General features: G+C 43.4%; 2 protein-coding genes across 2 annotated transcripts in view; one reads left to right on the forward strand and one right to left on the reverse strand.

The window, feature by feature from the left end:
• The window catches only part of FAM241A (family with sequence similarity 241 member A), a gene marked incomplete at its 3' end in the record, with an annotated part of 13,012 nt that extends 12,845 nt beyond the window's left edge, over nt 1–167 (forward strand). The window contains exon 2 of the mRNA XM_084263751.1: nt 1–167. This exon is cut by the window's left edge and continues 79 nt beyond it. Coding sequence (XP_084119877.1) covers nt 1–167 — 167 coding nt within the window.
• A 21,228-nt stretch (nt 168–21,395) lies between these two features.
• On the reverse strand, nt 21,396–59,966 carry SLC20A2 (solute carrier family 20 member 2). The gene is made up of 11 exons (XM_084262659.1): nt 59,482–59,966; nt 53,029–53,579; nt 48,092–48,232; nt 46,809–46,894; nt 44,707–44,803; nt 42,674–42,790; nt 41,790–41,993; nt 39,809–40,397; nt 29,585–29,770; nt 28,789–28,873; nt 21,396–23,137 (listed from the first exon to the last, which is right to left on the reverse strand). The coding sequence occupies exons 2-11, from the start codon at nt 53,315–53,317 to the stop codon at nt 22,973–22,975; spliced, it is 1,959 nt and encodes a 652-aa protein (XP_084118785.1). The 5' UTR covers nt 53,318–53,579; nt 59,482–59,966; the 3' UTR covers nt 21,396–22,972.
• Nucleotides 59,967–72,089: the final 12,123 nt, after the last annotated feature.

A 72,089-nucleotide genomic window follows, 5' to 3' on the forward strand; every position in this document is an offset into this window, starting at 1 on the left:
TAAACAAAAGCCTTATCAGAATAGGCTTCACAAGGATGTACTTCGGAGAACGGATAGTAGAACCTGTAATAATTATATTCTTCTGGGTTATGCTCTGGTTTCTTGGCCTACAAGCTCTTGGACTGGTTGCTGTTCTGTGCCTTGTCATTATTTATGTACAGCAGTAACATCTTATAGATGCTGTTTGGATTATGCATTTCCACGCTCACTGTGTCAGTGGATTTATGCATTTAAGTAAATGGGAGGCATATCAAGAGGTGCAGTGCTTCAAACTGCATGTCGCTGGACTTCCAACGGTTGGGGTGGGGGGGGCTAATAATGGATATGTAAGCAAAGTCAGTAGTGCCCTACTACACCTCTGAAGGGCAGAAAAGGAGGTGTTTGTAATATAACGGTGTCCAGTGTACTGTCTTCTGCACTCTTGGGGCCTTAGTCCAAGGACTGGCTTTTTGTTGTTCCCCTACCCCATGTTCTTGCTTTGTATAGTGAAGATTTCCTGTCTGGTTTTAAGAAGACACTCGCTGTGAGTGTCCTGTTTCACTGTTGGGGGGTGGGGGGGCTCGTGTGCTGTTTGTTCTCTGAATATGCATAATTTGCTAGTTTTTTTGCTGAAAGGCTAAATCTGCACGAGGGAAGTTTGCTAACAAACCTACAATGACAGATGTTCATAAGGTCAATACAACTTCCTGACACGAAAGCGTCTTTGGTTAGAACAGTTTATAGCCAGCTTTCCCCCAGGAAACAAACTATGCCAGCAAAATGCTTTTATACAAATATTAGTGGCTTCACACAAGGCTTCAGCTGTTGTTTAGGAGGAATCACAGTCCTGTATTGGCCAAATGGTCTAATGTAGCTCTGCCTTGGTTTTGGAAATGTACTCGGCTCCTGCTGCTATTTTTCTTTCTTTATCTTTTTTTTGGTTTTTTTTTTTTTTATTGCTCTTTCCCCCAGCCCTCCTTCTGAAGATAAATATTTAGATAATTCATGGACTTCTAGGTAGTTACAGCTGCAGTGCTGGAGAGCTGCCATTCCAGATGGCAGTGCTAGAAAACCGTCTGCTTCCTCTGGGTCGTGCCAGAAGTGTCTGACCAACCAGATAGATACCAGACCAGATCTCTTAACGCTTCCCCAGCTTGCTGCAGCGTGGGCCCAACCCGAGCTAGAAGCTTTGCGTACGTAAGCAGATCAGACCTGTTTCCTCATGCAAGGCGAGAATGTAGCTGAAATCAGGTGGTCATTTTATTGGGTGGTCTTGACTGGTTCATTTCTATGCTAGGTGACAGAAATGGTATCTATAGGTACATGTCACAGGCAACACGATGTGGAGGATACATACATTCAGGAGTAGGTACAAAATTCACTCTGGCTCCCCAGGAGCCCCACTAGATGCATATTGAATATTTCCAAGTTGAATGTGCTCATTTAAAATAAGCAAAACAGCAAAATGAGACAGAATCTTTACTAAAGAGGATACCAGTCTGGTATTTGCTGTACATTACTTTTTTAAGAAGCTTAATTGCAAAATTGGCTTCATCTATGGTAGCGTGAAATTATGCATTTACTTTAAGAAATGCAATAGATGTGAAATTTATGGAAAACTACTTGACCTTTTGCAGCGACTTTTTTCCTAAACATTTTTATATTAGTGGAGATCAATGTTAGATTAGTTGAAAATGCTCTTATCCAGAGACCTTTGAAGTTAAGGGAGCTTCTCTATGGACCCAGTACTGCTACTGGATTCTCAAGGCTGATTTTATGCCTACGTGGGTCATGTTGGTTGCTGGGCTCTGTTTCCGACCTGTGGTCTCACTCCTTACAGACTTTCCTGTTAGTGAAATAATTGTCATTTAGGGCAGTCAGCGTGAAGGCCCAGCTCCTTTTAAGTCTTTATGTGCCTAAGTGCCATCTGTTGAGTTGTCTTTGTGGTTTTCTAAGTGGTTACCTTCTGCAAAGCCAGGTCTCCTCTCCAGATGTTCAGATGACCTTGACTGTGGATCTGGGCAGGACTGCAGGGGAGTGGGACTGGGGCCCACCCCTGTGTTTATATGGCAACCTGTGTTGGCTGGCACCTACTTAAATAGGTACGCTGATGGCTGGAAATGTTTGATAACAGGAGGTGTTCCTGGGTTTGTTACTCCCAGATGGAAGTCGCAAAGCAAACAGCAAGTACAAGCTGATCGGGGAGGCAGGAGCTCTGTACTCACAAGTGCCTAGGGGTAAACTTTGGGTTTGTTTCAAGTCCCTTAGAAAGCGTAACATCTGTTTACACCTTTGCATATTTGTATAGAAACAACATGGGGTTATGTGTATTTTCCTCCTGTATAAGGGCTGTATTACAAAAGCATCTTGTTATTTCAAAAAAACCCAAACAACAAACGACCTTCCTTTTCCCACAGTCAAGGTACTGATCAGAGGATCTTATCCGATTCTTTTTGTCCTGTAGGAAGAAGTGTCTCTGTGATATCCTTGTTGCAGTAGCACTCTTGTGTAGAGGCAGTGTGCTCTGAGGTGGCATCTGTAGTATTTCCTGAAGTGGTGGGTTTGCTCCTTACGTAAGGAATGAGGAACAATGAACCAAGGGTGTGACTGGCAAGCTGAGCGAGGACGTTTATATACATGTACAGGTTTAGTACTTGCACAACTATGACTGTTTCACTCATGAAGTCATTTCCGTTGTCCCTTTGATGTTTGTCTTTGAATGCATGTTTGTCTCTCTAGGGAAAGGTAGCTTTTGGAGTAATGGCGTGCAGCCAGCGGTTTGATATGGGCTCTCTTAAGGGTAACTTACTGAGTCTTGTCCTTCGCAGAAGTTTTTAGTTTTAAAAAATCTGCAAAAATCGCCCTCCTACCAGAGTTAGGTTGGCTGAGAATGAAGAAGATAGATAATGTATTGCATGGAAGATACCCCTCACCCCTCTGCCCTGTTTTGTTCCATACATTCCATTGTATATGACAATTTGCACTGAAACAGCTGTCCTGTAGCATAGTTGCTGCACTATCTCCCTGTCATTTGCAGGAAGGGTGAGAGGACTTGAGCAAGAAAGGGGACTGGGATAGAATCAGTCGTAAAGAGTGAAGCATGGAATTCATACAAATGATGCATATATGTGTTGAGCCTGATGATTGTAAACATGTGCCAAAAGTGAGGGGGAAATGGAAGAAAAGACCTTGCATTGTGCCCTTCCTTTCATCCGGATGTAGTTCCAAAGCAGAGGAAGCACCAAGCATTCATAGGATGGCCTCAGCTAAAAAAACCAGAAGGTTAATCTACACAAAAAAAACCCAAAACAGTGTCAGTTTTGTCTACATAGTAACAATTGATAATGTGATTTATATTGGTACATATGATTATTCTTGATAGAACTGAAAGCACCTTTATGCATCTGTTTGTAGGGACTGTATGAAGAAATTGTGTCCCTTAAATCTGTGTTAGACAAGAAATGATGTCATTCCTGTTGGTCGGTGTAACATGTTGAAAGCTTTTTACATAACTTATGTTTTTTAAAGGATGGACTTTTAGTACTGTTTCACACCTGTCAAATGCATAAATGTTTGAGCTACTGCATCCAGAGAAGAAATTCTACACATAGGAGAATTTTGGAGAAGGCCGTTTGCACTGAAGAACCTTCACCTTGGAACTGTCTGTATAAAAAGGAAAAATCCTATTTCTTAAAACCTCTGTATTAAATGAATCCTGTGGAAAGCACTTTGGTATTCTTTCTAATAAAAAGGTATTGTCATCCACGAGAACTGTGACTTCTTTGTGGTGTTTTGTTTAAGGTTAACCTGACTCCTTTCAGAATTTCAAAGTAGGCCCAGGAGAAAGGAGGCAACTCTCAGGTACCACTGAAATTAGGTAACTTGCAGCTAGTGGAGCAAACTGCAGTGCAAGAGTTGAAACAACTGCATCAGCTCCGTGTGGTTGAGTGTGCAGCAAGTTAACGCTGAATTAAATGGAAAAAAAGTAGTAGTGGAGCTAGATGTTACCAACAAATGGCAACGTGATGGTGTAAAGTAGCTTTTATTTCATGCTTTGCATCCAGAGCGCTCTCCGAAGGAACCAGGTGTGGTCAGGGGCGTGAAAAATAAAGTGACAGTTGCTGGGCCACAGAAAGGTTTCGGTCTTGTCATTTGCTTTTCTTAAATATGCACAAACCAGCATCTGGTTCAAAACAAATCCACTTTGAACTGTTGATGCCTTTGTTTTTTGGCAGGTCAGACGGGCGTTGGTTGAGCCACATCCAACAGGCACTTAAATGTTTCATGCTGCTGGGGATGCACAGTGAGTTGAGCAGTAGAGGTTGAATTTTGGTCCTTTGAGCTCATATTGAAGGTTATGCACAAAATAAATAAGGCTGCTTGAATAAATTCAAGCACTCAGGTTTTATTTCTGATAAAGTATCCTGGTCAGGCCTTTCATAGTGTGCATGCAAACTCAGGAACAACCTGGCTTCAACTCTGATTCTTCACCCCGAACTTTATTTTAAGTTTAGAAAGTTTATTTCTTAGCCTCTCCCCTCTGCCAGAACTGATAGCTTCACCCGCTTTTTGCTTTTCTCCTTTCACTCTGTTGCATTGCCTGCTTCAAGGATGCTCACTACAACAGTCTCTGTGCCAAAGGTTTGGGCTTTTTCATTGTTCAGTCTTCTTAAAAGCTATCAGAAATTCTATTGTTTAAAAAAAATCTATTGTCCAAAAAACCCCCTATCAGAAATCTATTGTCAGTTGGATATTTTGTTATTTTTACTGTGTGCCTGCCTAACACTAGAGGGGGTGAAATTAGAGCATTTTAAAAATTATGTTTGGTGGTCACTTCTTTTTTATAGCCCTTACGTGTTGTTTTAGGTGATGGTTAGGAATCCACAAGTCTGCAGTCACCAAAAGTCTAAAAGAGTGTTGCAAACATGTAGGGTGAAGAATTGTTGGTAGATTGGCAGCAGGATTTTGAGACTGGGTGGGTTGAGCAGCATGTGACTTAGGGTTGTTTTAAGCTTAGACAGGCAGGTAGACTACTAACCTTCTTTAACTCCTTCCAACCTCTCTGCTTCTTCTGAGGATGTCTCCAAATGCATGTAAAACCATCAGCATCCTTCTGCACTTGCTTTGAAGAAACTGAGCTTCCATCAGGTCTGTTTCACACAGAGGAACCAAAATGGGATGAGAATGGGGAAAGGGAATTGGACTTAGAAGAGTGGTTTTAACTTGTGTGCAAGTGTATAGTCTTGACATTTTTGTCTTGCACTATCCAGATAATGTTCTTGTGCTGTGTAGTTAGTTGTCAGAAGTCTTGACATTGGCCCTAGCATATACATATATTTATTTTTTTCCCCCAATTAATATGGAAGTGAAGCAACTAGGACAACAGATCCTTTTTCACAACAAATTTAATGAAAACACCTCCCCCAGCCCCAAGTGGCAGGAGGGATGCTGCCAAATAAAGCCCTTCTGACGACAGGAGCTGCTTTTGGTGCAGCCTCAGGTGAACCTGCTCCTTCACAGGGTACAGCAGGCTACCAGAGTGTTGGGGAAAACATCTTGCCCAGCCCCAGGTGCCACTGGAATAGCAGGAATCCAGATGGTGTGGAAGGGAAAGGCGGGTTACACCACAGTCCAAGGGGTTTGATCAGATAGTGTTTGAGATGGAGCTGTTACAGACTATGGTGTCTAGGTTTTATGTTCATTAAATGTAAGTTAATTAAGCTGAATTGTTTCTTGGCTTGCCCTGGTGCATCATCTTGTGTCCAGAATCAGTGTTACTTGCCACAAATGTTACTGCTTCTGGAACCTGTCTCTGCCTAGGCATGTTTTAGGTGCACCATTCACCCTTAATTGCATTTTAAAGCATTACACGGGATAAGGGCTCATCTCCTGGTGTTCATTTGGATGGGGGTTTAATTAATAGATGTGAGAAGGGCGCCAAATTAGCCACTGGCAAACTGTCAGTGGCCTTCTCATAAAGGAAGAAGCCATTAGCCACTGCTTGGGTGATGACTGTACAAGAGATACAGGCTTGCATGCTGCCCAGAGAGGGTGGCAGAAAGGGACCGTTGTTCTGTCCTGACTCACAAATAAATTCTGTTTTCTTATGCAGTGATCTTCCCCCAGCCACCTGAAACATGCTTCCCAAGTGCAAGGAGCCTGTAGCAAAGAGATGAATTACTAGGTAAGGAAAAGCCTTTGGCAACCAAAATGCTGTTCAGTATCAAAGACCAAGCAGTGTCTTCTTGACTTGAATGCAGTTTGAGTTCTTAACTGCTTTGCCTTGTTAATTCCTTGTCTTGAATATTTTACCTGCTTATACTCTTAAACCATTCTTTCATCCACAGCCTTTCTAAAAGCTGGTAATCCCAGCCCAAAGTTCTTGAGAGCTGCTGTTCTGTCAATGGCTGTTAGCAGCGGGGGTACCGACAGCCCGCGCAGACAGGATGGCACCTCACGGGGAGAGACTGGGGGGAGACTGGTGCATCCTGGAGCCACCTGGCTGGTGTCACAAAGCCTTAAAGCGAGTCTCAAGTGGTTCCTTTGCTGTCACTTTCTGTAGTCACACAGCTTGTTAAGCGCTTAGCAAGAGCTGGTAGTAGCCAGGTACCTGCTTCCCTCAGGCATTTCAGGGTGCCCAGCTGAACAGACCCTGCCTTTCTCCGCAGAGCTGGGCACCTGCGCAACTGTCCTTCGCTTCTTGTCAACGAGTGGAAAGCTACTGGGGCAGACTGGAGCCGTGTCCTCATCCTGATAAGGTCAGGAAAAGCATCGTGATGCAGATTTTCTGAAAGAGCAAACATTTCTATGGCCTTAAGCTTACTTCAGCAAGTCTCTCTCTGAATCTTCCTGTTGCAGAGAGGAAAAAAGAATTTAAGAGTCTTGAGTACGTTGCCCTTTTTTGATGCTTAATAGATAAAAGAACCAAAGGCATGCAGGTGTGTGAATAATTTATGGGGTTTTCATTTTGATTCCTAGTTTCTTCATTCCATCTGCGATTAGATAAGAAAGTATTTGGCTGAGCTTTGTTAGCAATGGCACTGGCTTAGCTTTTAGCTAACAAATTCTTATCCCAAGGTCTTCAACAGGTACATAGAAATTGCTGTATTTCTTGTTTTAGCTTGCTTTCAATCTCCTTTTTGTTGTTGTTGTTGTAATGCATTGGACTAGGTTTTTTTGTTTGTTTTGGTTTTTTTTTTTTAACTAAAACATGGCTTGAGGAGAGTCAGCTCCTTGCCATGCATATACCTCTGTGGAAATGGGACTGTGGGGCAACGTAGTGTTTTGACCCTGCACTCAGCGTGGGTTTTGTCATTGCTGAGACCTACCTGTCTTATCAGTCAGGCTTTCCCAGCTGGAGCCATCTCTGTGCCAAGAACAGGTCAGTTTTAAAGTACAGTTAAGGCTTAAGATTAATAGAATTTTCTTGTGCAGTGGTGGCTAACATGGCAGTTTCCCAGGAGACTAAGCCATGTGTTGTAACCACAGTATTTTTCTAGAAACTCTAGAAAATAAGCTAAAGACACCATAAAAAAGAATTCAGGTCTTCATGAGGAACTCTGCTATTAACACTCCGTTCTTCCTTTGTTACTTTAAAAAAAAAAAGATATTAATTCAATGCATCTTTAAATCCTCCACTTACTTAAATTGTGAGACTTGTAGAACAAATCCCTTTTGATGCTACTCTTCTGCCATCATTTCTGAAAGCTTCCTGATTGCCATCTTTGTTTTTTCCCCTCCAAATCCCTATGTAGTATAGACAGTAGAGGAAAAGAAGTGTTGGTATTGCCAGAAGGAAGGCACTCTTTCCAGGGCAGTGGTAGTGCAGGCTGCTTTTCCCTCTCAAAGTGCTTCACAGATCTCCTGGGGAAACTCAGAAACCATTTAACTGGGAATCGGCTCTGCTTCTGTCTCACTGTAACTGTTGTTTCTTTTTTACTCGCTTTGATGAGTAACGTTTAAAAGAGGTTTCTAACAGAGCTTATTTGGGCCTGCTGATGCGTCCTAAATAACTCCCACTGTTGGAGTCCCTAAAGGAAGAATTTGTCCTGCGTGACCCATTGTACAGCTTTTGGGCAAAGTCCCCAGGGCCAATTTCAAATCTTCGTGGAAGGACCATACTCCAGCCCCTGGCACAGCTCTTGGTCCCACTGTAACTGACCTTGTTCCCTTATTCTCTTTTAAGAATCCGTCCAGAACCTCTCTGCAAAAATCACTGTGAAGATTCAAGGGGCATTTTCAGCCTCTGATGGGCAAGAAGTGTGCCAGAAGTAGAATGTGTTAAGTGTCATGGGAGCTGGTAAGGAGCAAAGGAGTTTGGGAGTTTCCTGTAACACACTGAAGCAGTGAAATCTTTGGTTCCCTCTGCCTTTAGCACAGTTAATGATTTATTTGTTACATGCCTGGTGGGACTTTTTCTCCTCATGTTTGTATTCAGTGAGTGTTACAGTTAATTTTTATCTCCTGAGTAGTGTTGAGCTATGACGCTTTCCATCTTGGCATTTCTGCACTCTGTGTTTATTCAGTCCCATTGTTCCTCCTGCTTGAAAGCTCCTTAGAACCTGCTGTTGATGGGGGGTAGAGGAGGGCAGCAGGCCTGCCTGGAAAAATGTCCTTGCATTGCCCCTCTGTCAGTCTGAGATCCAAGGTGTGTTTCCAGCAAGGTTTAAGCCGTGGTGGGTTTGAAGCCAACCTGCATCCTGGCTTCTTTGTGCTGTAGGCTAAAGACCCTCAGGAGTGTTTCATGGGAGTGCTGGAGGCTGGTGTGTTCCCTGACAGAAGTCACCTCTGTCTCCAGTGACCTTAAACAGGGCAGTCACACGCTGCTTCTCATGTGTCTCAGTGCTGGTGCCTGGGTAAGGATAATTTTGGTTTTTTTTATGGGATTGTAAAGCCTTTGCCTATATTTCTGACTGGTGGTTTAGGAGGAATCCTTGCCAAGTGTGTAGTTGCATGTACTAAAATAGAACAGACTCTGAACTTTAAAAATGAAGTGTAGTCTTCCACCCTTCTCCTTTGGGGGTTTCTATAAAGAATAAATAGAATAGTTTCTCAAGTAAAGAAGTAGCATTTGAATTATTCTTTTGCAAACACTTCTCATTCCACCTACTGGGACATCCTGGGGCTTCCATATGTCTTAGAGATGCCCGATGAGCTGAGCTACAGCCTGTTTCCTAGAGGTGGCTGTGTTTCAGCAGCTAGCACGTGGTGCCAGCTGAATGCCTGTGGGCGTCTGTCTTTGGCATATTTCTGAATCAATATTGTTCCACCACTGAACTCTGAAAAACATTTTATCTTAAGGAGGAGAAATTGAGTTTACTGTATCAAAGATGATAGAGCAAGGTTTAGTCCTGGGTGCTGCACTTGGGTTGCAACAGCCCCATACAATGCTTGCGGCAGGGTGGCTGGAAAGCTGCCTGGTGTAAAAGGACCTGGGGGTCTTGGTCAACAGCCTGGCCCTTCTCCCAAGTAACTAGCGATAGGACAAGAGAAAACAGCCTCAGGTTGTGCCAGGTGAGGTTTCAATTGGGTATTAAGGAAGAATGTCTTCACCCAAAGGGTTGGTTATCAGTCGCTGGGAAGTGATTGAGTTGCCATCCCTGGAGGTATTTAAAAGACTTGTAGGTGTGTTTAGGACATGATTTAGTGGTAGATATGGCAGTGCAAGGTTAATGGTTGGACATGATAATCTTAAAGGTCCTTTCAAACCTAAACAATTCTGTGATTTCATGAACTGTACACAGGCACAAGAGCCTGTGCCATTATTACTGTAAAAAATCACTGAAGCACTCCACTGAAAAAATTAGCAGTTAATAGTGCCATACTTTGGGGTAAATATCTTTGTTCATCTCTTCCTGCTTCAATGATTTTATTAAAAACAAGAATTTACAAAACCATTCCAGCACTGCAGTTCAGAGCTGTGTAATATCTGTTACCTTCCTGGCTGGACAACGAGCTGTCACAGATTTGTTTCTTTTAGTAGTGCCCTCTCCATATTTTGCTAATAGTGATATACACATGAATGGAAACCACTATATTATTTAGAAGGTTGGCACGTGTAGATGGGAATAACTTACTGAAGGACTGACTTTTGGGATCACAGCCAGGGTGGTCAGCAATGAAAGACTGTGACATCAGAAATAGGTACAACTCTTACAAGCATGTTGTCAGAACAAAAATCAGCTGTAGATGACTGAAAATCGGATTGGACTAACTGCTGCATTCTGTGTGGCCTGAAGATCCAACGGTTGTGTAATTAGGCTGAGGGTTTTTTTTGGTTTGCGTATGTAAGCCGTGTTGTATGTGGTCTCTCAGAACATCTTCAGCTCTTCTCAGCAAGGTACAACTTAGATGTGTGTGAGCCAAACTGCCAATTTGTCCTGGTACTGAAAGAAATCTTTTATAGTGCCTCTCTGCATCAATTCAATCACTGTTCTCTCCAAAAATTAACTACAGAGCATTTGTTGAAGACTCCTGGGCTCCGTGCTAAAGCATGTGCCTGCTTGGTCTCAGAAAAGCCATTTCTGCTCCTCAGAGGGGCTCTCTGCTTGTTTGTGGTAAGTGCAAAGCAGGACCCAAGCCCTACATTAACCTGCACTGGATGCAGAGTGTTGGAAAAAGGACTTTGAATTATTTATGTACCTACTGGCTGGCTTTTAAGTTCATCTTTGGCAAGCTCAGCTTTTCTGAGCCTGGTGTGATTGTAATGGGGCCCTGATACCTTCACATGTAAGTCCTCTCCTTTAACAAAATAAAAATAACCCTAATCCTTTTCCTGTATTTGGCTTTTCCAGGAGGTGTAGCACGTTTGTACCTTCCGCTTGCGCTTCCTCGTTTGCCTTCTGAGCAGTGAAATTGTTGAACTGATCCCCTGAAGCCCAGGCTCCTCACAGTTAGCAGGAAGCGTCTGTGCTGCTCTGAAATCCTTTACTTGAGGCTTCTCACACATGTGCTCTCAGTGTTATTTCCGTAGTAGAAAACTTCTCACAAAACTAGACAAAATACAACGTGGATTTATTTCTTAGAGACGTATATTTCTGAGTAACTGGCATCACAGCCAGGAGAAACGTGGCAGATCTAACCTGCCTGTAAATCAGTGAAGTATTTATACACTACGGGAAGAAAAGCATCATCGTAACTCAAACTGAGACAAGGGAAACAGTGAAAAGCTGTCAGGCTGCAAGAAGTTTTACGGGAAAGTTCTTCACTGGGTGGGTCTTTACCCCTGTCTTGTTTGTATTTGCAGCAGTGATGGTAGCAGAAGAATTAGGCATGTAATAAAGTTACAGAAGCAATAGGAAGAATTATGCAAGAAGGCCTTGGAGTTTAAAAAAAAAAGTTGAGGGGTAAATTTCGTAGTAACATGTGCAAGATGATAAGAAACAGTTGAAGAGCTCATGTTGAAAGGGACAAAGGGAGACAGCTGGAGTTTTAGCTGAATACCAGATAAACAGGAGCCAAGAACTAGATGTGGCTGTCAAAAAATACAATTCTAGGATGTTTTAGACAATATAAATTTACTGTAGACATGCAAGTACTCATAGCATTGCACTGGATTTTGTTAATCTTTATATATAGATGGATATAAAGATTCTACCTATATATATATGTGTGTGTGATGACAGAATCTGGTGCAGAGAAAATGTCATTAAAATCTTAATGAAGCTGGCTTGATTGTAAAGATAAATGAAGTCCTAAGACAGAGCACAGGGATGAAAACTAGGTGATGTTGACTGAAGGGTGATTAGGTAAAAGCTGTTAGTAACTTTAGTCCAGACATCGGGAAAAAATTCCATTTCCTTCATCTGAGGAAGACTCTGAAGCGGTAGCATCAGTGACAAGAAGAACCAGAAGCAGCTGTTAGGATAAAGCTCGATGGTTTCCAAAAGAAATGCTGTGGGATGGTTGCCTGCGAGGGGGAAGACTGGACTCTGGCTCTGAAGCAGATTTCTTCCAGTTCTCTGGTAGAGCTACAACTAAATGCTGCTGAGCTGAGTGTTGCTTGTGCTCTTCCAGAGGTGCTGGGGAGGGGGGGGACACCAAAAAACACACTAAGTAGCCTGCAGAGATTGCCTTTTTGCTCAGTTCCCCTGCTCTGGTTGTCAACAGGGTGCAGTGCTGTGTATCACACACAGCGATTATCTAACCTCATCTCTGCTCTGACTTTGGTTGGTTTAACTGAAAGATCTGTTTCTGAGGTAACACAGGTTACAGTTTATCTTAATGCCACGCTCTGTTTCCAGGCACCTGATTTCTCCGGCTGCGAGGCGGGAGCGGTATTATTTCCTACTGAACAGCCAAGCTGATATGATCTGTGTTAGCATCGTTCCAGTGCAAGAAAGGAAGGGGTTAAACGATTAGGCTCTCAAGTTATTGCTAAACTCTGCTTGCTTACTTCAGGTTTGCTCAATAAACTGAACGTTGTAGCAATGTGCCCCCAGCAGCCTAGGTTGGCTACTCCATTACTCATGACCATAAAAGCCGATAATCTCGAGGCCAGTGATGTGAGCAGCACTTCCCTTCTCAGTTTAATTGCTCAAATGTTACAGCACCTTCCTCCCCTTCCACGGTGCAGTTCAGCAGCACGCGGATGCCTGGGCACGGTGTAAGGAAAACCTCTTCAGCTCTAGCTAACAATTCACATCTAATCCAAGTCTGTGGCTGGAAAACTGCAAAGCCTGTACGCATGCTCTCCTTAAAAACACCTACCTACCTTCTCACAGCCAAGGAGAACACGCTGACAAGAGGGAACTCTCAGAAGTTGTATCTGAAGGGTTACACCTAAGGAAATGAGAAAAATCAGACAGGTGTGGAGACAGGGAGTGGTCAGAGTCAGGAGCCAAGACCCTGCTCAAATCAGAGGAGCCAGCAGAGGAGCTGGGAACTGAGCACCCACCTTCAGAGTCCCAGCCTGGCACATCAGTCACCATGCTCATTTCCCACACACACTTGTGCCTGAGGGTCATGTTTCAGGAGCTCATTTCACAGCCTGTGAAAATGAAGGTAACCCCTCAAAACTTGGTAACAAGGTGTTGCTCTCAGTTCCAGTAAGGCAAATAAATACTTCTACAAGCATCCCATTAGAAAAAAACCCTCTCAGCTGCTGAACCTGCTGGGCACATACAGACCATATGTTCATATAAATGTGAAACTAATTGACACCATCTCTATGAATCAAATCATACCTGCCATCACTGCTGCCTCTCCATGAATGCTATGAGAAAGAGAGTTGAGCAACGACATTCTTGAGTATGGCTGGGAAGGTTTCATTTTGTCTTCCGAGCGAATAGGATATGACAGACTCAAATGCATTCTCAAATTTGCATTTCTGTGGTTATTTTGAAATGAGACATGTGTTGCCGTTTCTGAAGAAGGCAGTCCTGAAGGGCAAAGGGTGCAGGAAGGCTGGGCGTTCCTCAAGAAGAAAGCCCTAAAGGCGTGGGAGCTGGCTGTCACCATCTGCTGAAAGATGAACCTGGGAGGAGGACAACTGGCCTGGCTGAACAGGGAGATTTTGGTGGCACTCAGGAAAAAAAGAGCGTTTACCACTCTTGGAAGAAGGGGGAGGCACCTCAAGAAGAATACAGGGATCTCACTAAGTTAGCAAAACAAAAGCTCAGCAATCTGGCCCCTGTTGGAGAGGATAACAAATAATTTTTTACAAGTACATTAAGAACAAAAATAGCCTCAAGTTGTGCCGGAGAGATTTAGGCTGGATTTTAGGAAGAATTTCTTCACCCAACGGGTTATTGATCACTGGATCAGGCTGCCCAGGGAACCGGTTGAGTCACCATCCCTGGATGTGTTCAAAGAATGTGTAGACATGGCACTCTGGTACATGGTTTAGTACACAGGGTGGGTTTGGTCTGATGGTTGGACGTGATGATCTTAGAGGTCTTTTCCAAACCTTAAAGGTTCTATGATTCTAACAATACTTATTTTCTCAGTGCTTACTATTTACTAACCAAAAAGGTGTTACAACAAGTAATTTCTGCTCTTTTGGAAAATCTTATTTAAAGTTGGTAATAAAAATTTAAAGTTGGTAATAAAAACCTTGGGCATAGAGGATGGGGAGGCTGGCTGTGGGTGAGAACACAGGCAGAGATCCCAGCTCAGCTGACCAGGGATAACTGCACTGGATGGAAGTCTTCACAAGGAAATGTGAAACGACAGACAGCAAGGAGAACGGAGCAGCTCCCGGTGCCCCACATAGGTGTGCAGGTCCTTCGCCAGCCAGGCACTACCAGGCGACAGCAGCAGCTTCCCTCCTGGGCTGGGCGGCACTGGAATCAGCAGCATCGCGCCTGAAGCAGCCGCGCTGCTCCTCAGCTCCTCAGAAGGGTCATTTAGGAGCCGCTCTGTGCTGTCACACGGGACGTACACCACGGGCACGCTCATCGGGGCCTTCGGCGGACCTCAGAGAGGTCGGGGGTTTATATAACCCCGCGAACAGCGCCTCGGAGCGAGAAGCCGTGCGCCCCTGCAGTTACGTGCCCGGTAACCCCGGCCACAGAGCCCCTTCCCACCCGGGGCCGGGCTGGCGCGCCGGTGTCCCGCTCGCCACGTACAGGCGCCGCGGCGGCGTTCGGGGAGCCCGGGTCTCCCGCGCGCACCGGGCTGCGGCAGCGCCGGGCCCTTCCCCGCGGCACCGCGCGGTGGCGCACTTGCGCCGGCGCACTGCGGCCGGGCGCACCCGCGGCACGTCCCGCCCGCGGCTGTTCCGCTCCGTTCGCTTCGCATCGTGCGTGAACCTGTTAATCGATTAAAGGGACCCAGCGCCGCAGCGCTGAGCGGCAATAAGCGGGGCGCACGAAGTAATTACACCAAGAAAGGCCTGTCCCGAGCAGTTCTAGCGCCAGATTTTGGCTGGGTAATTCCTCCCTCCCTCAGCCTGTCAGCGAGGGCGGCGAGAAACTCGCCGCCGCCCTCCAGAGCCTTCGCTTCCCGGGGCGGCACGTCCCCCGCCCGGGGTTCTCTCCTTTACCCGCGGGTTTGCAGCAGGTTTGTTCGTTGCCCGCGTTCGTGCGGGGTTCTGGGGTTTCTTTTATCCTCTTGGTCCAAAAGCAGCCACGAATTGCTGCGGAACCCAACCAACCAGCCCTCCGGCCCGGCCAGGCAGCACCTGGGAAGGAATTTGTGTCCTCTGAGTAATAAAGTTACAATTCGACTTCACATCAAAGGAACCTTCTCCAGGGGGCCATGAGGTTAATGAAGGAGTTTGGAGTGTTATCACATATGCCACTTACCTCCAGATAGTTATAAATACATCAGCAGATGCTACAGATGGTTACAGGCCACAGGTAGAAACAACTTGCTGGTCTGCTGGATGTTCTGACTTCATGAAGAACCTGTTAAATAATGTATTAGGTCTTTATATGCATCATCTTAATGGTAAATGTGACTGATAGGATCTGAAGTTAAAATATTTCAGAGACCAGGGTGAAATCTTCAGAGGTTGGCTGACTATCATAGGAGCATCTTCAGTTCAAAGGCTGAGACCCAGGTTCCAATTGAGAACCTCAAGGAGAAAACTGGAAACATCCCAGTACAAATGCTGAGTGCCAGGTGACCCTTGAATTCACAAAGGCCTAAATTCCACAATCTTGTTTCCTAAAAAACCTTTATCTAATCCACAGTGCAGTTGCTGGCAGTGGTTCCTGCTCGTGCATTTAACTGTCTGATCCCTTTGGTACTTCATCAGCTCCCCCAAGGCTGAATCAGGGAGCACATGCAGACTCCTTGCCTTGAATTCGTTCCCCTCCTCTCTCTGCTCCTTCAGAGGCACAGGTAAGGATGGGCTAGAGGTTTAAACCAGGGAGAGCTCCTGGAACAGCAGGGGAGCAGAGAGGGAGCCCTCACAAGCATCCTAGGTAGGTAGCACCTGGGAGGTGTTGAAGCACATACTGTCCTGACCTCCTCCATCACCCCCTGAATTGCACTGGCAGTTGCAGCTTCAGGAAAACACCTGCTAAGCAATGACAGCAGTAGAGCCCTGCAGCCTCTCACTTAAATGAAGTGCAAATTTAGTCTTCGAGTACTACTCCTGGAGCTGGCTGTGCAGAGTAAAAGCAAGTGCCTGGTGGGTTGGAGGGCCATTTAGGGCAGAGTGGCTGCTGCCTCAGCTCTGTGACCACACTTCATGTGGCCACCACACAAAAAGGCAGTGACCACCTCTGCCCTGCACCTGATGTTGATATGAGAATAAAAGCAACAGATTGCAAGTTGCATCTACTCTAACAGAGGCCACGAGCTGGTGAATTTAGGTGAGGGCCACCATCATCTCTGTAGCCATCACTTTTCTAGTTTTGCATCAGCAGCTTGTACTTCCACCATTGCTCATCTGCCTCAGCAGCAGCCTCGTGATCTTTGCAGGCTATTTCAGTATTGTTGGTATATCCTTTTTACAGCATTTTTTTTTCTGTTCTTTCTGTTTATCCTGGTACTTGTGGTTTTTATCAACACCATCTGCAAATACACAGATGCATTTGTTAACGGGTCTCACACATATCAGCTTTTGTCTCTGTACCTTCCTATGTGAAGGGGAACTGCTGTCATTCTCAGTAGCAAAGGAAATATCTTTACATTGATCTCATGTAAACTATCAAAAATTGAAAGAATGAAACAAACCAGCAAGAAGTCTTCAGCAAAACATCCAGTGAATCCAGTAGATTTTCTTCTGGAAAATTGGCGTTAAGATTTTATTGCCACTCTGGAGCTTTGTAAGCCACCTTCTGAGCAGTAAAATAGAATTATAGAGAACAAACAAATGAACTGTGCTTTCTTCTGTATGAGTAGCTAAATATCATGCACTTAGCTCGATTTAGTTATCTTAGATCCTAGGAAAAAAATTGATTTCTGTTGCACTGAATTAAGTTACATTTTCATACTGATTGACATTTCAAGACTTTGGTTCTGCAGTGATGCTGTTTTATCCCTGTATTGATGAACAAACCCATTTTGTCTGGGGGTAGTGCTGGTCTGAAATGTCTTCTATACTTATTACATCACTTTTTCAACTAATGGCAGTTTTCAAAAGGGTATTTTTAACTTGTACAAATATGCTCTGCTTTTACCAGCTTCCAGGTGCTAAAGTTTCTTGTGTGGGGGGGGAATACAAACAATGGAAACTTGTTTCCTTCCTTAACTGCAGACAGCTTTTAAAACAAACTTGGTGCCTGGAAGCCAAACACAAACACTTGATTCACATGGCTCCTTGCTTCTCCCCCAGCTAACACCAAACAGCCAACTCAGGAAGATGAGCCTCAAATCATGACTTCTCATCTGATAGAAACCCCAAGTTCAGGGATGTGGCATCTGCTACTGCTTGGCAATGGTGCCACAGTGCAAGTATTTACTGTAAGTCATTATTCATTGCTGTGCTTCAGAGGGAGGAAAAGGAGTGGTAGGTGTCCAAGCTGATGGCCAGTCCTCTCCATTGCTGAGTTGCAGTCAGCTCCTAGATGGGATCTTCCTGCATAGCAGTGTGGTGCATGCCAGCTGGTTTGGGAGTTGTTCATGCACCTACAGAATTTGCTGGCAAAGAACAGGATCCTCATTTCTGACCTCTTGTTGTGAGGCCAACTGGGGTTCTTGGCCTCTGAAAGCCATCTCCACCAGCTGTCCATATTCCTCCATCAGCACAACAGGAGAGGATGCTGTATCTATGGATGAAGCTGCCAGTGTCAGGGAAAACCAAGAGGATGTAGAATGCTGCTCTTAAGTGAACCAGGAAAATGGTCCTAAATAGTAGAAAAGCACTAAAACATCTTTGGATGATTCTAAAGCCACTTTCCTGCTGTGAGGGAATTTGTTACCTTTTTTGGATGATCTTCTCTTGAATATCCTAAGACAATTCTGAGAACCCCCTTGATTCCTATGGAAAGCAGGCACATGGGAGCTGCCCCAGGTTTCTGGTCTGAACCATTTTCTGTGGGCCAGACTCCTTCCAGTCATTCAAGCTTCTTGTGGCTTCCTGGTGGCCTCTCTAATGGAAATTGCATGTGGCATGTCTTTCACACTCATGGGCTTATCAAGGCAAAGCTGACAAGCTCTCTCTTCTCAGCCTCTGACTCTGCATGACAACCTGCAGTGAGTCTTGGCTGCTTCCAGGCAGATGATGACTTCTGTTTCCCACAGGACCAGAGATGCTTTGTTACACTGATAAAGGGCCTGTCACAGAGCACTGGGGTTAAGTGCTGCTCAAAATACACCAAAAGCAATGGGGAACCGGCACAAGAAAGGATGATGAATGGGAGAAAGGGAACTTCATGCTAGACCTGAGCACTGTGAAGAGCTTGGTCACCTTGTGGGGGGAACAGCATGAATTCAATTCAGGGACAGGTTTTGGGTGGTAGACAAAGGTGAATGCATCCTATTTTCTTGGGTCACAGACATGTACTGTGTCTACCTGCCTTCCAAAGCTTTAGATAGTTTTTCGAAGCACTGGAAACAATTTGGGTACAGAAACCTCTTCCCAGAATCCTTGAGACAGCACTTAAAGAGCCAGACTGTGCAAAGGTTTTTAGCAATAAAAACCATTCTCTTTGGGTTATTGTTTCTAAGTGCTGCAGAAAAAAGCCAACAGGCTGTATTGATTCTCTTCCATAAAAACCTGTCTTTCCTATCCCATCTTTATCCCAGATAACATTCATTAAGGCAGGGTTCCGCTTCCTTTATGAAGGCTGAAATAAATGCTCTTTTAGCATTTACATATTTTACTGCTCAGAAGGTGGCTTACAAAGCTCCAGAGTGGCAATAAAATCTTAACGCCAGTTCAGACTTTCTTTTGGTGACCAGAAGATGGAATCAGTGCTCCATCAAGCCACCTCATTAGCATCACTAAAGCAAGCTCAACAAGAGGAAGAACATAAAACCAAAGGTCTTTAAACCTTTCAAAAAACCTTTTTTCTCACCAGCTCCTTCCCTACAGAAGTAGGGACACACAAATTGCACAAGACCCTCAGTTCAAACAGTCTCCTGCTCCCCCAAAATATCGGTCTGTCCAAGCCTTTTTCAGTATCAGTGGCTTCTCTTAAAGCTCCTGCTCTGCCAGATCCAGGGACACCTAGGTCCCCAAGTTTGATCCAGGGAATCTCACAAAGCACCCCAAGTCTCTCTACTGCAAGCAAACTAAGGGCCCTGTGTCCATGTTGCCTTGCCCCACACGCTCCCCAGCTTCATTTCCTGGGCTTTCACAGCACAGAAGACCTGCGAGGAGCAATAGGTTACCTACACCAGAACATGTCTTAGCACCAGAACAAGTCTTAGTGCCCACAGCATGGGCAAACCCCCAGTCCTGAGGGGTGCACAGCCAATCTAACCAGTCACAGGCACACAGGACACTTACCTGGTGGTCAGGAGGCCAGCAGCAGGGTACTGGAAGGCTGCTCCATTGAAGCAGGCAAACCAGGACACACAGGTTACCATGCCACAGCAACTTTACCTGCATGGGGCACACCACTGAGCGGAGCTGGTGACGATGACAAGTCCCAGTAACAGCCAGTTGATCTGACCATCAGAGAAACATATAAGGATTAAGCAAATCCCAGGGCAAAGTAGGAAATCTGGCAAGCAAGAGGGCTGGAGGCACCAAGAGAGGTTGATGAGGGTAATTAGAGTCTATAAGCACCTTCACACCCTGTGGGCTGGCTCTTCTCAGGCTGGTTTAAATCAAGGACTTTAGCACTGGTCTGTGAGCCAGAGTGGACACTCTGGTTTCCAAAACTCAGGCTGTATTGTCTTGGTTAAAATTTTGAGTTTTTACTTGCAATAAATGTTTTCATCAGGTTTCTGTCTCTCTTTTGTCCTGACCTGTGTTTTGCCCTCACTGCTCCTCCCCAGCAGGCAGCAAGCTCTGCCTGAGAGCAGCCGTGGTTGTAGGCCTGATGGCCATTAAGCATGGTGAGAAAACCTCTGCTATAGCACCGAATTCAGGGAATGGGGCAGCCCTGCAGGGTGTAAAGTATCCCGTATCTTTGTTGAGGTCCATCAGCATCTACTAGCTAAAAGAGTCTTGGCTAAATGTGGCTCAGCTCTTGGTCCCCACTGAGCCCCCACTCTGCTGCAAACATGCAACCCCCACCACCTTTCATGCTCTGAACATAGACTCGTACCTATTTTGATTGCTGCCTTAATGAAGGGAATTTTAATGGTGTCCTTACTTGCAGGGCATTTCACCAGTTGTACTTCCCCTGCAGCAGTTCTGCTTCCCTGGGATGACAAAGGATACCTCTGTGGCACGGAGAGTCACTTTGGGTTTTCCATCTTGCTCCAGATTATTGTATTTGGGGCAGGGTTATTCTGGAGATGCTTCTTCCTTGCTGGCCATTTCCCTCAGTAACAGCTTTATTCATAAATATGAAACATCTGTCATAAAAGGAAAGGCTGAGAAAGCTGGATCTGTTAGCCTGGAGAAGACTGAGGGGATCTCATCAATACTTATAAGTATCTAAAGGGTGAGTGTGTAGAGGAAGGGGTCGGATACTTCTCAGTGGTGCCCAGTGACACGGGGCAGTGGGTACTTGTTCTGTCTGAACATGAGGAAACCCATCTTCGCTGTGAGGGTGACAGAGCACTGGGACAGGCTGCCCAGAGAGCTGTAGAGTCTCCTTTGGAGATACTCAAAACCTGCCTGGATACCATCCTGTGCAACCTGCTCTAGGTAATCCTGCTTTACAGGGGGTTGGACTGGATGATCTCCACAGGTTCCCAACCCATGCTGTTCTGGGACTATGTGTCAACAGACACCCAGCTGTGCACACTGGAGATTATCACGTACCCCTTGGAGCCTGCACAGCCCTCTGCATGCTGCCTGCATCTGGCAGGGCTATGGCTGGGTCCCTGCCCGTGAACTAGGAGAAGTCTGGATTGTCTCTGAAGGTAAAACAAGGTGGTAAGCTCCTGGGCAGGCATTTGATTATGCAAGTGCCAAGATAGGGTGAGGTCTTCCACCCTTCTCCACAGGTCTCAAGTTGTCTTCATGCATTAACTGGCTGCTCCGGTTGCTCAGCTGCTGCTCATAGATCCCACCTTTGCAAACACTATCTGCACCATAGCTCTGGGGTGATATTTACACCATGGTGCTGCAGTTATGGGGCTGCTTAGGGAGCCCCAGAAAGAAGGGCTGCGGTGCAGTTGGAGCCAGCGAGGTGTCCTGTGAGTGCATCCAAAGCAGCTCCCAAACCTGCCAGGGAGATGCCTGTGAGCCAAGCCCCAGGCACAGTGAGGGCTGGGCGCTGGGGCTGCTGAGCAGGAACAGCAGGAAGAAAGGGGAGGTTTTGTCAGCACCACACAGAACGTGGTTTCATCTCCACTGATCTTGGCCAACAAAGATCAAAGGGCCAAGGAGTAGGTTTTAGCTTCCCATTGCAGCTGGCAGGGCCGAGTGACACTCAAAAACTACAAGAGGCAAATAGTGATAGGGGCTGTTTATCTTTTTTTATTATAAATTTAGTATGAATGACCAATGGAAAAGTCACAATGGAGTACCAAGAACATTTATCAAAATTTTAGCAGCATTTAAACAGTAATAGATTCCCAATGTCCTCCGGGCACCCCTTGCCCTTTGCTTCCCACCCACATAACAGTAACCTTCACCCAAATGTGCTTTCCAAAGCTGTGCAGGGGATGTAGCTAGCCATTTCCCCCTGAGCTGCCATGAAAAAATCTCATCCCAAATGCTGGTAACCACGCAAGGCCCAGTTCCCATCCCCTCCTCACAGTCACAAGGCCTGGTTCCCATCCCCTCCTTGCAGTTGCAAGGCCCAGTTCCAATCCCCTCCTTGCAGTCAGCAGCATGGCAGGAGCACAGCAGGCTGTGACTTGGGATGGGACTTGCCTGGGGACACGACCCAGCATCTGCTCACAACCTTGCTGTGCTCCTGATGCCAGCCCCTGCTTGCGGGCGCCCATATCTTCAACCACAAAATCAGGGCTAAAACCATTTCCTACCCGCTGCTGCCCTTCGCTTCTGTACATGGGGCTGCTGTGCACCCCCCCAGTCCCGCTCTTGTACCTGAGAGTGCATGGTTGTGGCTGGGTGGACAGAAAAAGGGGAGACTGACAGTCCGTTCCCCTGCGGGAAGTGATACCAGGGCAACCGGGAGCTGAGACTCGAAGGGGAAAGGTAGAAGGTGAGTAGTGAGATACTTCGAATTCAACCCACAAAATGAAATCGATCTACTATCAGCTAATGTGGAGAGCTGTGGTCTGCATACTAAGCAACGAGAGCTAACTCTTTTGTGTGGCTTTTTTTTCTTCTTTTTAAGTTACATTAAGACATGAACAGTGCGTCCCTCGCTGGCAGGAGCCTGGGGAAAACAACGCTGAATTAGAGGTGGGGGGAAAAGAACAACACACGCCCACATGTGTAGACAACAACATAGTATCGGCAAGCTATTCCCCTGCTTCTTTGGTACTTCCTAAACTTTCTTATCCAAAATATATAAGGGAAATGCACCATTTAAAAGTTCCTGTCTGTAAGTATTTACACAGCCATAACCATCACGCTATGATACACGAGGATCAATATGATATGAAGTTATTTTATGAAAAGCACTTCCGCACGTTTTATTTTGTTCCAGTATCTGAATAGCTTTAAAAAAATTCATGTTATGCAGTCCTGTACCTCGCTTCTTCTTATATCAAATGGACAAGAAACATTTCCTAATCCATACTCTTCTCCAAAAGATTAAAAAATTGCCACCAAAATGATACACTATGTACAAATTTTGCTAAATATTAAATTCTAGGCAATTATTTTCACCCCACTGATAATATAACTTAGGTATTGTTACCTACTATATGCATATATATTTCTTTAATATATAAGAAATGGCACCACATCACCATGTCACCAATATGACACATTGTTATGTACAGTAGATAAGAAGTTAGATATGGAAGATGGATCCTCTCCGACTGGTTGTTTCATGGGAATGCTTCTCCCCTCGGTGGTAGCTCGGCCGTTTCCCCGTTTCCCAGCGAAGGAGGTTCTTCAGACGTAAGGCAGGATCCCATACATCAGCAGCGCCATCACCCCGGCGCTGAACAAGCCGGCCACCGGCACAGTCACAAACCACGCCAGGAAGATGTTGCGGAAAAGGCGCCAGTCAACGGCTTTCTTGGAGCGGATCCAGCCGACGGCCACCACGGAGCCGACCTTGGGAGCGCAGGGAAGAGAGAAGGAGACAAGATGTCAGCACCTGTAACATGCCCCTGGCCACACCAATGCCAGTCAGCTGATACCAAGCGATGCTCTGAGAGAAAGGAGCCCCTGATGATGACGATGGCTCTATTCTGGAGGGGTGGCAGGAGGGCAACAACTCCAGGGTGCTTTAGCCTTTATTTTTCAATGATCTCCTGTTTTTCTTGGGTCTCCAGGTCAGCCAAAGAAGAAGAACTAAGTTTGTGGGATTTTCCCTGTCTTGCTAGCTCCTGGATCAGCCATGACTGCCACCAAGGCAGCCCTTCGCCCACCCAGCGCCTCAGTCAGTCTGCAGGGGAGAAGGCAAGCGTCCACTGAGCCTGGCCAGACCGCGGCCTAAGTCATGGAAACACAGGGAAGATTTTTTCTAAGGCTCCATCAGAAATGGTGGAGCAGGGCAGGCTGGGATAGCTAGCACGGTTCCCGTCCCACCTGCCTGTCCTCTTGCTGGTTTGGGATGTCCTTCGGGGTCACCCAGCAGCTGCTGAACCTCTGCAGCTTACAGCTGGGCATGTGGAGCCGACTCCAAACTGCACCTATACGTTTCAATACTGTGGGCTAGAAACAGGACAGCAACAGCAATGTAAGCAGCTGAGCCCACCCGTGATGGCAGTGGTAGCATGTCAGGGGGCAGACAGGCAGCACACAGTTAGACCCCGTACCGCTGCCCTACATCAAAGTCATCAGCCCGAGCCCTCCGAGGCCAGCCAGCCAAGCAAAGCTCCCAGAATCAAGATGCTCCCTGTGGACAAAGACGTGAGCCTGATGCTACGGGGCATGCAAACTGCACGGACATCTAGAGGTCTGGCTTCAGGTGGGGAACAGATAAACACCAACAAAATATCCTCTGAAGGCACTGCTACCAGGGAAGCTGGGCAGGTCGGTGTTTTCAAAGAGAAAACTCACTGCAGTATGGGTGAAGCTACAACCTTGTCTTCCTTCAAATGTATGTTCAGTCGATAAGCTCAGGTACAAACCCAGCCTATTATTTTTTAAGAAAGAACTGTCTGGGAAAAACCTCTCCATTGAAAAACTTCGGCAACACTGTTTCCTTTCTGCCCTGGAAGTGGCCCTCCACGCTGCTAACAAAAACGTGTGCCAGTCTATTCAAAGCACATGGAACAGCAGCAAGAAATGTGGAAGGAATATCCTGTTTTGAAGGAAGGGAAACTCCAAGACACAGCTGGGCACATGTTCCCTGCAATGCCATTCCAGCCTCCTCTTCCCTGCCCGTTTCTTTAATGGAAGTATCAACCCCCGCCTGTAGATTAGAGGATGGGCTTCTCCCCATGTGTGGAGCCAGGAAAATGAGAAATGCTGGGAGTACAGGGAAGCAGAGGTAGATAGGATGAGGATATCACATCTGCAATTTTTTTAACACCTATTTAACTTCTAACACCTCCCTAACTTTTCTTTCTGGAGAAGAGAGCTCTTTGTGGAAGACCCTGTAACTCCAGGGAAAAAAGACTCTCAAAAGTGGCTGTGACAGAACAAGGAAAAACTAAACTTGATATTCTAGGACTGAAAAGGTCTCAGACTAAGGCTTGATCCAATATGGAAGTCTGTCAGGTAATATTTATCCTGAATATCCCTACAGGGGACAATACACCATGCTGGATTTATGAGGTGCCTAGCTCAGGGGAACCCCACACTTCTGCCTATATCGAAGTGTTAACCTGAGGAAACAGCGCTTGGTTTTTTGGCAGCTCAGCTGTTAGGCTCCTGCTTTACATTTTGCACATCCTTAGCATCCATCTGTCATGCTAGCAACAAGCAGCAGTGCTTAGTGAGTGAGCCTGCAGTCTACGTACGAGAATCTCGGAGTCCTTCCTGAAATTTAAAAGGTATCAGCAATGATGGCATTGGTAATCTCTTTTAAACATTATTAAAGTTTAGTTTATTAATAGTGATTTTAAAATGTACTAGAGGTTAAGAGAGTAGCTAAAACTGGGGTGTAAGGACATTACACCATCCGCAGGATTTCAGATGAATGAGATCTACTTTGAGATTGGTTTGAAACCAGTGCAGTTTGCCTTCGCTATGCTCTGCTCAAAGCATTACAGAAATGCTTTTGGCTCTTTTGTCCCTGTGCAGTGGTGTATCATACCAACACACAGAACCTGATGATTCCATCATAGCAACACAGAGAATATTTTTCAAGACCCCCTATTTGTAATAGCAAAACAAAGCTGACAGTAAGACCTCAGCAAAAGTCACTCTTGCACAGAAAAGCACTGAACTCCTGCACTCTCCATATGTGAGCACGTTCAACCTGTTTCAGCTGAGAAATGCCTCTTTATTTCTAGGCTGCAGAATAAATAACAGGCTCTATGTGTAAGACTCGGTATGATCATTTGCCTCCCTGGGCAGCAGAAAGGCAAGGTACACATTCACACTCCACCAGCTTTTCCGTGCTCAATCCCACGGGTGGTTGAACAGATGCAGGCAGAGCAATGTGGCTACCATGTCCAGACTCACAAACTCCTTTGGAGGCTCAAAAGGTTATGGTTTTCCCACCATTTTTTTCCAGACTTGGAGGCTTTCAGAGAGACTTTCCTGTGCCCTTTGATTCGTGGCAAGGATGAAGGTGCAGTTCAGGCAGCAGGCACCAAGCATGGAAAAGCTGCCGGGCCATAGATTTAGGTCCAGGTATCAGGCAATGGCTACCACAGGTAGATCAAAGCCTCTGATCTAGGACCAAATGCAAGTCCTGACCTGAGAGGGTTTGAAGAATCTTTATGAAAAGCTAATGCTTTTCTTCTGCAGCTTGCCACCACCTCTGCTCCAATACCTCAAAACTGCTGCTCAGAGCTTTCCTTCATACTCGGTTTCCATCTTTCATTACAATCTATTGTTTGACCATTAAAAGATCTCCATGCACCTAAGGTGTTTCATACTGCTACTTTGTTGCCATGGGTTTATCTAGTTGCTGCACATTCAGTTGACTGGCACCCCTTCGGTAGGGCTCACAGTTCAGCAAATGCTATTTTGCTGTGGAGCAAATGTTGGGGAAAAGAATAATTCCCACTCCTGATGCCAGAGGCTTAGGACTGAGCTCACCTTGAGCCCATTTTCTTTTTGGTATCTAGGGAAAAATTATTTTTCTGCTGATTTTTAAGAAGGCATTTCTGTCTCAGTGAGTGGCAGCACTTTCAGAGAGGCATTTTCCCACTGAGTAAATTATATATAACAGTTCTTTTATTCCTTCACCAGGACCTCAAAAAAGACAAGGAATACATCTGTTACAAGTGTTTGCTTTATCTTGGGTTGATCACTCACTTAGGATCTTTCAACTTGGGATCCCATTTTGCTGAAGCACAGAGTCAGTTACAATAACGTGACATCCTAGTACAATTTAATCCTACTGCCAAGTGGATCTTTCTATTAAGAATGATCCATCTAATGAGGCACAGCAAACTGCAGGGAGCAGATGCAGGCTAACCGTATTAACTGCTTTTATGGAAGTATTTTTTAAAAGAATTATTTCGCTCTGTGGTTAGAAAAGACCAGGCTTTGAACTGCCCTGAGTCAGTGAATGCCTCCTGATGCTGCCCTCTCATTAGCTTATGGCTCCCAAGACATTTTCTTTTTAAATTCAGTCTATTTGTCAGCACCAAAGTGGATTTGCTCTTTTACGATGGTTGGCCAGAAGTGCTTCAGGCACGCAACTGGGATAATCAAAGCCATATTATTCTCCCTGGCGAATTCTTCATCTCACATTTGATATACCAGTGAGGTTAAAGGGAGGTGGTTTCAGGCTAGCATTTTCAGAAGTGCATCACATTGTTATTATTTTTCCCCTCCCTGCTTGATCCAGAGGAAGCAGAGTTCGGCCAACGCCAGGAAATCTGAACAGCCTTTCAGAGCAGCTCAGCCTTGGCCACTTCTCAAAGAGCTCTGCAGCAGAAGAAAGAAATGATTTTGCAATAGAGGAAGGCTCTCTGAAGAAATGGTTTTCATTAGAAAAAGGCCAACTGAACCAACGTGGGGCATTTTGCAGGATGTGTGGATTTCATTGACTCTTTCACTGGAAACCAGGTCAATGTCACAGGAGAGGATGCCTGACTTCTTGCCAGCCTATCTGCCATGCCAGGGAGCGGTTAGCCCTGAAAATCTGCCTGCTCCAGCCCCAATCAGAGCTGGAAGGTTTCCAAGGTCCCCAGGGTGCAGTAGTGAATCCTACAGGATCTGGCACTAGTAGGTCTTGGTGATGCATTCCAAAGCAAAGGGGCTTTGCTACTCTAAGGTCTCTGATTTCAGAAGGGCTTCCCAACACCCTGCCTGCGGGTGAGGGATACATACAGCTCTGCATATCCAAGTGCTTGGGAGTCCATGGGGAAGCAAAGGAAAGAAAGATGGGATATTTGACTTGGGAATTTGCTGGGGAACAAAATTCCAAATCCTCACCATGTTCTTCCAGCAGTGTATATGTCCACATGTTCCCTGTTTCCTACAAGCAGTATAAATGTCTTCTAACACAACATGTCATATGGCACAATTAAATTCTGCTCATTACCCAGGCTATAGCTATACTTCAAACATTTTTGGTTTTGTTTTGTTTTTTTTTTTTAAAAGCCAACAACCTTGTTCAAAGACTTAATTACATGGGCTGGATTCTGTATTATAATGCACAAAAGTAAGGACAGGTTGGTTTAAAAGAAGAGAGATGTTAAAATATTAGCGTAATGATGTAGCAGTGTTCTTCAACAGGTGGCTCTAATAAAAAACATGTAACCAGGATCACACAAACTACAAGTCTAGATTATTTTCATATGTCTATATTAGTTCAACACAATCATGTAAGGGTGAAAGACGTTCCAGACTTTTGTGCAATTGCTCATAGCGCTGACTTTGCCTAGCCATACCGCCTTGAAAAGCTGTCCTCATCATCTTGCGGTGGCTGGCTGCACGGCACATCGCATAGTGAAGGCAATCTGCAACGATCAGTATCTCTCCTATTTTGTTATGGTTTGTCCTAGTGATGTGATTTACTGATGCGATCACTGCAAACTCCAATACCTTGCAATGGGTGGAGCTTATTGGAATACCCACATTTGAGGCTACAAGTACCGTTAGCGCACACATTACTTCAATGCAAAATCCACTGTGAAGAAATAAAAAAAAGACAGATGGAAAACCTGTAGTAAAAGAGTTATATGCAGGAAATCCCATGCCATGCACTTATCAAGGAAGTGAAGTATAAATGATGAATGGTGCGCACTCAGCCTCTGAACAAAGGGAGAAATGCTACCTGAGCAGGTTCAAATGGCACTGTCGGAGGAAAACAGGTTCTTCCTTGTAATCATTCGCTTTTAAATTGAGGTCATGGTTTTGTAAGTGCTGGCTTTCTTTAGCCACCACTCTGGAAGTCACACTCTGCTCAACCACAGCACCTTTACGGTGGCAACTCCAACGCATATTTTGGAAGCCTGATTGTTCTCCAGTGTCACTGGCACAACCGAGACGCGCTGATGCACCTCCGCCTAAGCGTCTGCCCTGAGCGACTGTTTTCCCCTCGCCCTGCCATTATCCGCTGGCTCAGGTGGCACGATTTTAAGACGAATAGTCCAGACTGCCCTGACTGCAGTCGCTGGGCAAAGGCATACCTTGCAGTGTGTAGTACTGACAGGAAGTCCAACATTGGAAGCTACCACAACTGTGAACGCCGAAGCCAACTCAATAGTGAATCCACTGCGGGAAGCATAAGAAAACACTTCACAATCACTCTTTGCATCAGCTCGGACTGATACCATGCAGCGTGCCAAAGTCTTACCCGTTTCTTCCTTCGACTGTTTTATCTCCAACGGATTTTTGTCATAGGAGCAAGTTAAGAGAACAAGGAAGGGCTGAATAATGGGAACAGCACAGGCTAGTCATCTGTAGTAACGCGGTTGCACGGCTCATTGCGTCAGGGACCTTTACTCTACTCTACGCTGCAGTGATTCATGCCTACTTAGTAATTCGGTTAAGCACCAGCAGAGGTCGAGTACGCATCAAGGACAAAAATTACTGTAATAAATACATATGATTTTAATAGTCTGAAGCACGCTGGGAAAGCCACTGTAATCTTGCCATTTCCAAATGCACCTTCTGCCACGTTAATTAGGTCATCAGCAGAAGACGCTGTTCATGTGGACCTCTGCACCTCAAACACATTCCGTATTAGTTTACAGGGTTAGCATTATTTTTTTCCATTTCTTTCTCATTCTTTCTTTCTCTCCTTTTCCTCTTTCTTGTCTTTCATTTTTTCAGAAAGACGGAGAAGTCAAAGCCAGGTTGTCGTTAAAATCAAAGCACAGCAAGTCCAGCTAAGTGCATTACAGACAAAATACCGGAGCGGCAAGTTCTCCGATCGGCTCGCGCACAAAGCTCACGCAGCCCTAATGACAACTGTGCACCTACCTTGACGGTGTGATGGGAGTGAGGTCTTTACCCATGGTCTGGATAACTCTTCTACCCCAGACCCAGAGACCCACACAGATGCCAACACCTCCATAAAACAGCAGCCAGACAGGAGTTGATGCTTCTTGCATTACACCACCTTGCTCGTAGATAAGCCAGAGTGCAACGAGGGGTCCGATTGCATTGCTGGAGAAACAGAAAAACATCACCAGAGTTATGAAAATACAGGTAATTGCCTTGGAGGAAGGCTCTTATTTCCTGCATGGTTCTTCTTCATCACACATGCAGCAATGCTCTGACTTGACCCTATGGGCAGCACTCCTCTCTTGGAGAGGCTACAGCAGGGGACTCCTACCATGTTGTTTTTTGAGTTGTCCCTTCATCACTGATAACTATAGTGAACACTGAAAGGAATTTCTCTTTTACAAACCATTTCCTGAAATGTCAGAGGCGGTAATACCTCATTATGTCTATTCTGGGACAAAACCCAGTATTTTTAGTGCTGTGCTGAAATTATCTCAAAATTTACAGATTCAAGAGCTCTGCATCTTTAAAATTCAAGTATTAAATTAGCTCCTCTTGTCAAAGAGGGAAATTAATGAACAAAATTGCCATCACAGACAAGAAGATACAAATATAATCTAGTCTGACAACCCATAATGTTTGGAGATATGATCAGAATGCAGCTGGGAAGGTGATTTAGTCCTCTTCAAACACATTGCAGAGCTAGTTGGACTGGATCAGAGAGGACTTCTTGGTGACACAGAGCTGGCGTAAGCCCTTTTTGCTACCCTGCTGCTGCTGTCTAGAAAAAAAACCTGCAAGCTGGGAACACTGAAGTCCCCAGTTCTAATGCAGGTCACACGATACTGGTGGCTGGAGTCTAGAGTGCCTGGAGTGAGACTTCTGACTCTGTTTATTCTAAAAAAGCATCAAGTTTCTAGACATGAGAGAAGAAAAACTTGAAAGCTGGTATCCAGTTACTTTAGACGCTTAAATACTAAAAAGCAGATAAGAACTTTGGCATCCCCCTTTTTTGTTTGTGTAGCTCTCTTGCTAAACTGAGTAGCTGCTTGCCCTGCTGAGCAGCATTTATCCACAGCCAGAAAAGCATGAGAAGCAAGGCAATACTGCACTTAAGTCTAAATAATCAAAAGAAGAACCAAGCAAACCTGTCCAATGTCATTCAAAAACGTTTGAAAACCAACAGGAAGGTCCCCTCTTTGTAAACCGATAAGAAGAGTGGGTTGCAGCGAGCAACGCAGGCAGGACCGACAGCTATGCTCGCTCTGCAGCCAGCACCAGCTAAATTTAGTTCCTGGTCTCATTCCAAAGCACACAGATGGAGTAAGGGCCAGTTTTAACATCAAATGTTGTGAAAACCAAGCTACCGTATGTGACAGTTAATAATTTACTTGAATCCCATCCCTAGCAGATACGAGGTTTTAGGGGCTGAGCACTAATTGCCAAGATGAGGGTCCTCAGCATCGCAAAGCTCGTCGCATCTAAGCAACATCAGACCCTCCTTCTTTCTTCTGGTCCTTGAGAAATCGAGCTCTGAACCCTGAGAGGTGGTCCTGGAGCAAAGTAACTAAGAAGGAATTTTCCCTTTCAAACGCGCACACAACAGCATTCAAGTTGTGAGGCAAATGAAAATACTTGAAAATGGTCTTGGATATAAAATAGAATTAATAATTCTTAGGGATTTTGAGAATGATGCTAGAAATAAATTAGTGAGCTAACATGGATAGTAAAATCATGTGGGTTTGAAGACACTGGGTAGTGTGATGAAGAAATAAACAAATTTAAATAAAGAGTGATTTTCACTAGCAAAAATACTTCAAAATTCTGGTCTGATACTATGCCTAAGTATGCAATTGATCTATTGAGTTTTTGTGTGAAAGGATGGTATGTGAAAAGCCCTTAGTGCCTAAATGCAAGAATTATTTTATCTTCAAGGAAGTAGAGATTCCTTATCGAAGCATTTCTATTATTTTTAAGTCGACCTGCAACTTCTTTGCCAGTGTTTCAGGTGTGGATTATATTACTTGCACATTTAAATGCTTTATTGTGCATACAAAAAGAAAGGTAATTCATTGTACCTTCAACTGATGGATGCAGAAGGATGGATAAAGGTAATTAAAACACCAATCAGAAGACTAAAGGGAAAACTGATCATCCCTTCTTGCAGTGCTTTATGACATGGAGACAACCTCCCTGTTGAGAATTACAGGTATATGTGGAGTGAGCTCAGGCACTGATTCCTGACTGTTCTGGAGAAATTTTTATATTTGTCAGTCCTGTAAATGGCAAGACAAAAATGCTTCAAAAACCACAGCAGCAAACTAGGCTCATTTGTACCAAAAGTCCAGTTTTAATTAATTGCAAATGCTACTGTGAATCAACTCTGCTTAATCTTTGAGTAAAAGGTTATTTTTTTATTTGTGGCAATGGAAGGCAAGGCAAAACTCTGCTGACATGCTCAGTCTCAGAGGATCCAAGAGGCTGATGCTGCCCAGCAGATCAGAAGAGATGACACTGATGCCCACAGAGCCAAGACTTCTGATACCCTCCCTGTATGAAAACAAAGCAGAGGAGCACCAGATCCATATGTGCTTGGAAAGGTAAAAAGGTAATTAACTGCATTTTCATTTGTGGGTATCTCTACCCCTGGTTATCCATACCAGAGAGACACTTCTCTCCCTGTAAATCATATTCAATGCGACTTAAACAGTCAGCTCCTCAGGACAATGACATCTCACAGTTTGAATACCTGCAAGAGGCTACCAACAACAAGCAGTGGTGCGCAGCTGGTGGCTCCCATCTACCACCGTCACGGCTCTTCAGATGGCTCCTTCAGCTTGTGGATCAACTCTTCCTATGCTAATGGAGAACAGCTCTAGAAAAAGCCATTAGGCCTGTCCCACTACATAACTGCCAATAGCTCACAATGAGTATGTCTGACTCATGAAGACTAGGATCCATCTTTGAGACATTACGACAAACACGTGTAATCAACCATCCGTGGACTAGGAAGAGTTCTTTGGTAGAAGACAACCAGTCCCAAGGAGAGCAAGAGAGAAACTCCACATCAAAAACAAAGCAGTTGTTGGATAAGAGACTTTGCTTTGAGACCTTCTGCAGTTAACAGATGTCTCCTACAGCTGAGTGACTAAGCAGATGAACCACAAGGACGCTAGCTAGACGGGGATGTGGCTTTCACAATATTTCCCACTAGTTCTATCTGATTTGACTCAGGACATGACCAGCAGGAAAGCTGACTTCAAATCTTCCATGCATTTGGCTAAGACTCATTTCCCAAGTCTATTTTCAAGAAGTGATTTTCTCTTACTCTCCCACGCAGCTCTTTTTCTTACCTTAACTAACTCTCCTTCGTGATGGAGCTCCAAGTCTTATTCTTGGTAATTTAGAGGGAGAAGAAAAAAGCCTGAAATGGTCACCCACAGGCTCTAAACACCTGCCTGCATCTATCTATATGGAAAACTGCCATTAGGTTCCTATGTAACTGAAGTGCTTTCCAGGATGTTACCATATGATTTAGTTATTGGGTTTAAAAGCCAAGATAAGCTATTCCTGTCATGGTATTGTTTTAGTTTTGTACACCTAATATGCTTTTTTTCCACTGAGCATAAGAAGATGACTGTTACAACTCAATTTTAGGATGTATTTATACATGAAATTACAAAATGTTATGGCATAAGAAGCCTAACTCTGGAGTCTACCTGTTATGAAGTGTATTCTCCACGCTCAGTACTTTTAACCATCTCTACCAGGGTCCACCAGCCCCAATAACTCGCAGGGTGCACGACTTTGCAGCAGGGACGGTGTGTAGGGGCTGTTTGCCTTACCCAGAGGCGCAAGGCAGGATTTAAATGCCATCTACAGTAATGCTCGTACTTGCAGATGCGTGTGACGGCGTTTCAGCAAAGTGCTGCTGAGTGTTTCTGAAATGCTGTCTGACCCTCACGACGGTCGCGCTAGCGCTCTCAACTAACGTGAACTGGCACAACTTCTCCTCTTTGCTCGCTTGTGCCAGTTGAGAATCTGTCCTGCACCATTTATAAAGCTGTTGTGAAAGATAGCATTTGACAGGGAATCTGAACTATAAATAGTTGGCTTCTCCTCTCCCCTGTGAGACAGATAGTATTACCAACAAACCCCCCACATTTAGCTATCATGAGACAGGCTTAGAAATTACCATATCCCATCCACACACTCACACGAGCAGATATTTTTAAGTGCCTCTGGGCCACAAGTTCAGGTTTTTCTCTGGAGAAAGGGCAACTATGACCTTTCTTCTTTTTTTCTTTTTTTTTTTTTTTTTTAAATTAAGGGTTTTCTTCAGTAATGGGAGGATGCCATCAACTGAACTCTCTACTGCCAAATCCCATCAAACTTGTAATAACATTTTATGAACTAGCAACATTGCTGTTACCGCACTACTTTTTATTTGAGGGGAGTAGCGAGTTGCTGAAAGAGAAAAATCTGATTGTATTTGAATGCTACACTCTGAATAAGCTTTGTTACAATCCACAGTCTACAGACTACTTGATGACCATGCTTTGATCCTCTGCTACCTAAAAAGCAGATTGTGTTTTAACCACTTTTTCTAGTTGAGTGAAAACTTGACACATACATTATCACTGATTAAAACTGAATGACGAGCAAAATAGACATCTGAGAAATCTATATTAGTCTTCCACTATTACAAATATAACTACAAAATCCCCAGTCATTTGACTATTTCCCAAACCAGGATTTCACAAATGAACTTTCCACTGAGAAAATAATTGGGATGGTATTTCTGAATATATTTCTGCGGTTATGCCTGGAGGCATCACGCCGCTGAGTAAGGGTGCATATGTATCTACCAACAAGGAAAAAAAGAAGTCCTTATCTCCAAAGATCTCAGATCTCAGAGAGTTTTATCCTAGTTCAAATAATGTTTTGAAATAGGGGATATACCATAGCGCAATAAAAGTGTGTCACAGCTGCATCCTGTGAAGTACAAGCTTTGGGTGTGTCAATGAGTCAGGAAGCCTATGCATTTCTTCCTGTAGCTCATCACTGTGTCCTGTAAATGCTGGCTCTGAAACCCCAATTCCCTGTAGTGTTGGGTCCATCCTCCCCTTGCCCAATAGCACCAGCCTTCCCCCAGCAAGCCCAGTCACAGGCCCTGCTTACAGCAGGATGGGATGCGATTCCCACACCCAATGAGAGTCCCTCATTTCTTGCTGCTCTTCTCTGGCTTGCCTGCATGGCAACAAAGATGCCACGTGCCTGCACAACGAAGGACACAAGTCAAGATTGATATCTTCTTGGAACACAGGCTGTGCTCTCAGGACAGGCTGCTATTAAAAAGGGAAGAAATCAGATTTTAGGCTGCTCTCAGTAATCATAATGGACAGATCTGTTTCCTAAATATTCTGAGTGATCTTCACTGCAGCTCTCAGGGAAGAAATAAGAAATAATTTGTAATCCAGCCTCATAGCTCCTTTATACTCTATTTACCCAGGAGACTGAATGCCACTAAGCTCTTTGTGTGCAGTGAGATACTGGGAATGTTTTGGCCCTTTCCTCCTTTAATCCCATCGCATTTACTCTAGGAAGAGGGGAAAAGGTGAGTCCCACTGCTGTTTGTGTGCTCTGACCTCAAACTCCAGCGGAGCCTGTAGGCGATGAAAGGAGAAGCTTAGTCTCCCTACATTTTGGACAGGCGGTTATTTCCTAGTTTCACTTGCATTGTTTCTGTTAACAATGAATTCCCTATCTGGTAGCAGTTCTATTTCCCTAAAACCACTGACAGAATGTGTAGAAATATATAAAAAATACTAATCATTTTTACTATAGCTCTGAAATAGTTTTAAATCCTGTCTTCAGTAACGAGCCTCTATTGTTTGGAAAATAAGAGAGCTATTCTTTGTCACACTTGTGCCAGAAGTCTATATGGCATTACCTGCAGACTCCAACACGAATGACCCCTTTTTTCTGTAATACCCAAGTATGAATATGCAAGGGTAGGCCTGAAGTCCTCACATGAAATTTAATTAGAGCAGCCACATTCAAACCATTTATGCAGCAGGAATGCAGCAAAGCTGCCATCCCCTGCACAACTGTGAAAGGTCTGCAAGCAGGTTTCTCCTCCCTACAGCATGTCCCAGCTAAACCTTGGTACCATCAGCACCGTGGCACACACAGGCACGGGCGGGTAGCACTGTCTGAAGTCACCCTGTTCATATGGAGCATCATGGCTCCTGCTGCCATCACACTAATAAACCACCTTCCTCCATGGCTGGAATCCATGAGCCTGGGGTAGATGCCTGCTCACACAAGCCAGGGCACAGGGTTCCTTCCCTCATCCCTGGGATTTCTCCTGTGACAGCAGAAGTGATAGCCTGAGGCAGAGCAGGGCGGGGGGAAGAGACAGAAGAGGCTACCCATTTCTAGGAGAAGGAATCTGTATGATGAAAGACTAAATGCAGACACAGACAGGTGTGCAGGAGCACAAGGTTCAGGCTTTTTTCCACAGCATAAACAGCAGATTTTAATCAGCAAACCTCATGTCTACCTACAGCATCTTTCTGTGGGTTATCTCGCTTTGACTGCAAGAATTCAAGGAATAATGAGCTTCAGAGGTTGCTTGAGTCAACAAAAGCATCTTCCTGTTTGGATGGGTTATGGGGCCAGCGCACTGCTTGCTCACAGCTTCCCCATTCCCAAACCAACAGCCACTGTTGAGCTGAGCACAGGAGATAGCTATGGGGTTAGCAGTCATCTCTAGCCATTTCCAAAACAGTCTGCCCAACTGCCCTTGGTTTTGAAAACTAGTTAATTCAGACATGCTTCCGGACTTTGAAACCCCAACGCTTCAGTGGCTCTCCTGCTACTTGCATTTACACAGGTAGGCTGCTGTGGCTGCAGCGCTGAGCTTCACATCATCATGATTCCTGCTGAACCAACCTATATTTACAGAAAATAAGCCCAGCCTGACTAAACTGTAGGTGCATATAATCCCTGTGGGCCAACAAAGCACAGCCTCCCAGCCTCTCTGGAAAGCTGGCTCTGAACAAGCATTTAGGAAGCTGGCAGTTCTCCTTGTGTCACGCTCCTGGCCCAGGTCTTTTTTTCCATCCTGCCCTTTTTATTCTCCTGTTACCCTTGCAATGACCTGACGTGCTCCCTTTGTGCTTGGGTGCTGAGCCAGTGGGACCTGCTCACTTGGCGCCACTAATTAACTTCAACAACAACATTTTTTTCAGCAGTTCTGTCCCAACACATTTAGTTGGGATTTTAAATTCTTTAGATTTCATTCAGCCCATGTGCAGGGTGGTGTCACAAGGTTCTTGGTCCAGCTCAGTTAGTCCCAGCCCTGGAAGGGCTCCAGCATCCTTGAAACAGTGTGTATAAATTCAGAAGTGTTGGGGAAAGGGAGGGCAGAAAGAGGAGATGGTCTGAACAAAACAGTCACCCAAATAAGGAGTTACCATGACTCCCTGTTTCTTTTAATGCACAACTGCCCCAGCCAGGATCCCTGCTGATGTCAGCCTCAACACCAGCACTGACTGCTACAAACATCAGCTCCTACAGCAAAGATGGCTGGTACTGTAAGATGCTAAAAAGCATCAGCTTGGAAGAAATGGGGGTCTAGCTACCTGTATTATGAGTTAGTTGTGCAGTCAAAGCCATAATACTGATTTAACTCTTCCATGTCCAGTGGAAAAGCCTGGACAATGAAACAAGGGGTTCTCCGTATGATTTTCAGCCCACTATAGCACTAACCAAACTATATGGGGCACTTCTGCTCCATAAAGTGTTTCTGAGCTGCACCATGGTTTGGTCTATAGATACACTTCATGCTTAAATATGCTCTAAAACAGGGCAATCATTTAACTACCTGCAGGTTTTCATTTTTATGTTAACTTCTAATTTTTCTCTCTTTGATCCTCTTATCTGCTCCTGTCCCTTCAAGGAACAACAGCAAACAGCCCTGATGGAAAACAAATAGAAAATATGGGAGAAAAGTGAGTTCCAGAATGGGGTGGGAACATGTAGAACAAAGAAAAAGATGTGGACAATGGAGATGCTGCTTTAAATATATGAGTAAGGAGTTTAAAACTAAATGCAAAAGAAAGTGGGATTTTAACAACAGGATTCAAGGCTGGGGTAGGGGGGGAGGAAGAAAAAGAGAAGCAGCTGACAGCAGTATCTAAAATGAGCAGAAGGAAAGTGAACGAAGGAGGGAGATGAAAAATAGCAGCCTTCTGTGGAAGGTGGATTGACAAGGCTTGCTTGCTTAGAGAAACATGGACAGAAAGCCATGTTACTAGCTAGGTTCTACTGCATTATTTTTAAAATAACACACTGCTGTTTGAGCTCTGCAGACTTTATGCGACACACAGAGAAGCCAAGAGCCCAGTAAGAAGTCTTCTGCTCTGCTAGACAAGACTGGCAAAATGTCTCTGCTACAGACTCCACAGGATAGATATCTGTGTTCCCAGAGTGTTTTATCTACTCAGCCTTTCTGGTATATAAAGGGGTCTTTAATTTTTATTGCTTAGCTAGAACTCAGTAAAATTGCCAGGCTGGATTCCTACCCAGTCCCACACCCATGACCATCTTCTTGCATTTCCACCAGTTTTGAAAAAAACTATGATAACTTGTTCTTTAGTTTTCCAATTGCATTAATTCAGCGTAAGAAGAGCTTTTGAAATAAATAGCATTTAATAAAAACACATGCTTGCTGGCAAATTTGATAGGATCACTGGCATAAGTAGAGATCTGTAAAACACTAAAAAAATATGAAATTTCAGGAAAGGATATTGCCAAGGCAACAAGCCTGTCCAAATGCAGAATTCTGGCAGAATTAGGCTGTAAGATGCACCAAACCATTCTGCACAGAGTCTAAACTTTGTCTTTCATCCTGTCCAGCTCCTGTAACACCAAACTTGATTTCTGAATTGACTGCATCTTTACAGAAGACTTCTAACAAACTCTACTACCCTTGCCTCCTACAGAAAAGGCAAGCGGTACTTGCACAAATCTGAGAGTCTTTGAGGACTATGTGTTGCTTCACCTACAGGGTGATGAATAAAGGAGCAAAGGCACCCACTGTGGTAGGCTGTGAATTCTTTGCAGTGGTTTTTCCCAGGGTACACTACAAGACATACCACAGTGTTTGTCCTGTTTCCTATGTTGCCCTCTGCACCTGCTGCTGGCCACCTGCAGAGCATGGGTATTGGCCTCCATGGGTTTTTGCTCCTGCCCAGTGTGCACAGAGCAGAAGTCCTGATCAACGGACACCATCCAAGAAGAAAGAAAGTTGCACTGCTGCCCCCGGGTCTAGAGGATGTGGGGACTTTGAACTCCTTCCCAGAGTCAGATCCCTTCGAATACAAGGGGAGTAACAACAAGAGTGAGGCCAAGAAGTCTCTTCAGAAATCCCTATTTCAAATTTTCAGGATGCTGGATGGACAGGGAAGGAAGAAACATCTTTGTAAGTGGTTCTGAGATGAGCTGTGAGTTAAATTGGGTGGCTGACAAGAGCGAGGAGCAATAACTGCTCTCCTTAAGTGGGACAGCATTTGCCAGGATGCCTAAGGAGGAACTAAGAAAGCAATGAAGGCTGCAAAGCCCCGCTGAAAATGTTGAAACCAACACCAGCAGGGCACAGCTAACACAGCAAGGGTTTGGTGGGAAGGGACTAAGTACAGCCCCAGCTACAACCCAACAAGGACCAATCAAAAAGAAGACATTCTTCACACGCCTCTTTCTGCAATGGGAGAAGAAATGAAAATAATCTAAAAATAGTCTAAACCTCTCATTTGCTGATGGTCCCTGCTATTGCAGTTAAAATAGGCTGCAAACTCTGTGGGGCTGGGACGTCCTGTTTGCTTTTACAGTGGCTGGCATGTCAGGGGGAGTCTCAGTGCCTCAAACCCTGCCAAATTAAACCTGAAGTAAACGAATTACTGCACAATTATTTACCAGTGACTAAAAAAGATGCTACCACTGGGAAGAAGATACACCATAGACTGAGCAGCCCAACTCCTGCAAAGTACTCAGGTGTCACAAGCTTTGCAAAGCCCAGCCCTGATATCACCTGCCCACAGAAATGAACACACTTTCCAACCGGCCAAACCGGCAAACCTTGTTCTAAGCACTGAAACTGTAAAACTGCTGGTTTCTGAGATCGCATCCTCTTACCTGACATCATTACCTCCATGGGCAAAGGATCCAAAGCAGGCTGTTAAGATCTGGAGGAAGTGGAAAAGTAGATGGACCTGAGACGTGTCCTTCTCTTCTTTATCCTCTTCCACAGGATCAACTGGGGGCCGGTTAGGATCTGCGAGCTCAGAGGCCAACTTCATTTCCACCCCACCTTCCTCTGCCTCAATCTCTGCCTCCGCCACTGCGTTGCAATAGCTGGAGTAGCTGTCGTAGCGAACACGCTTCTTGGAGTAGGAAACAGTGTCTCCCACCAACTTCTCACTGTCCTCTGGAGTTGACGTATCTGCTGCTTTAAAGGAGGAATGCACGGGCATGCCACAAATAGCAGCTGTGTAACAAGTATAACTGTTGTTGCGTCGTAACAGTTTGTAGTTGTTTTCTTGAGTGGGCCTCTCATCAGTAGCCCTGTCCAAGTGTATTTTGTGGAGCAAGTCTTTGTATAAACCTGAGTCCTTGTGCACAGTGTGATAAACGTGGCCGTCACTCCTCATCTGACCATCGAAGCTGAAGGTGCCGTTGGAAACAGGTGATTTCACTGAGGTGTGTGTCATCGAAAATGCCCTTCCTAAAAAGGTAGAGATTTAGAGTTTTTATTTCTGTGAAACGTAATACAGAAGCCCCTTCCCTCCCACTTGGCAAGACACCAGAGTACAGGGCGAAGGAAATCAATTTGCAATATACCCAGTGAATAAGGCGAGATTCAATTCACTGCAAAAGAAACTCTCTCCTGTGCGATAAAGAGCTTTGCTCCAGCGTTGGGTCTCCCTGCAGCAGGTCACTTGGGGTCAGCTATTCAAAGGTGATACTTGAAGTTTAAATCCTTTGGTTCTTTGAGAAGTAATTTCTATAAAGTTCCTTTCTTGCCAAATAAGATCTACTTTTTCTGAGGTTTTGTCTACGTTGAATAGGCATAATAAGAATTTCAGGAAAGGCAGTTTACGGTAATTTCATGCTGAATATGAGGTCACCTTTCAAAAGTACCTAGGTTTAAGACACATTCACATAAATCTTAAAAATAATTTCATAAACCCAGAAAGCAACGAAGTTCCTGTTCTGCAGAAGTACCTCCTCAGCTACTCCAACATACTGTGTATCTTGTTTCTATGAACATTATAACAGTGTATATATTTAACATTAGTGCATGCTGTTGGACCCGTCACAGCTAAGGCAGTAGCTCTGCAGAAACTCTCTTCTTCATTTCCTGGCTTCCTGGATTTCCACTCTGCAACATTCAGAATTGGTTTAGCTATTTCTAAACTGGAAGCACACGCTCAAAGGGCTTCACGTCATGACTTATTTGATTTTGTAAGGATCAGTTGAATACATTAGGCATTTATTAACCAAATTACAGGGCTGTGTAGATCTTAGCAAAGCGATATCAAAGTCAGCAGACCACTAAGTGGGGTGGGGGGTGTGTGTGTGTGTTTGTGTGTGATCCCACCACACAGGAGAACAAAAGAGCTTTATACGCACAAGCCTGCTTCTTATAAATATATGTTCAGAAAACAATGTGGGAGATTTTCCTAGTGGACATGCTCCAAATGGTCATACGTTTGTCAACTGAAGCCCAAATCTTTTCATCTCCTGTGGTAGTATGCTAATCATCTTTACGCTGAATTTAACCTTCATACATCAGCAGTTTGTGTTCTCTGTATTTTTCCACTGCTTAAAAGGATGGCAACACCATTAAGGATATAAAGTAAAGCAAAAAGGAAAGTAATCTTTGCTTTCGGCTGTTTCTAAAATTGAAATACAGCCAAACACAATGTAATTGTTTTTAAGTCCTCCTTAGAAAATGTCACCTGTAAATGAGCATTGTCCCAACAAGTGCTGCAGAGGGATTAGAGCTGGAAGTCCCAAACACTAACTTACCATTTACAACTGAGACCTACTTACAGGTAAGAAACCCTATCGAAACAGGGAGAAAATAAACCCTCTGAGTGTCTTAGTTTCTTACCATACGGTACGCGCGGATGGTTTCCATTTGCAATAGTATCCGATGCCCCAGCAGCTTCTGTTACTGAGCCAGTAAGGGGAATCGTGCTCTCATCAGATGTTTTGGCACCGGGAAGCTCTTTAAAGACTGGTGTTTCTTCATCTTGAATTTTATCAAGACTTTCATCTGATATCCTTGACAGGGCAGCATCTTTCTTTAACCGGCCTAAGGAAATAAACAGTACTGTAATTTTAAACCAAACCTATCCGTCTTGCTGCTTATGTTTCCACTGTTTGCATCAGTGGCATAGATCAACGTGGATACAATAACCTGGTTCTGTTTCATACATGTTCTTTATTTATTTCTAACACTTATCTTTGCTAAATTCATCTCAGAAAATTCTAGAGCATTGTTGTTTCTTCCTACAGAATTTGCCAAGGTAGGTAACTGAAGCTGCTCATTTACAGATTTTTTTCTGTGTTTTACACACTGCATTTGTTGAGAGCAGCAAAGCAAACAATCAAAACACTGTAAAGGTAAAAGCTGCTATTACTTCAACTTTATTTACTTTAAAGAAGTCGCCTAAAGATGCTAACTCTGCCAGACTTTTCCTCCTTAGGGTTTCCTTACTAAAATACAAAATGCATTATATTCCAATATTTATTTTCCTGTTTCTGGTAGACTGTAGAAGAAGTGAGCACTGCAATGGATTGCCTAACAAGGTTTTGAATTTCTACCACTGTGGGTTTTTAAGAGTGGGTTACACAAATACACGAGGAATAGTTTAAGCACATCCCTCCTGTGGTTGGGGGCTGGACTAGGAGACCTCTCAAGGGCACTTCTAGCTCTGAAATGAAATTTTCCATGATTGTACATCACTCGCATTTCATCAAGCAACTACTTACTTTCTATTTTTCTCTTCATCCAGGGGCACACAAAAATCCAGACTAAGACAGCAAATACTAAGGATACGCCAACTGATATTAGAGCAATGGCCCACATTGGCAGTACCAGTCCCAGTACTGTGAAGACAGAGAAATAAAACTCAAAGAAACTGTAAATTAACATTACATAACTATCTCAGGCAGCGGAAGAGCAGTCAGTTGCAGAAAAGCCTGTGTTCACAATGTATTCCGAACCAATATGAGCGAGCCAATCATTTTTAACATATATATTAGTTAGTGCAGTATTTAAAGGTCTAGCTGATATGCAAAAGTTTGCAGGCTTGGTCTTTCAATTCTCATTACCCCACTGTGACCTTATTTTCAAAGAAGTCAGGGGTAAAACTCCCACATCAAGGCTGCTAAAACAAGTTCGCAGTGATTTTATGCACTAATGCATGTTGCCCATTAGGGTAAGTATTTATCTGACCTTTGCTCTGTTCAATAAAGCCTGATGCTTAGCTTAATCTAAGCCATTATCTGCTTATGATAATAGCTTAATGTAGCACTTGAGCAATGATGTCAATAGCTCATGTTCCTGTAAGCATCCCCCCTACAGAGCTACTTGTGCTTGTTCAATTAAATGATCAGACCCTTAATGAAGAAAGAACTTGTACTCTGAACTTTCAAACCCATATATGCAAGCCAATCTTGAAACCTACACGATTAATTCATCCTTGTGAGTAAATGTTGCCAGGACAGAGGCCTCGGAGAACAAATGTGTATTTCCTGAGTATTAAAAACAGTGTCCCACCTTTTTATTCACACACTTTAGATACTGCTAAGCTGAAACAGAAGGGACATTAAGATTCTTATTTCATTTATTTTGCTTAATGAGTCACTGCAGAGTGCCTGACCTACTTCTGCAGTACAACTAATGAGGAAATGTTGGTTATACAGCTGATTTACTGTGAAACATCTTGGATACGCAGCCAATTAGACTTAAGGAAAAGGAATAGTTGAGTTACATTACCTTCAAATTGCAAGCTTCTCCAGCTTCTTATTAATGACAGTAGCACTATTCTATGAAGTCTACCAACTGCATTTATCTAGAATATCTAGTGCATCAGGTTTTAGAGAAAACAAATTTCTATTAACATTTTTTTTTTCTAAGCCTGCTGTTATAATTCAGGGGCATGTTCAGGAGTGTCTCTCCAACTGCCTATTCATTCATAGCTCTGGAGCAATAATCTGACCATTTAATGACCAGAGTCTTCAATAAAGTAGCCAAGAGCACTGAACACCTTTTTTCTGAACTCTTCTGCTGTAAGTGCATGTTTAAATGTACACAGCTCAAGTAAAATTAAACACACATGCAAATATATAAAATTAAAATACGTGTAAATATAAATATACAAACATAAAAATATAACTTCAAATACAAGTGCAAACATGGAAATGCACATATAATATACAAAAATATAAACATAGTCCTGAAGATGACACATATCATTTCCTTCTACTGAGCTGCAATGAAAACACAGCACCCAAGAAAGAAGATGCATTCGGTACAGAAACAGGCTCAGGGCTTCTTATCATTGAAGGGAAATAAAGATGTAAATTTAATTAATAGGCTCTGTGCCAGATCTGCCAGAACAGTGACTCTGTTAACTTCAGTGGAGCGGTAGCATTAAACTGAGTGCAGACAGCCTACCTGCTCTTACTGCCCACTCTGGGCTGTCCCTCCTTGATGCCCACATCTGGAATACCTTTGAGAGCTTAACACATGCTCTGATTTACAAGGCTAAAGCTGGCAAGCCAAGAGTTCTTCTAAAGAGGGATTTTTATTTGGTTTTGTAGCCGTGCTTTTGTGGTCAGGAGGGAGTCACAAAAGCACACGCACAAATAGGAGCACGTGGGGAGGTGTATGATTTACTCCTGCCCTTGTTAACTTCTAACGTAAGAGATAACCGTGCAGTGCTGACAGCTGGCAGAGCATCCCCATACACTGTGGGGAGCCTTCCTCCCATACTTCCCGCTGCAGGCAGCTCACTTACCTGGTGCCCCCGTATACATGATGGAAAACACGTTAATAGCTATGGTAGCAGCATAAAACACTGGAAGTGCACGGAGACCATTGGGGACGGGGTCTTCCTGCATAGAAATCAGGGGAAAAAAGGAAACATTAGCTGAATTTTCCACCAGATTAATGTCTGCATTAATCACCATGAGGAAAACACAGTGGCAGGTACATGGAGATTTTGGGTGGATGTTGAGGAAAGGATGGTGATCTGTCCGGTTACATCCAAACCCACAATGCTGGTCCTGGCAAGCACTGACATTCTGGGAAAGTTTGACAGTGTTAATGGGAACCAGGGAGACGGATTGTACTTTCAGGTCAGCTGCAGACCTGCTGGCTGACAGGTTTCTTTCTGTGAGAGCTATCTATCTTGTCTCCAAGATGAGGAGTCCCTTTCACTTGGCACAACTGAAGGGTGCCAACCAGGGCAAGGCTTTGATATTTTTGGAGGGAGGCTCCAAGCCACACTGCAACTCACCCACTGCAAAACCTTCCTCATCTCTCAGTTTTGACTGACACAGCCTTGCACTTTCCACCAGCTAACCTAAACCTTTGAGACATTAGGCTGTACTAAACAGGTAACCTATGTAAAGCGGGCGTACAATGTTTAGCACGCTGCTCTGCCTGCTGCTCACCATGGTCTCGTGCCCTCAGCACGCATGAGGACAGGCTCAGCTGGCGGCATAGTGGAAACGCACGGTGTGAGCCATGGAAAAAGCCTTTGTGAGGAGACTGCTTTGGCCTTTTGAGCAGCTCCACGTGTTTGCAAAGAGCCTGGCAAAGTTAAGGGCTGGCTAATGTGGTTTTGTTTCTTGCTGCCATGAGCTATAAAAGGGAGCTGAGAGATGACTGTGGCCGCCCTGCGCTATGCCCCGGTTGCGAAGTGTGATGCAGCACAGGCTGCATCCGCAGGGCCAGCTGCTATTCACAGACACCCCCAACAAGGGCATGAACCCTACTCCAGTCCATGGACTTGCAAGCAAAAGAGCCACTCCTTTTTTATGCACACACACAATGCAAGTTGTTACCTGCTTATATCTTCAGAAGCTCTACAGATCTTAATGCTTTGTGAGTGGCGCAGATGGCAGTCAGAAGACAATTTTCTTAGTTTGAACTTTTTCTACTTCTTGAATGCTTAAATATGAAGCTTTTATACCAGAGTTCATGTGATTTTGATGACTAATTTCTTAAGTTGTTAGGTTTTGAATGCAACAGAGGAAATTTTTCTCTGTCCTTTATGCAACTTGAGTAATTTTAAATTCAAAGCTGAGTCTGATCAAATTTATCATCTGCTTTTATCGCTGACATTTATTTACATCAGAAATAAAGAATGTTGAAGCTGAGGTTACAGGTGGTGTTATTTATAGCAAAAGAATTAATCCTTCATCTATTTAAGTTCCCTGTATAACTGCTAATATCATGTCCCTTATTTTAGGTCATTGTCATACGCCGCACTCCCCCATTTTAGCAAGTTGACTGGTGTTAGAGAAATGGAAAGAGCAGACAAAATCATTCTGGTTTCCAGTTCATGCTGGGTGGCAGATAAATCAACTTCCACACTGGAGATATAAGGACTGATGTTACTTCAAAGCTGCCACTTTTGACTGAGATCACTAAAACCCATAGATTCAGGTTTCTTGAGAATATTTAATGTCTGATGTTCTAGAAAACCAAAGCTTAAAATTTTGCAACTATGAAACACCAATTAGAGTATCTGCAAGGGAGGCCGTTCTGTTTGAATAACAGGCAGAATGGCTACCATGAGACTAACTCAATGCCAACAAGTTTGTACTAACATAGAAGCAATCTCAATGTACCACCCTTTAATCAAACAGAATATACAATATTATCACATAGCACATTCTAAGCCTCAAATACTTGTCAAATTACCTACTCTGAACTTTCACAGCTTCTAAGAGCAAGTACAGTTCCAATGGCTATTAAAAAACCTGACTGGTCTCCTGGGGAAAAAAGCAAGCCACAAACTTTTAACTCTGGAAATGCCAGCACTCCAATGGGAAGCTGGAACACAGCCTTCACACACACTGAGCACTCATTGCAATAGTGAGATTTCTTTACCTTGTTTAAAATGAAAAATCTAATCAGCACAAAGAGGACTCCAGACATCAAGCCAGATAACAGTGGGGAAATAAACCAAGAGGCAACTGTGATGAAGAAAAGAAAGAATGAAACATGAAATAAACAGTATTCTTGCATAATATTAATGAGTAATAAATTTAAAACACTCCTTGTACAGCTAGAATAAATATGCAACTCCGTGTCCACTGACACTCATGTAAGTCAAAGTAATGCTAGGCATGATTAGAAATAACAGCCAAAACATTTCCTGATAATTTTGCTAGTTTAGCAGTAACATTCATCAGGAAAGTATCCTGTAGCTTGATGCAGAACTGACCAAGAACGTCTTGTAATTTCTTAATCACCATGCCCATGAATGTTGCAAACAAGTGGAAAACAACTGCATCTAGCAGGATGCCTTGCTGCTCACAGGGTAAAAGTCTCGATTTCCAAAATGCCACAGAATGAATATAATGAATAATGTGTGCACATTTTTTGCAGGCCAGATTTGCCAGTGTCCAGTACTAATTTAACTGAAGTAGGTGGTAAAACTCCCACTGATCTCAATAAAACCGGATTAAGGCAGCACTTTGGAAATCTCATCCAGAGTGATTTATTGTTTGCGGCACGGTTAACAGATTGATTCTTCTGTCACTGTAAACTCTCTTCTACTTTCAGTGAAATTGAAAAAAAATATGCATTGCTTCAACTTCTCTGAAGCTCAATTGTATTTCCATGCCTTCAGCATAGAACCCTTTAACACAGGGTTTAGGCTGCGACTTGGGTTACAAGGCTTCCAAAACAATAATGAAAACTCCTTCACATCCCTGCTCGGCTGCGCTGATCTTGGCAGTGGGAGGCTGTGAGTTAAGCATGTGCTGTATGCCCAGCTTTCACCTCCCTGAAGCTGGTGGGTGGAGAAACATGATTGTGGGCATTCACATGATGGCTAGCGTCGTTGAGAGCTACGACAAGGTGGTATGAGCTGCCACGAAAAGAATTAGAAGAGGAGGAATGTCACCTTGAAGCATGTCACTGAGGGACAATGTCTCCTCAGCTTACTGATGGGGTAGCGCAACTTGCATCTTATCCCTTCCTCCACTGGAGATACACTGGAACTCTTAATAAATGCAGTATTAGTGCATCTTCTGAATGACAGGACTAGGGCGGAAAATCATTTCAGGAGGGCGTGCGATGAGCCCAAAGCAGATTTCTGGGTATGTATTTGCAGGCAGTGCATGCTACTTCACATAGCCCCGTGCGTAAAAAGAAACAGCACTCACCAATCTTGACAAGCTGCATCCACTGGACTCCCTGCGTGCCAATTGCCACCAGAGAAAATCCAATTGTAGCACCTACAATGCAATGGGTCCCTGATATCGGGAGTTTCAAGAACGATGCAATCAGCTGCCAAACAGCAGAACCTAGAAAAAAGCCCAACCATATGGTATAAACAACAACAGTAACAATAACGCCACACAGAAAATTCTTTGCCATGTACCCACATTCTTTTACGAGCACTGCCTACACTCCACATGCACGACAGAGATCTCCTAAAGAGAGTTTTGTTCCTGTTCTGTCTCTAAAAGCAGACACTAAGACAGTTTAATAGCAGCTTTGAATGCTGCATCTTACTTATGACTTTTTATTACTAACAGCTCCTTTACACTGCACAGCAGTTCTGATTTTTTTTTGGTTTGTTTTGTTTTTAGAAGCTTTCAATATTTACAGCCTGTCTGATTAAATACACCAACTGGTCCCAGTCTGCATCAAGACTGGAAAGCCTCATTCTTGAGAACCAGACTTGGAAGCCTCCATGGGATCAGTGTGAGGAGGCATCCATTGTTTCACTAACTACTCATGCTCCTAAATTCAGATGCTACCATAGGAAGGCTGAAATTGTGGGGCAGGGAGTTTTTATGCCTCTTCTCAGTGATGCATGGCCATCTGGAGTCCTCTACAGGAAAAATGGACTGAGGAAGGAATACGGACTCTCACTGCCTTCATTTAGAACTCATTGTAGCACTGGAGAAATTCAGAACTGCAGAAGAGGCTTAAAATGGGCACACAGTAGCCAAAGATATCTTTGACGTAAGGAAATAAGATCCTTTAACTAAAGGATGGTAGCTAAAGGTCTATAAAACAAATGCAATGCCTGGTATCCCAACAGATGTCCCAAGGAAGGATGTTTGCCAAGACTGCAGAAAAGGAAGAGAGAGAGGAAGAGAGGAGGAACAGAGAGAGGAAAGAGAGAGAGGAAGAGACAGAGAAGAGAGAGAGAGAGAGAGAGGAGAGAGAGAGGAAGAGAGAGAAAGAGGAAGAGAGAGGAGAGAGAGAGAGGAAGAAGACCTCAAGCACCAGACAGTGAGATCAGACCACAGTTAGCCACCAAGCACTCAAGCACACAGCTCCGTGATCTGACTCATTTTCATATTGCAAGGATCCCTGCTCCCTGCTCCCCTTGCAGTGGCACTAACCTCAGCACATCAAAGTCATTTTGGCAGCGACACAAGCTTCCTGTGGATCTTGCTTAATATTAGAGACTTCTTAGGAAGATATCTTGTTAATCTTAAGACTTCATGGCCTTAAGACTAAAGAGGCCCCAGTGGCAACAATCAAACTGCCATGAGAAATCCCCATTTCCTGGCTCATATGACCTCTCTTAAGAGGTCTGCAGCAGACACAAGTGATAAAGGAAGGTTGCTGAACGTATGCTTAAAATCTCAGCCTCTACCCTCAGTTCCAAGAGGAGAGGATGGTTTGACGGTCTTGAAACGGAGCCACCTGCAAATGGTGATTTGCTGGCATCGTATGTGGCTACGTTTGGAAGTCAACCAGTTTGTAAAACTGATCTCTCCTGGGGTACTATCCCAAAACAACTGGTACTCCTATTGCTATTGGAAATTCTAGATCAAGCAAGGAACACCTGCTCTTCAATTTTTGGCTCCTCTTCCCCTGTACTAAAATAAAAATAAATACACTTTGAAACCTTTGACATGAACTTAGAGATTAGCAAGTGGAAGTGAGGTGAAAGAGAAAACAGATGGTAACATCTGTAAAGAGCCAAATAAACAGTTAAGCCAGTCATAGATATGTAATTACAAAATACTTGGTCTGAAAGATAAGGAAAATGCAACCAAGCCACAGCTGTGCTGCAAATGTGTAGTGCGGGGATGTCTGTTGGGGGGGGGGGCGGGAAACAGAGGGAGTATGGCAATATTTCTTATTCAATCAACTTCATCCTGAAAACAAACAGGAGAGCAAGGGGGAAAGTGATGGAGGATTCATTGATGGTCTGAGGACAATGCCTGGTCTAAGGAAGTGAACCTCTAGCAGGACTTTCCTGTGGGGCTGGCAATGCCTTAACTACCTGCACAAAAGTTTTATCTCCTTTTTAACATAAAATACACATTCCCAATTTTTATCTTTGCAAAACTAACCTAGGAAGCAAGAGGCTCACTAGACCTGTCACAGAGTCCCAAAATCAGACTCTTCATGCCTGCTGACACCATGGCTGCACACCCTTTCCTTCTGCGTTGCTGTCTCCTAAAGGAAGAGGGCCGGCTGCGGACTGCCCTGACCAAGAGTCGCCAGTGCTGGCTTTCAGCTCAGGGGGTGTTTCAGGCTCCCCTGCTGCTGAGGGCACCACGTCCTGAGGGTCCGGTGCTGTGTGCCAGCCGCGAGCCCCCTCGGAGCACCATGCCACCTGCGAGACTGGGTTAGCAGTATGCTTTGCTAATCCCAGCTGGGATGTCCTCTCTGCTGGTGGCATCTCCTCGGTCACAGCAGCTGCTGACTTCAGCTCCCACCAGGACCAGGAGAACAACACTGGGGCAATTCCTGACAATAAGCTGACAATCAGTTAACGCTGGGGAAGTACGACGATTTGCTCCCAAGAGCAGCAGTCCCTAACTTCCAACCACCTAACAAACAACACTTTAATATGCTTCAAATTACTACAAAATGTTACATTTAAAAATTTTAATCCCATTGCTCCCTGCTTCCTTCTCTCTTAGGAGAGAAGGTTGCCCTGAAAATCACCATCTGCTGTTTGCTGCAAGCATCAAAGGATCTTCCAGCAACATCTGGAAAGAGGATACAGCAGTGACTTTTGGTCTCTCCCAGACTGTTGACTTATTTAAGCCTCATCGAAATTCAGTAACTAAGTCCAATTGCAAAAACATGATCATGGGGCATGAGAGAACAGGGGGAGAAAATGCAGAGCAAAAACAGAAAGAGGAAAAGAAAACATCCAGGAAGACTCAGAGAAAGCACAGAAAAAATAATAGTGTACATTGAGAGAGAAGCTGGACATGGATTTGAGGGGGGGGAAGAAAAAAAATGAAATCTGCAGTTTGTAACATGATTAATTCAGAGATATAAATGTGGAATTTCTTCTTAATGCCCTCACTGGAGGAAGGGAATGCAACTGGTCATGAAGTTCACACAGGCTTATGTAAATACACATGCAAATAAGTTGTTTTCTTTGAGCTTCTGGCCAGTTGCCTCCGCAGGGGGCATCTGAGACTTAAAACTTTGCCCGGCCAGGATCAGGATGCCATAAATAGATACAGAAAAGGAAAAGGACCCTTCCTTCAACTGAGACTCTGAGTATCAAGAACATGGAGGTCAGAAGATGCAGGTCACATTTCAGACGGTGTACACTGCTCCAGGGCGCACACCCGTGGGAAACCATGGAGCTTATCTCAGGAAGCAGAAGGCTAAATGATGCAAGTGGAGCGGTACTAAGAAGTCACCCTACAGCTTGAGGGAAAGACCAGAAATCTGCAGCTGACCTTGTGAGACATAGACATGGGTAAAGAGGAACTGAATGGGGAGGGGGGGAGGTGAGGGGGGTTGTGGAAGAGCATTTGATGTGGTTTAAGTTGGCAGCCTTACAGAGGGAGCATCTGGGGAAGTGGCTGTGGCCCCAGCAGCAATTTCTTGTTAACTAACCCCACTTCTCCCTGGGCAGGGGAACGTGGCCAACCTTCAGGAGGCTTGGGAGCAGTAAAAGACCAAGGGAACCACCTCCCTGCTCTCAGGCACACAAAGCCACCTCAGACAAGTCCAAAAACCAACACTTGACATCCACTTTCATTCATTAAAATTAAGGGGGAAAAAAAAGCAACATTTTTCCACTTCCTTAAAGAAATGGGAAAAATAACCACACATAGTAAACCTCTGCAAGGATTCACCTATCACATGTGTGGGTCCTGCCTGAAAACTGTGGGGAGGCTGGAGGAGGTAGGTGGAAATAATATTTATGTTAGGTTTATGGAAGAAAACCTTTGAGTGGAGCATCTCTTTCAATGGAGGATGCTAAGGCACTCGTATAAACCACACAGCCCTGGCGTGGCACACCACGAACCTGCCAGACTGAAGAAGCAGTGGTGAGATGTGCAGGCTGGCCCCTTGCCTGGTCTGCCTCTCCCATAGCGAAAGGGTTTCCTTCCTGCTGCCTCCTGCCCTTTAAATGCAAGTTTGCTATTGATCCTTGAGGAAGCTCTCCAAAAGCTCACAAAGCCTCTTGCGTATAAACAAAGAGTAAATACCGCGGCTTAATGTTACTTACCTCAGAATATGCTATTTGTTCTAAACGGAGATTAATTTACTGCAAACAAAACGTGGAGCAAACTCTAATGTACGCTGAACCGCTCCCCTTTGAGTCAGATAAATTAAAAAGACTTTAAATGTGTGACCATCTATCTTTACTGCTCCCTTACTTTTGCCATGGGCAAAGGTGAAGTGTGTGACTAATTGCAATCACTCAGCAACACAATCAGTCAAGCAAATGTGTTTGGATTTTCTGTAATTTTTTGAAACGATTTAGGTAATTAGTACAAACGATTAGGTAATTAGTTACATATTCCTTGCAAACTGATTTCTGTAGGGTTTTCTGTACAGTCCCCAATGTCATGCTTATGTATTTTCCATATACCTTCATAAAAATCCCCAGTACGCTCGGGATACATCTACACAATCCATTATGCTTAACATTTTTTCTTCTATTAGTTAAAGGGCTGATCCATTGCGAAATGAAAATGATTAGAAGCATTTAAAAGACATGAGAGACTAAAAGAGGAATCCAGGCCCCTGGATTCTCACAAAACCAGACGTGCAAGTCCAGAAGATGGGAAAACTTAATTAACAATATCCACAACGAACAGGATGACAGATACACAAGGAATGTTACTTGGAACAGGAAAGTATTACTTACCAACCATTGCACTCACTTCTCCTGCCATCAGCAGCGGGACGGTGGTGTTGTACAGGTTAACGTCAATGATACCTTTCCGAATTGTTTCTCCGACTTTTGCTCCCAGTAATACTGAGCCAGTGGTTTCAAAAACTGAAGCCAAAATGCAAGCCTGGCGTAAAGTAACAACACCAGAGCCCACAGCCGTTCCGAAAGAATTGGCAACATCATTTGCACCAACCGAAAAGGCTAAAATAAAAGCAATGATAAAGCCCACAATGACCATCCACAGGTACTCATCCATTGCCATCTTTCCTCAAATCGTAGGTTCGCTTCCCCTTTGCAAATAGTTAATAGTCAAGGCTGGAGGGCACCGCAACGGATTTGGAAAGCAGATTTCTTGTAAACAATGAGTTCTCTCTGGAAAGTGCTGGGTAGTGTTAGAATGTGAAGAAACTGCTAACTGCTGATTTTCAAACTACTATAAATACTGTTCATTTGGTTGCCTTCGGTCAGCAGTGAAACACATTCCATATTTTGCTCCCAAACCGGTACAACTGCGATGTTCTGTCCTGCAACACAAAAAAAAAAAGAAAAAGAAAAAAGAAAGAAAATAAAAGATTTTTTTTTTAAAAAGGGGAATACTCAGCAGAGCCCATAACAATGCACGTTTTCAGCAGTAAACAGATGATTTAAACCCACTAATGGGGTCCTACCTCAGCATGTGACTGTTCTAATCATAAAGCAATTCAGAAAAGGTTAAAATTAGGTCACCTCCAAAGCAATATGTTTCTTGCAATATCACTGACTGAGAAAATCTTTTGAGCAATTTAAAAGGATTTAGAAAGGTTGGGGGGGCTGCTTGTGTTGAATTTACCAAGCAGTGCGATAAGCCCTTCTTGTAGGAGGATTCTTCTTGGCTCTTTGCACCCAGTGAATATAAAACGTAGAATATATAGACTATGCCATGCAGCCCGATTCCCAGCTGATGTATATCACCTAGCTCTACCAACCTCAGCAGAGCTCTCAACATCTTATCACCTGCAGCCAGGGATGCACTCCTTTGAAAAAATATTTTATCCACATGTCTGTCTAGGAAATGACACTGAAAATACTCTGAAAAGTATTAATATTCATCTATTGCTGTTATCACATCTCTTGAAGGAAGAATATAATTTTCTTAGAGCTTCTCAGTCACTGAAACAGCTCAATAATCGCAATATTCCCATGTTCCTGAAGATTTAGGGAAGACTGTAAAAAAAGTTTAATTAAGACAATGAGTTCTCTTCTCTTTCCTATACATGGCCAATTGTTTTCATATTCAAACCACTGCTATAGATATCTTAGTATTTCTTTTGATAGTTTAAGTTTTACGATTGCCTTTTGAATTACAATTTAATTAGTCCTTAATTAGTTTGAGCTGAAAAAGTGAGTTCTTTCAAACCAACAAATGGACAGAGAGAAAGGGACTTTAAAAAATAAAGCCTTCACCAGCCAAAAAACTGCCAAGCAGAGCAATAAGGCCCACACTGATGTCAACATGGTCAAAGGCTAGAAGCAAATTTGCCCAAACTCTTTAGAGGGACGCAACTCTTCTGCTAGCACCCACCTGTGGCACCTAGTCATCCTGTGCACCTAGTCATCCTGTGCCACCCTCTGCTTTCCCATCCATGTTGTTTGGCTCCAGAAAAGTGCCATTTTGGAGGTGGCCAGGGGTTAAATGAACATTTAGCAGCAAATATCTGTCAGTCAACTCCACATGTTTTAAGAAGCATTTCAAGAGATCAGGGGATATCAGATGAAAAGCCCCGAGCCCACCTGCTGCTCTCTCTCAGTTTCCCCAGGGTCACTTCAGTCTCAAACAATATACCCACATGCAGAGTTTCAAGATCACGCTTAATTCCTTTGGATGGCTCCAGCGCAATGTAGGTCCTGCGGTAGCACAGAGGAAGGGCCTCTGAAACCTCTGATGTAACGGCAAAATTATAGAAGAGATCTCTCATATTCCTGAGATGCAGGATCCTTAAAAACTGCCAACAGGAAAATACTACCCCTGCACATAAGTGCTTTCCAGAAAACACTGAAGTTGATGTAAAGAATTGGTGCTTTCTCTAAATACACATGTACAGGAGAAAAGATCTCCCTCTTTCTTTTTCCAGGCTCCAAACTGGCTGAACAATTGTTGCTCCAGCCTTTTCCAGACATGGAGCAGACATCAATCCTTGAATGCCTTACACTCTAAAATAACATCTCAGAAGGTCTTAATGGCTAAAAAACATTTGTATAAGGATTTTTATACTATGAGATAACATGAGAAAATGAAGCACCAGTGCATTTTTGGTGTTTGAAGACTTGTTGCCTGTTGTATAATTCATGAGCACTCAGTCCACTCAGTGGAAAAGGACTTCACAGAGGCAGAAAAGGCTAACAATATTTGGAAAAAGCAATTATAATTAGCCCTCATTTGCCTGTGAAGGAAGACAAAACTCCATTAAATTCATGTGTTAAAAAAATGTCTATAATGTCTGTCAGATTTTTGCTTAGGAGATGAAGTGCTGGACTTAGGGTCCTTCCTTGATCCTGGAGATTAATGATTAAATTCTTCACCCTGCATGGATTTGCACAGTACCTTTGCCAAGTTAACCTCGGTGCCCCAGTTTCCTCTCCTGAAAATGGGCAAAGCTGACTGAGATCCATGCAATGCACCCACAAATGCTGTGACTGTATGAGACCTGTTTCCTTCAGACCCACAAGATGAAAGTGCTTATTCCCAACAGAGATGTGTCATTTCTCCACTTGTCAACCAACCTACCAATTTAGGGTGGTGACCCAATTTCTGGGATAAGGAAGAGCAGGGGGATTGTGACATTCCCCCACCACAACAGAGTTCATGGGATGATGTTTGCCAAATCTGGCTCCTCCAGCCACAGCAAGTTCCTGCAGCTTCCAAAATAAACCACTAAGTCACAAGGTTGCCTTTATTAGCTTCCCTGGGAGAGGGAGGCAGAGAAGAGCTCCAGATGGTCCCAAAGAAATGAAGACTTAAAGTGTGTGTATGTCTGCTCCTAAAACTCCTTGTGAAGGCCAAAGAGTCTCCCAAAGTCTGTTAGTGGGGCTGTTGGCAAAGGGCCTGGAGAGGCAGATACATGATGTACCTCCCTGTGAAACAGGATATACGGCTTCAGGAGAAAATGATGTCTTATGTAAGAAGTCACCCCTCCTGTCATTTTATGCAAGGTGACGGTTCAAAATACAGCTCCCTCCAAAACCTGGGAGGCTTGACTCCATGTCCACTGTGTTTGCACAAGTGACAGAGCACAGCAACGGCCCAGCCATTTAACAAGACAAAAATCAAAATTAAAAGATGAAATGTAATAAACACCTATTTAAAAACTAACATGTAGGGAGCATTTGAACGGCTAGGTGTTACTACTTTTAGCCTTAAATAAGTGTAAGGGAGGTTAAACCTTTAAAGAAGGAAACAGGGTGGGGGGGGAGGAAGCACATCTCTGCTGAGAAAGTTTTCAGAAATGCAAAATATCCTGCAAAGTAGGCCAGTGACTAAATACAGCCTAAATCTTGTAGCAGGCTTCTTTCTAGAGCCCAAAATACATCTGGCATGCTCAGACACGCTGAGCTATGCCCCTCACCACCTAATCTAACCCAAGAACCTGTGGTATTTCAAATTGTTACTGGGACAAAAGAAACTGGAAAAAATGCCGTGCAGTAGGGAATGGCAGATCTTCTGCTCTCTGCGTGACAGTTGGAAGTCACTATCCTGTTTCCCTCCTGCACTCGTTTATATTTCATCAACACGCCTCTACGTGTGCCAAGTGCAATTCAACCTGATGGGCTGGACGCTAGGAAATCCTCCCGTTTACCTGCGGGACCGATACTGCCTCTGGGCCAAGGCCCCCGCGGTCCGGTGCGCTGCACGACCGCAGCAGAACCGGAGTGCAAAAGTTCATTTACCCATTTACGCTTTGGATAACTTTCCCCAAAACACCCTCGGGCGTTAGCACAAGAACTGTGCTAGCAGTGGGGAGCTGCAGGACCTGAAGCTGGAGTGCACATCTCTGATGGCCGCCAGAGCAGAGGGAAATGCACAGAGATGAAATTTCAAGCTGTAAGAAGGTAATTCTGCATTAAGGCAAGATTTTTAGCTAGTACGGTTTTTTTACGATCCATAATTAGAGTGTCATAGTTAGGAGATCTCAGTTGAAGCTTTTAACTGTTTGAGGGGACTTAGAAACTTACAGAACTTGCACTTCAGTGAGAAAAATCTGATTTTTGGAAATGCTAAGCACGTCCCTCTGCCTCACTGACGGATGATCCAGACACCCCCCTCGGACTTTATTTTGTTGCTAGCTAAACATCTTGTTAGAACTCTGTCAACACAAAGTGCCATTTCTTCCCTGAAGGAGAGATGAACACAAAACCTAGGTAAGGAAGTGCCTTGATTCATGCAGAACAAGAAGTGAAACCTCAGGAAAAAGTCAGAATCTTCTGGTAACCACAAGATCATTTTAGGACATATTCATATACAGATATTTAGTAAGACAGCTTTTCTGGAAACTGTTCACGAGATACCTCTAAGCCTGGCCATGTTTTTAGTAAAAAATATTCTGAAATTTGAAAAACAAGTTGTCGGTTGGTTTGGGTTTTTTTTTTTTGCCAAATTGTTGCTAAAGAGAAAGCAGGAACAGGGACAAATGGTTAAACAAAAGTTTGGGATGGAGTTCAAAGTCTAGAGAAGCAATCAGAGTGCATTATCCACCAGCAATCCAACTGTGTGACATAAAGGAAACAGAGACCCCATAAACATCCTTTAATATTCTGTCCACAGAAAATCAGGGAAGAACCTATTGCACTCGCAACAAATTGAAAGGCATATAAATCATACCGCATATAAATCATACTGTATGCAGCTCTTCTGCTTTCAGAAATCATACTCTGCAGCTGAAAAACTTTCTCCTACTCTGGACAGTACAGAGATTCAGCAAGGTTCCAGTTTTAACTGCTTTGGTGTTGCCCAGGTATGTGCAAAAATCAAAAGACAGCAGCTAATGGACTATTCCCCAAGGTAACTCTTACAACTGTTCCGCTTTGCTTAATGACAAGAGAGATGGGGGAGGATGATTTCTTTTCCCCTGCAGACCTTAAACCACCAAATGTTTCATGATAGACAGTTGCATTGAATTTGCACTGACAGGCAGGTTCACATCTAGTGAAAAGTCTGGCTGAAAAGTCTGTCTAAAATGCTTACCCAGACAGCAGCTTCTAGCAGGTTATTCCATGCCTCTCTAATTTCTGTAAGTTGTTCTTTACAGAAAACCAATCTGTCGGGCTTCCCACCTCTGTATTTAAACTCATAACAGATCTGGCATTCCAGCCTATTGGTACAAAACACAGCACTGCATAGAAACCACGCCTGATTTATAATCAAACCTACTAACATCGTTCACATCAATAGTCCTTACCATTTCCAGTTCATGCTCAAGCCACAATGCTTGCAAATTACCTACATTAAATTACTAACACTATACTCATGAAATAAAAGGTGGTATTAATTCAAGTGGTTCAAGACTAAGAACATCCCTATATGGCCTTAAATTACATGCACAGGACTTGTCACAAGGCCAAGCATGATGCAAGTATAATGCTCCAATACGGAAAATGCACCCTTGACTTTCAAAAAAAAAAAATAAAAAAAAATCAATTACTGCACCCACAGAAGCAGTTTTTATAACAATCAGTTCCTATTTTAACACGTTCACAATGTGTTTAAGTATACTTCATGCTACTACTTGATATGGAAACAGGACTGAAGTTGATAGCTTTCCAAGGACTCCCATCCAGATTAACATTGCAGAGAGGGACTGTCACTGCCAGCTCCCAAAACTTCCAGAGGATGCGTCCTTTTCTTAGTCCTTATCAACTTCTGTTCCCACCACTGACAGGTCAAACATAAAATAAAATAGAGCAATAAAATACAGCATGAGATTCTGTTGCTGAAAACATTCACCCAAAACACAGGCAGCAGTCACATTTAAACAGTAATTCTACAAACAAGTTAAGATACGTAAAGTATGAACAAGTCCTTGTTGTGCATTTGCTGATAAATATCTTTTTCTCTAACCAAAGGACAATTTGATCCTTCAGTGCCTGAACAAAGTCTTTCTAACAAGCAAGTGGTTTTATGATTTGACACTACAGATTTTCAGATCCGTTCAGAAAACAAGTGCTCGTGGCTACAGAAAACTTGTTTAATAGAAGAAAACCATGCACAGAAATCTTTAGAACTCACCCAGTATATAAAAGCTGTTGCAAAAGAAAAAGGAGCTAAGTTCTTCCAGCAACTTGCCCTCCTGATTGTAAATACAGGCTGTAGTCTAAAATAGACATCCTATCATTTAACACAGTCACATCTGAACATGCAAACTCCCAGAGAGTAGAAAGAGGGCTATAACTTACACCAGGCAATCCGGGAATAAAATTCACTCCAGCACAGGAGAGCACACAAGACAACACTGAGAAGCATCAACGTGAGTCCAGAGTCTTATTCAGTAGGTGAAAATCTGCCTCCTCTTAAGCAAAGAATTCTGCTGGGGGTGGGCACTGATAAAACACAACACTGCGTCACGACTGCACTAGTGAGACAAACCAATCCAAAGAAGCTCATATTAAAAGCAACAAAACGATCTTTTTTTTTTCCTTTCCCTTTTTTTTTTTTTCCCAAAGCATAAGCATAGACGAGAAAGGGAATCTCAGTTTTGAGCACCAGCTGGACATTTGGGTGAGATTAGGTAATTTCTTGAAGAGCCCCAGGTTTTCTATTTGCAAGCACGCTTAACGCACACGTAACTGAAGTGCATGTGACAGTAGGATACGTACATCCAATTTGGGAAAGATGTTGCATGCTTTTTTTACTTTATCCATGTCAGCAGAGGTCTCACAGGCTACACAGACTGCACAAAGTTAAAGATGTGCACGAGTTTTAACTGGACTGATGCCTAAGCAAGCAACTTTGCTTTCAGCAGTTCAACCTAAATTACCCAATCCAAATTCCTTCAACCACTTTCCTTTAAGTGGGAAACATTTTTGCATGTATGTTAAGGCAAAAATAATGTTTGTCTAGAAGCACCCAGCTTAACCTTATATAAAATATTTGCTCTAATACTATATAATGCAATTAAGCCATTTTATTCAGCAAAAAATAGGAACGTGAATCAGAACTGCATTGTCACAGCTGAAAAATCTGAGAGACGCAAACTTGTTTGGACACGTTTCTGGTTTATAAATAAATGAAGTTTTAAATTTAACTTTTAGGTTTTACTCCATTCTGAGTCACTCAAAGCCATGGCATCATTTTCCAACATAATAAATCGGTGATTCTTTTTGCATCCTGAATATTTAAGAAAAAACAAGTAATCGATTTAGATTTACAAACGGAGACTTGGAAATGTAATTCGTACCTCATCTATTTTTTTCAAATTTGAATGAAGATACTTCTTAACAAGGAGGCAAAATTTTTCTGAATTGGTTTAATTCAGCTGCAGATGGTATTCAGAGATAATTTGGTAAATCTGGAAAGTAGTTTATAATTCTTAAGAAAACTCACATGGAATAGTAAAACTACATCATCTTCTACAAAGAATTAGAAATCTGCAATGCAGAAATGATGCTGAAAATCTGCAATAAAAAAAGAATTATCAGTATCAGGCCACAACCCTTTGTAAGAAACACTATTGAAGGTCAATACCCAACTACTACTAAGCTTGCAATATAGCTTCTAGCTCTGTGAAAAGCTACATCTCTTAAGTCTGGGTGCAAAGTCTTTACTTCTGCAGTAGCTGGCAAACAGGCTTCCCAGTTTTAGGAAAGTGAGAGAGGTTGATACTTTCACATTGGTTTTCTCTTATGTGCAAAAGCAACATATTTTAACAAAAATATTAATATTTTCCTGCAGATCTAAACACATCTGAATACTATTATTTATTTATTTACAAGAAGCGTCAATCAATTCAAGTGAGAGCGATCACAATTGTAAACATGAAGTCAGCCTGTATTTATAGGTCTGGATTCCAAGGCTTGAAGGAAGCAAATAAACAAATGCAGAAACCTTTTTTTTTGAGCACTTATTTAACTTTATAAAGTAAAAAAAGAATGCAAAATATTATTTCATGTTCTCTTTATAGCTGAAGAGTTGTTGATGTCTGGCTTGGTAAAGCTCAAACACCAAGGGTCCGAGTAAGCAGGAAACATACTCTAGTTGTCCTTAAAGGACCATTCACCCAGTCTAGAGTGACCACAACCAACATGCAGATGCAGGTAAAAAGACTGTCACAAGGACACGTTATTCAGCAGGTATCTACATTGATTTCCAAAGCCAGAAGTTGCCGGCCTGACCTGTGGGAATCATCCCGGACACGAGAGAAAAACAAACTGGAACCATCTGAGTGCCGCTTCCCACGAGCCAGCCTGACCACAGCAGTGGTTTCTTGTTGACCTAAACTTCAGAGCTCGGTCTACACACGAAGCAAAGGATATAATAAACAGCACAGAGAAAAGGAAATATCTTCAAAGGTTTTGTTCTGCTAAATCAGCATTGTGGAACCTCAGGCATGGGAAAATTTAAGCCAAAATAGGTTGCCCATTAAGAAGAGTTACAATTTTGAATACCACTAAAGAAGCTGGCAAAGTAAAATTTATATGACCACAAAATAAATGATGAGGATTGGCTTTTGGCAATGGCAACACCAGTTTGGTTCCCATCAAATAAGGTATTTGAGAAATGATAAATATTATATATTACAATCTTGATCAGAAGCTATGCTTTTTTAAAATTGTGATTTATTCTGGTAAATCCACAATTGAGACATCCCTGTTTGATGCAACAAAACCACGCTAGGCAGATTTATATTCTGGTTTAAGTAATGTAATAAGACATGCCAATCTAAATAATTAATTTTACCCCCCCTTTGTTTTGCATTTCCACATCAACTATTTTCTGAAAGACGCCCAGGTTCTCGGTTACCAGTAGCCACTAAAACAATGTTAATTTGCAATTTAATGTAACTTTTCTATCAAATGGAATTGACCTCTGTCTTTCAGATGGGAAGGCTGCATGTAAGCAATCATACTTGTTTTAAATTACATATATTTTGAGTAGAATCATAGAATATTTAGGGTGAGAAGACCTCTAAGATTAAGTCCAACCATCAAACGAGTACAAAATAATGGGGGGTGATTATCATTTTCCAGCACACTTGTAAGAATTAGAACCTGAATACCTGTAAACTGAATTTGGTCAGAAACAGAAATACCACAAAAACATCCAAAAAGCTGCAGGACATTCTTTGAGTTACATTGTGCCCACTTAAATTAGGTTACTGACCAGCAACAGGAGCTTCTGGACTTTCACACAGCTGCTGGTACTCTAAAATTGGGAGCCATTAGCAGCTGGATTTTTGTTTCCCTTACCAGTATTTGTGCCCCTGACCCTGCCTGGGAACCCTTGCTTCCCCTCAGTCTGCAAACAAAGAAACTTAACAAGAAGGAATGAAAATGGGTGGCAGGTGACAGCACAGGTATCACATAGTATCTCAAAGTAATCCAGCTCTTGCAATACCCTTCTTTCAGGTTTTGAAGGCCCCTGTGGCCATCTGCACCATAGGGTACTTGAAGCAGGACACCACATGCTAATCATTGCCTGGAAATCAGCCCTGGCATCCTTGAAGCTAATGGAGATTTAACACAGCTCTAGCAAACACAGCACCATTTCTGGGTGCTTCAATAATTCCATTGTGCCTATCCCAACAAAACTCTGAATATCTACTGTACAGATAGCAGATAGCTACAAACACCATTCAAGCTGGAAAAAAGTCGGCTTCAACCAAAAGCAGCACATCTGCTTTTGCATATTAGGTAGCAAGCTCCAACATATTCTGTTATCTGGCAGGATAATCTCTGAATGGGAAGACATACGTCCACGTTTCACTCAAGAAAAACAATCTGAGGGACTCTGGAAAGTCTGATGTGGTAGCCATAAAAATCAGAAAGTCACTTGGCATTCAGGAATGGAGCAATTCCTCTGCTCTGAGGAAGCAAATCATTTGGATGGGCTTTAATGATGGCTCAGAACACTTCTTGTCCAAACTTCATTTTCCAGCAAGCCCCCAGGCTCTCAAAGAGGACATCCCACCCCAGCTGGGAGACTTCCACTCCCGACGGTCGAGGTGATTTAGCTGTGCTTGCACGGGCATGCAGGGAGAGCTGCAGCGTTACAAAGCGTGACTCTGCCTGAAGTCACACTTGCCTAGCGAGCCAGCAAGCCCAGGGAAGATAAAAAGGAGGAACCTACGACTGGAAATGCTGGAGGCCCAGGCTGGTTCAGAAAATGACACAATATCCACATGTTGAATGGCCTGGGAGAGCCAGGCTAACTTCAACTCCTGCCACCTCACAAGCCCACACCAAGCCAGGAGGAGTTCAAAGGCAGCAAGCCCATTCTGAAGGAATAAGGCTTTGGCCATCACCAATTCAAGCATTGCCCCAGTCAATGCCAGGAACTGGACTTGTATCACCCACCACTCTGGCTGATTAACCAGAGACTGAGTGTACTACATCCACACTAAGACCAAGGAAAGGGGTGAACTGCTGCTCTGAGCCTCCCTGAGTTTAATCCTTCGTTTCCCCTCTCCAGCCTCACATCCAAACAAAGCAATCAGCATGGGCAAAGTATTTCTAAAAGCCCTGACTACTGCCGACAACTCAAGAAGCATTATCCTCAGTTGCTAACGGACCTATACTGACTTCTACACAGGACATAAAAACTGCCCATAAAACACTCCTGTGGCAATCAAAAAATAGGCATTTTGCAAATTCAGAGGCTTATGCAAAGATCCCCTTGGTAAAAAGCCAGAGTGCGGTTGCCAAAAGTCAACAATGTGAATTTTTCAGATAAAGGAAACCCGACACCTTAGATCGCCTGCCATTTCCATTTCGGTTTGGGTTTCAGACAGTAACTGCTGTGGTCCTTTACCGTTGAGCCAGAAGAGATGGCTGGGGCTCCCCTGTGTCCAGCAACCATCTCTCTTCAAAGCGAAGGGGAGTGAGCAAGCAGCTATTAACATGCCAAACCACACTGGCTGGCTCTCTCTCACCAACAACCTCCAAAATCAGCATGGCCAGCAGGACAGAAGACCAAGCACTGCTGAAATGAGCTAGCTGAATGCCAAAATGAGGGAAGGAACAGGAGTATAACCAAGGAGAGGAGGGACGATGACACTCAGAGGTGCCGACTGATGTTATGGCAGTAAGTGGAAGTAGATGAGGCCAAATCATTGCGGCAATGAAAATTCTACTTCCCTGCCTTCCTCCATTGAGCATTGCAGTAATAGAGGTATAAAGGTGTAAACAGCAATAAAAACTGTCACCTTGGCTTCATTTCATATGAACATGCTAAAGAACGTCCTGTAGTTACGTATTGGGCTCAGAGAACATCTCCAAGAGCACCTACTAAAGCCACGCAGTCCTGTGAAGCAGGCCAAGAAAACATAGACTTTATCCTCCACAAAGGATTATGTTGCTCTCCAGTGCTTCTCCTGTGAGGGAATTAGCACTGGAAATCATAGGAAAAGGGGCCCTACACATCAGCTCAATACAGTGGCTTGGTCAGGTAGCTTGTTATCAAGAACTCTCTCCCTCAGAAGAATTACTGCTCATGGAGTGATAGCACTGTGTTTTATCTGGGCTTTTCCTAGCCTGGGAGCCTGCCTCAGCGGTCCAGCCCTCACCCAGGTGGAGCACAGAGTATCCTCCTGAAAGCACAGTCAGGGTAACGGGACACACATGGACTCCAGTGAATCAATGAGAGAATTTGTCTGCTGCAAGAGCTCAGACAGCTAGAATATCTCTCCCTGCTGACACAGAGGCTATAAAGAGAAGAGAAAGTCATTAAGGTAGCAAAAGATATTTGAGTACATAGCACCAGCAAAGAGCGCCAGTGGCCAGTAGGCCTCATTCTCTTGCAAAGGTGTTTATAGCTAAGCTGTGCTGGCGATCGCGATGCATTACAGCACCCCGATGGTGATAGATATAATGGATGCTGCTGAGAGGTCAGGAATAGCAGAGGGGATTCCACAATGAACTTTCTCTCCTCCCAGCCCTTCTGGAGAAGGGTGAGAATCAAGAGCTAGCCAGGGCAGGATCTTGCTATGCTGACCACGGCTTGAACTGGAACTTCTCTAGACCCATGCGCGTCCCTTGCAGAAAGTGATCTACCTGACAGTGGGAATGGCACAGCTCTGCTTCACACAAGCACTGAGAGAAACAACACACCACTCCAGGGCATGCTGCTAATTCCCAAAAAGCTGACGTATCAGGAAAAAAAGCAATCATAAGAGGACAAAAAAACCTAAATAAATACAGAAAATGAAGTCTACAGCAGCCAGGTGTGACAACCATGCCACGCGAAGACAGTCCTCTGGAGTATGGAAGCACTTGTAAGACCTGGGAGGGACCACAGTCTACCTCTGTCACACTGATAAGGAAAAATCACTCACTGTTACCCATAAAAGAATTGAGGAAGGGGATCATCATGTAAAGAACACTGAATACATGGGGTGGGGGAGAATTCTTTTAAAGAAGTAAACAAGGAATTTATAATTAATAAAAACTTGCTTGTTTCTGGTCACCCAAACCTTCAGAAGTCACAGAAATAATTTCCTCTTCTATCTCTTCTGCACATAAATTAAAAAAGGAAAATTAATTATGCCATTTTTTCAACTGCCTTGAATTAAGCAGGTATTGAATTAAATCCAATGAACAAAATGATGCAAAGAAAACAGTTGCTGTGACGTAGTGGAATACATTACACCCCAAATGGGCTTAATATTTCAATCAACACTGTCTCTAAGCGTTTCACCAATTATTTCCTGCGACTGGATTTTCTTTACTTTAAAACTTCTGCAGAAATGAACTACTTTCAATCACTTCATTTAGCACAGGTAACTAAACTGATCGCAATAAATTTGGGCTATGTTAAAAGTTTGTTTCTTACAAATCTGACATACCAAGGTTTTAAAATAAACACAATCCTTTCCAGTTTTTAAAATTTCCCAACCAAACAAAACCTATTTTCCAGTCTCCAAAGTAATCCATAACATAGGCACTATTGTTCGCTAATGTACATTCAACCTGGAATACACTTGTGTCAGTAATCTAAAGTGAAATTCAGGTGTGCATAAGACCATTCCAGGTCTACTTTAAAACACAATTACTGACAAATATATTTGAAACAGGAATAAAAAAATATGCAATGGCCCACTGGCTACTCTACTAATCGGATTTTATTTTGCCTGGGATTCTCTAGGGTTTATTCAGAAAACATAAAGTAATTGCATAAACCCAGAGGCACAGTTCTTCATCAAGGAAGTTTGCAAGCACATGCAAAAACCCACACCAAGAGTGCCTCACAGGTCAATCTAAAGGTGGCAAGTACTACAAAAGGAGTAACACTGGAAGAAACACTTGGTGAACGTAGAGATAATATGAAGAAAACAGAAATGTGCAGATTTCTTGTTCCAGTCAACAACAGTAACTAAAGTTTATTGATTTCAGTTTCAGCAGCTAGAAATCCATGAAAACATTTTGATACCATACAGACAATACTATCCCATATTCAAATTTCTGTCAAAGTAGTAACATCGGCCAGAATTTTCTCACAGTCATTGTGATTTATGTATCCATTGGTACAATACCTATTTTAAAATAGAAATGCTGCTAAGTGCAAATAGTTTTGTATCCAATTGTAACTTAGCTGTTCGATTATACGGAAATATCTCAGTAAAGAGACAGAAAAAATCTAACTATGAGCTACAAAAATAACCGGACACATTCTCAGCCACTGTCTCTCAACTGTTCCCTTTATATCCACTGTAGAAGTATTTCCGACACACTAATCATATCTATTCGGTAGAAACTAAAATTATATGATTTCAAACTACTTTCATTAGAAAAGCAGTCCTTTAATAACTGCTTTTACTCTTCCATCTAATTATATACTCTTAAAGGCCAAATATTTGGTCAGTATGCAAAAATAACCATAGCCATTTATTAAGGATAAAACACCAGATAAGAATTCATTATAAAGAAGAGCATGTTCTTTGCCTCCACCAGCAACACTGCCCAGTATAGGAAATCATATTTAATTTTAAAATTTTAAATACATATATGTCAAAGTCTTAGTAACTCCATATCAGAGACTTACTATAAGTAAGTCTGTTCACAGCATTGTAACTTCCTGGACTGTATGGATAGTATTTCCTGGGAGATACTTCATCCAACAGCCAAGATGTTAAAAAAATTACTTTTCTAAAACACTCTCCCCTACCTCAACCTCAACTAATCTGCACTGGCAGCCTTGCCAAGAAATCTTACCCATCTGGAATATTTTTGTGACCAACAATCAAGTAAAAAGATTGAACTGATGAATATTTGATTCTGACGTCTGTCTAAGGGCAGCATAAGAATACATTAGTGGGCTACCACTATCTTCATGGTTTTTTACCTACAGACCTGTCACACTTTATGAAAAAGCTGTTTATTAAATGCAAGCAAAACCCCTGATTTCCTGTTTCATTATGGTCATGGTCTGATCTTTTCCATATTCAATGTACGTTTCAACAAAAAACAAAATTGATTTCAAGTACAAAGCAGCAGCTGTCTAATCCACAAATAAAAACTACAGCAGAGTTCTGCTCTTCCTAAAACAAGTTTGAAGCCATGATTATATTAAAGACACAGATGTGAGGGGATTTTTTAACTTCCAAACAGATATGCAAACAAAGTATTACAATCCAGGGGCGCAGGTAAGTGAATAAGCAAGCAAACTACGTGACATTTGCGCAGCGTCCTCTCAAATCCTGCAATCCCTTCTAGAAAGTCTGGGTCTACATCTCCCTCTTCTTTACTCATGTTCTTCTCGCATGGCTTGGTCTCAGAAACTTTCCATGCCTGTAACGGAAACTTGAGCCAACTTCTTAAATGTATGATTTCTTCATCTCCACTCATCATCCACTTCTGTTTCTGAGAAGCTCCTCATCATGACACCTGTATCTCAAGAAGCAAAACAGGAAACATCACAGGGATGAAGCAAGGAAAGATGAATAATAATATGCCTCTGTGTCTTTAATAAAATCCCAACTTTAATTCAAGTTCCTTTTAGGAAATAAAGAGTTCCTTTCACAAAAGCAAAGTTTCACCAAACTACGTATGTAAACATCGTGTGCCAAAACTGGGGTGACCAATGAAATCTCCCCATTTGCACCTCTGTTCCCGACACGACGAGCAGGAGAAATCCTGTACCAGCTAGCCTTACACACTGTGCAAAACGGCATCGGGTGCCAAGCTTGAGGAACTAGTCTGCAGCAGCCAGCTCAACTAAAAGAAATGACTGGCTAACTTGTCTGCCACTGAAAATAATGCCAGTTATCTTTACCCAGGCCTCGCTTGTCCAAGGAAGGAGAGCTCTAGCCCACAACTGAGATGAAAAACAAAGATGCAAACCTCCCCTCCACCTTCCGTGCTGCTCCACAACTTCTACATTATGTTTGTGTTTTTACACACTCAGCAGGTATCAGGGGACACGATTCCCTTGCATTACAGCACTTTTAACTACAAGGTTACAAAGGTCTACGGTATTTTCAACGTGTCTGTGTCCCCAAAATCACATCATAAAATTTGGGGCTGGGGTGGAAGGGACTTGCCTATCTATTTCTGTCATCAAAAACTTGGGATCGAGCGGGTCCAAAGACAACAGCAGCACTGTTCAACAAAAAGGCAGAGCAATGACTCATCTGCAGAACAGAGACACAGCCATCTTGGGTCCAAACAAGCAACTCAAACCATTTGCCTGCCTTGTGATTTTGCCCAAAAACTGAATGATGGGGTGCAGGAGAAATGATCTCTGTAGTCTCCCTAGCCACAAAAGTCTTCAGGGCAGATAAGCAGGCACCAAAACCATTCTGTCAGCTAGCTCTCTGTGAGACAGAAGCATGAAAGCAATTCCCTCTCTCCCTTTTAGGGGTAAGGCCATTTTTAAATAAACATTAACACCAAAATCTCTTCCTAGTAGAGGCAGAGCAGATCCTACCTCTTATCAGCTACCATCTCAAATTCTCAGAATTCCAACTCCCATCTGAAATCCTCCTTTCTTCTGCAAAAGCACTTGACAACAGCATGCTCCACACACAGGGCACACAGAAAGACAACATAGTTCTTCGTCAACACCTCCCAGCAAAACAACAGGGTGTTTCAGCTCTCTTACACTAGAAATGAGGGATAGCCATAAGGACAGAGTACCATCTGAGCACAAAAAGTCTTGGCTTTGATTCTTGCATATTGCAGTAGAGAAGATAACTGAGCCTTTGGACAGTCAAAGCAAGAAATTCTCTCCACACACTCTGGCTATTGCAAAAATAATAGCTGTTAAGTAACTGGACAGAAATGTATTTGCTGTGCAGGGATTAAATGTCAAAGAAAAATACTTATTCCCTCAATTCTGACCTCTTGAAGAAGTCCTTACCCTAGAAAGTGATGAGGAGGCCAACAGTCCTGAAAGCCTGTGCCTCAGTCATTGTGCCTGTTACTCAGAAGCACACTACTGCGTACTTGGAAAAGGCAATTATCACAGATTTCAAGAGCTAACCAAGCACAACAGCCAAAGCAGGAACACACATGCCATCACCAGGACATCCAGAACATGTCCAGACACCATCAAATTATTTTATACCACAATGACTCTTAATCTTTTATCGTGATGTATACTGATTCTCAATCTTTTATCATGATACAAGAAACAGAAACCACACTTTCACTGTGCCATAATCATTGTAACTCCATATTCTATCTGAGCACCTGAAATTAACTGCTAACAAGTAATTCAATTTATTATTGATATCCTCACTTGTTAATCAGATGTCTATGCTCACCATATGCACCATATAGATTACAAGACATCCAGGCTGCTTCTTTTTGCATGCAGAAAGAGAACTGCAGAAAAAGAGTAGTAATTGTCAAAAATATCTGATGCTGGCTGTCACCTGAAACGACTGAGGAATTTTCAGTTTTCTTTTGAAGAGACAATTGACTGGCAGGCTGATACTTCTAACTTTGATCTTTGTAGCAGCCAGCACTGGCAGAAAAATTGTGTAACTCTGTAACAAAACACAGAAACCTCACAGACTGTTAACTCAATTACAGTATTTTGGCAAGGAAGCCTTCCCCTTATACATTGGGGAAAGTCTTACGATTAAACAGCGCATGTTTTAAAGGCACACATGCTTCAATTATTCAGCACAACTGTTCATGCACCAAATTCGTTTGAGAGAAAAAGTATTCCACAGCAACTTGCTCAGAAGACTGATATTTTCCCTTGTTTCCCAAGGAAACAACAGTTACATAACCACACCAACCGTCCCATGCACAGAAATGCAAATTATAAGGCTAATTTCAACCTAATCTGATGGAAAAGGATAGAGATTTCACAGGTGCTCAATTGCCACAACAGACTTCTGCATAAATAACTGAGGCAGCCCCCGAGAAATGTGCTGGGATCACAAATATCAGGCAGACATCATGTTTTGATTAAATATACCCAAGAACTAAGAGGTGGTGAGAGGCTGCTCAGGCACCGTGCTGCTGGGAAAAGCAGGGATGCTAGCAGTACTGCTGTGGTAATGGAAAGAAATGGGAGGATCCTAAAGGTACCGCAGTGCCACCAGAACTGAGGCAGGGCATGCTAACCACTGCCCCAACAGGTCAGACTGCTGGTCCGCGTTTGAGAATCCTGCCTCTTGTGATGGGGACCAGATGCTGCAGAAGGTGGAATAGCTCGGGTAGTGAACAATGATGTAATTCACCCAAAGGCGAAATTCCTTCCTGACCTCATCAATTAGCATGAAGGTTTATACGCCTAATTTATTTTTAATCCTATTTACTGCAACTCTGGACATTGTCATTATATACATAAATATCCAGGTCTGCTTGGAATCTGACTAAACTTTTGGCCTCGGTAATATCATGTGGTATAATTATGTCAGGTTTTAAATGTACTGATTTTCAATGTCATTTAAACATCCCTTTGTTCTTGTGCTATGGGAACTAGCACGGCTATTAACCACCACTTCTGCTTCTGAAGGCTCCATCCCAGCTCGCACCATAAGCTCCCATGCCATATCGTACTGTTACGGAGTGGGAACATTAACTTGAGGGCAACAACTTAGTAACTTCTATGAGTTAGACAGTACCATTTCTATACATTACACTTCTGGGATGTCCTGGAAGCTGGCAGGGCAGCTATGCCAGAATTTCACCTGCCCCTACCCTATTCCAGATCCTGCAAGCTCACTTTTCTGATGTTTTCCACTCCAGAACTGCTGCTCTTAAAAGCGAACTGGTTTGCCCTATGTTGTGTTCTTTGAAGTCCAGGACTCCACGTAGTTACAAAAGAACAGACAAGCAGCACACCATGCTGGGCTTTTCAAGGTCACACAGGAACCTCTCCCTCTGAGCAAAGAATTTCCCTCCCATCTCCATGCCTGAATAAAAGCAACAACACTGTCCGACCAAGCAAAACCAATGTCATTTTGCTCTTGGCTGATATTCCTGTGGGTTGCAGGTTCCTCGGTGCAGTAACTTTAGCCTATGTTGTTACTTATGGATGAGGTCATGATGTATTCATCGTGATTATTATGCCAAGTACTTACTAAACTTCAAGTGCAATTAGCCACTGCTGTTTCTGCTCACACAAGGCACCAAGGTATAAAGCCACACATTCATTCAGCAAAAGTTCTGTGAGAAAAATAAATGATGTACGCAAGCAGCAGACAAGGAAGGGAGATTCCTAAAGCAAAATTTAGGGTTTGGATCACCTCATCTCCCCAAAACATAGTCCTGTCTTACAGTAACTATTTAGGTTACATTTTCTTCTCCCAGCCTCTGGAGCTAAAACTTTGGACTCCAGACCACAAGTTCTTAATCCCAAAATCTTTAAGAAAGGAATAGTAGGTCAGGCTGGT

The sequence above is a fragment of the Gallinula chloropus genome (genome assembly GCF_964237585.1).
Source record: "Gallinula chloropus genome assembly, chromosome: 4".
NCBI classification, from domain to species: domain Eukaryota; kingdom Metazoa; phylum Chordata; class Aves; order Gruiformes; family Rallidae; genus Gallinula; species Gallinula chloropus.

Excerpts from the sequence above, each read along its gene's own strand:
- SLC20A2 (XM_084262659.1), bottom strand. The coding sequence starts at position 53,317 with ATGGCAATGGATGAGTACCTGTGGATGGTCATTGTGGGCTTTATCATT. Across the intron at positions 48,233-53,028 it reads AGAAGTGAGTGCAATGGTTG|GTTCTGCTGTTTGGCAGCTG; the intron begins GTAAGTAATACT and ends GCTTTTTTCTAG. Across the intron at positions 23,138-28,788 it reads TCAGTACTACACACTGCAAG|GTCGGCTCCGTGGTGGCCGT; the intron begins GTATGCCTTTGC and ends TGCGCTCCCAAG.